Source organism: Emys orbicularis, chromosome 9 (assembly GCF_028017835.1).
Source record: "Emys orbicularis isolate rEmyOrb1 chromosome 9, rEmyOrb1.hap1, whole genome shotgun sequence".
NCBI lineage: Eukaryota > Metazoa > Chordata > Testudines > Emydidae > Emys > Emys orbicularis.
In genome coordinates, this window is record NC_088691.1 from 45140016 (window position 1) to 45209844 (window position 69829).

Here is a 69829-nt window from a genome sequence, read left to right on the forward strand (position 1 = left end):
CCCTGTGCAACTGCAATGTCCTCATGATTATTCACTGCTCCACAGGGAGAGGGATAGCTTAGTGGTTTGAGCATTGGCCTGCTTAAACCCAGTGTTGTGAGTTCAATCCTTGAGGGGACCATTTAGGGATTGGGGGCAAAAATCTGTCTGGGGATTGGTCCTGCTTTGAGCAGGGGGTTGGACTAGATGAGGTCCCTTCCAACCCTGATATTCTATGATTCTACCACTCTCTGTGTCAGCCACAAATGTTATTAGCAGAGATTGTACATTTACTTCCAGAATAGTCTTGGGCCTATACCTCTCCCTAGAAGCACCCTCATTTGATGATGATTCCTCATTGATAGCTCCTTTTTGAGATCTGTCCATTAGCCAGCTCTTAATCAATTTTACATGTGTTTTATTGCTAGTTTTTTAATCAAAATGTCATGCAGTACTAAGTCAAATACCTTGCAAAAGTCTAAGTACATTATATCTACTGGGTTACCTCTATCATCCAGACTTGTTATCGCATCACAGAATGAAATCAGGTTTGTTTGACAAGATGTATTCTCCATGAAACCATGCTAAGTGGCATTAATTATAGTCCCCTACTTTAATTCTTTATTGATTGGATCCCATATCAGCTCTGCCATTATTTTGCCTGGGGCTGATGTCAGGCTAACTGTCCTATAGTTACGGGGGCCTCCTGCATGCTCCTTTTTAAATATTGACACAACGTAAGCACTTTCCCAGTTGTCTGGAATTTCCCCCGTATTCCAAGTTTTATTAAAAATTAACATCGGGGGCCAGAGGTCTCCTCAGGCAATCCTGTGAAAACTGTTTATCCCTAGCAGATATTGTTTAATATACTCCTTAGTTACTAATGGACTCGAAAGTACATCATCAGCGTCATGTGATATGAGTACATTGTCCTCCTTCTTTCCAAATGCAGCACAGAAATATTTATTGAACTCTTCTGCCTTTTCTGCATCATTTGTACAGGCCCTAGCACAATGGCATCCTGACCCATGACCAGAGCTCCTAGCCACTATGGTAATATGAATAATTTATTTATTATTATTGTTAACAATTTTACCATAATAATTGGCCTATACCATTTCTAGGATTTCTTTTGTTCTTGATATTCTTTTAAAAATCCTTCTTATTGTCCTTAACCCTGACAGCCATGGATTTTTCCCTGATATCTGTAGCTTCCCTTATCAATTTTCTAGACTGCATAACTTTCAGCTTATATCGATTGCCATCTACTTTTTGTTGGTGTTGTATATAGTTTTATATTCCTAATTGCTGCCTTCACTTCCCTCCCTAACCAGGATAGGCTTTTAAACAAAAGGTCATCTTCTTTCGTGATTATGAAATTATGGCTTTTTGGCCATCTAATAAGCCCCTCTTAAACAATTTGCCCTCCCAATTTTCATTCATATTTTTCTGTCTAAATATTTCCTCTCAGTCAATTTTTCTCCAAATTTTCCTCAGCATTGGTGCTTATAGTGGTTAGGACTGTCCTCTATTTTCACATAACAAATCTAATCATGGTACCTAAGTAACCACCAACTTTCAGCTCAGTGATCAGTTCATGCTTTAGTGAGGTCTTATGGAGTTACCCCATGCTGGGTGCAATGAGTTTGGTGTTAGAAAATCATCTCTCATTTTTAGAAACTCCAATGATGTTTTACTACTGGCCGAGAGACCTCCAGCATGTCTCCCAGATTGGAGTCATCCATGATAACAAAATTTCCGACCCATGCATTACAGATTGGTGCTTAAGGAACAACACATCCTGTCCTTTAGTTAGATTCAGTGGTCATTCCAATCCTGGCTTTTCAATAATGTCAATTATAGCCATTTTCCCTCAGCAATGATAATTTCCAATTATTCTTTCCTGTTACCTAGACTCTTATCACTGTATATAAGCAATTAAATGATGTTCAGTATGTTCACAACACCCTGAGTTTGAGTTCCATTTGTTCCGCATTTGCCCCCTTAGCCTCCTTCTATTACATTGTTAGTTTAACACCCTCCTAGTTTCTCCAGCTAGTCTCCAGACAGAAGATTACATACACCCCCTTCTGAGATGCAGGCGATCCTGTTCGTTCAGCCCCGTCCCACTGGAATATGCCCCAGTGTTCCACAAAACCAGAACTTTCACCTTCACAGCAGCCTCATGGCCAGTGGTTCACCTCCAGCATGTTCTGCCTTCTGCTCCTGGGATCAGAAGAATGACCAGGATCACTTGGACTTTCCTCTTCTTCAGCTCTGCTTTGGGATTCCTGCACTCTTTGATATCTGTGGAGTTCTCTGTGATGCCCTCTTGCTGGTTCCAATGTGCATCACTTGCCAGCCGCTTGCAGAAACCCACCCAATCTTGCAGTGACCTCTTGTGTCTTTACTCCAGGGAACAGCACATCCTGCTACTGTCCTTGTGTCTCTTGCTGAATTCTCTGTCCATTCTTCTTAACACAGAGTCACCAAGGATTGCCTGTCTGCCTAGGGCAGGGGTCGGCAACGTTCGGCACGCGGCTCGCCAGGGTAAGCACCCTAGCGGGCCGGGCCAGGTTATTTACCTGCTGACGCGGCAGGTTCGGCCGATCGCGGCCCCCACTGGCCGCGGTTCGCCGTCCCGGGCCAATGGGGGCGGCGGGAAGCGGCGGCCAGCACATCCCTCGGCCCGCGCCGCTTCCCGCCGCCCCCATTGGCCCGGGACGGCGAACCGCGGCGAGTGGGGGCCGCGATCGGCCGAACCTGCCGCGTCAGCAGGTAAATAAACTGGCCCGGCCCGCTAGGGTGCTTACCCTGGCGAGCCGCGTGTCCAACGTTGCCGACCCCTGGCCTAGGGGGTTCCAGGACCTATCTTGGGCATCCTTGTGGTATGACAGAAGTAGCTGCCCTCTAAGCCCTGCAGTTCTCCATTCTCGGTCGCTGCCTCGCTGTGTGGCGGTGACTTCACACTTGCAGCCAAGTTCTCTTTCCTCTGGTGGTTACAAGCGGGCAGGGAGGGGCGGGATGCCGGGAGGGTGTGCCTGTTTGTATGTGAAGTGTGAACTCCCCATCTGTGCCTGGGGGTGGGGAAGAGACCCCGCTCAGCGCTGTTACAGTCACTTCCCTGCACAGGGAACATGGTGGCATTCGCCGCCGCTGGGAGCCTGTCGGTGCCAGGCATGGGGGAGGGTTCCAGAGGCCCCTCCCTGCTACCATGCCAACCTGCCGGCCTGGCTCCGTTCAGAGCAGGAGGGACCGTGTCTTCCAGCAGCACCCGGAATGTCTAGCACGCAGCCTGGGGCTGCAGAGCCGGGGCCGCTCGCTCGCCCACCTGCCCTGCCTCCTCCAGACCGGAGCCGGGCGTGCAAGGGGGGCTGTTTGCCCGGGGGGAGGGGCTGCTCCGGCCAAGGAGAGGCGAGCAGACGGCAGAGCTCAGCCCCATAGATGTGCTGTGTACCGAGGGAGCCCGGAACCGCCCTGCCTGTTGCCCACCCCTAGGGGGCGCTGCCCCGCTTCGTCGGCAGAGTAGTGCGGGGAGGCTCGGAGCAGGGCTTGCCCTGTGCCCCGGGAGAGCTGTCCTTCCCTGCTCCCGGGCGCCCAGCCAGCGGGACTCCCGGGCGGGGGGGGGGGCTCTCCGGTTGGAGGCGTCTTCGCCAATCAGCTGCCCGGGCGGAGGAGCCGCTCCCGCGGCGGGGCTGGGCGTGTGCACTGGGCTGAGCCGGAGCCGGGAGCTGATCAGCAGCTGTTGCTGTTTTCCTCCCGTGGCGCTCGGGGCAGCAGCTGGGCGGCGCTGGGAACGCACAGCCACTGGGGAGCTGCTGGGGGAGCGCAGCGGGCTCGGGCGCCCAGGCAGCCGCTCCGGGCGGTGGGTGGGAAGCGGCGCTGTGGCCGGCTGGGTGCCCGCGATGGCCTCAGAGGAGTGCCGCTCGCCCGTGGGGCTGGACTGCTGCAGCTGCTGCCTGGACCTGGCCAACCGCAGCGGCCTGGAGGAGGGGGCCGGGGGCGAGAACAACAACCTGGGCAGCCCCACGGTGAGCAACTTCCGGCAGCTGCGGGCGCAGCTAGTGTGCGAGAACCTGAACGCCGACAAGCTGAGCAGCATCATGCGGCAGGACTCGCTGGAGCCGGTGGTGCGGGACCCCTGCTACCTGCTCAACCAGGGCATCTGCAACAGCAACATCGACCAGACCCTGCTCTCCATCCTGCTCTTCTTTCACAGGTGGGGCCGGGCGGGGCCCGCCGCGGGTCCCCTTCCCTGGGCCGGGCAGGGCGAGCCGGGATCCCCTCTTTGGCTGACCAGGGCGCACAGCTCCTCCCGGGGTGGGGCCCAAGGAAGCCCTGGGCCCACAGAGATTGGGAACCGGGGGCTTTGGTACATCTCCATGGCACGGTCTGCCTCGTTAGGCATCTGCCGACCTTTCCGAAAGTGCCTCTCGGTGGCCCGTGTCCGCTGAGCTTCCCGGATCGGGGGCGGGGCAGGAGCTGATCCCTCTAGCCTGGGCTTAGCACTGTGGAAATTACTTTGGGCGGGGGAGAAGCGCCCAGGAGTGGGGAGGCCGCTGCTCTGGCGAGCCCGGGAGGGGGCTGTGGCCCTGTGGGTGGCCGATCTGGACCCAGGGGCGTGAGTTATTCACTCCGTGTTGTGAGTCGGCCCCGGGGGATCCCTGGGGTGGATGCCTGGCAGCCTGTCGGCTGGGAGCGCTGGGGCATTGCGTGTATGCGGGCGGCTTGCAGAGTCTCGGACTAAGGTTACTGTCCGGCTCCCTCCTTCGCACTGGATACCTATGTGATTCCCGGGAAAATGGAGCGTCTGCCGCCAATCATGCGGCCAGGCCCTTCCTGCTGCTCGGAGCTGGACTTGGCTTTCGGACCCGCCGCTCCACACAGGCGCTGGCTGTGACCGCCGCTAGCCCTATCCTAAACCTCCTCTGTGCCGCGCCTCACCACCTGCTAGGGGAGGGGGAACTAAGGCACACAGGGCCACAGCGGGAGTGAGTGGCAGAGCTGGGGAGAAAACCCAGGAGTCCAGGCTATCCGTTGCCTGCTCTGGCAGCTCCTGCAGCCTCTCTCTGTGCTCTGATGAAGTGGGTTATATCCCAGGAAAGCTTATGCCCAAATACATTTGTTAGTCTCTATGGTGCCACAAGGACTCCTCCTTGTTTTCTCTGTGCTTCCTGATAAAACCGCCTTGGCCAGACTGATATTTCTGGGTTTGAAAGGGGAATTCCCAGGCGGATGTGGGTCCAACTGTAGTAACTAAGTCAGCCCTGAGCAAAGGTGTTTTACAGCCCGCCTGTGCGCTCTGGAGCACTGGCCTGTTGGTCTGTGATCAGGGCTCCTTGGCTGAGCAGAGATGGGGCTGACCAAGTCCCCTTTCTGTATGCATGTGGGTGCCTTGCACCCCTCCGCCCCCTGCACAACAGCATCACTGCCCCACCAGGGCAGTCGGATCATAACCCCAGGAGTTTCCTCTGGTCCCATTCACCCGAGAATTGGGTGGCACCTCTGGGTAGAGATGATCCTCAGAGACTGGCGAGAGAGAGAGGAAAATACCTGGGGGTGGTGGTGAGATATAAAGAGAGCTACATGTGACACCCAGCCCCCGAGGGAGCTGTGGCTGTTTTGCAGGCTGTGTCTGGAGCGGTAGGGAAGGTGATCTGTCATGGGGTGGGGGAGTGGTGGCATTCCCTGCTATCTGCCTCTGCCAGGGGTGGGGGGAATTGCACACACACAGCCATCTGCCCTGACTCAGCACTTCCTTTGCAGAGCATTAGCTCTTTAACCCTCCTGTGAGGGAGTTAGTTTCATTTATACAGTCTGAGGCACAGGTAGGGCCGAATTTGTCCAAGCTCCCAGCTGGAGGCAAAGCTGGGCTGGCTCCATTAGGTCAGGCTGCTGTAACATTCCTGGGATCTCACCTGAAGGAAAGGGGAATCAGGGCTGAGCCACCTGCTTTGCTGCGTCCCCAGGTGGTGTTTAGGGATGGACTGGTGGTGCTTGGTGGTGCAAGTGTGTGACGTGTTGGGGTGTGTGGGGCGTTACAGCTTCCCCTGGAACCCTACAAGCCTGCTCACACCCTCGCTAGCAGCTGAGTTAATGGGGGCCTGGCTTTGTGTTCACTCTAGGGTCTGGGGGATGTTCCACTCACACAGCAACCTGCTGTGGGTAAGTCAGAGTTGGGCGATATGCACATCTGTGCTCCTGCACACTGGCATCTGGGTACCGCCTCTGCAGCAACCTCCCCCTCATGCCTGCTTACATCTGCGTGCACTCCTGCATGTACACTTACAGGTACACACACATGCAACCCGGCACAAACACGTGCATTCAGGGTTACATGCTTACACAAACACGTGTAAACTTGTCCCTTCATATGCACATGCTTGCACGTGTCAATGTACATATGAGTACATTGTGGCACACACACCTGCACAATGTACGCAAGCAGCCATGTGCAAAGCTGCACGCACACATGCATGTTTCCACCCCAAACCCGTGTGCACGTGGCTCCCCATGTCTGTTGCCATCTTGCTGCTGCCTGGTGGAGTTGGCTGGGTTGGCAGCCAGTCAGAGACTGAGGCAGGCTGCTTATTCAGAGCCACCCTAGTGGAGTCCCTCTTCCTGGGGCTTACATAAGTGGGGCTGGTGCTCAGGTGGCAAAGGCAGGAGCTGGGCTGGGAGCCAAGACGAGAGGCATTCGTGCCCACGCCCTAATGAGCATGCCTGTGGGAGGCAGGAGCTGCCTCTCCTCCATCACAAAACCAATCAAGAGGAAAACAGCAGGGAGAAGAGTGATTTCTCTCTCCCCAGGGAAACTGCCATCCCATAAACCTGTGGGCATCCTGGCCGGGGAAGGGAAATGAGACACCAAATCCATAGAGCACTGCCTGGGCTCCTGGTCCTGGTGGGGCTCAGTGTAGGCCCACCACGTAAGGAGCAGTGTCTGGCCAGTGAATATTGCTTCTACTCACTCTGCTTCATGCTCACTGCTGTTCAGATGGGAGGATGGTTGGTGGTTACTACAGTACATGCCTAGGAGCAGGACTCTTGGGTTCCATTGCTGCTCACTTACCGGCAGCCTTGGCCCAGTTTCTTATCCTCGTGATACCTCAGCTTCCTCTTCTCTAACAGTGGGACGATAATCTTGACTCACCCAAGGGGCTGTGAGGCTCAGTTTGTTCCTGTGTGTAGCATGCGGATGGCAGGACAAAGCATTCCTAGAGTGTACTGCCTCTCTAACCAGGCCGTCTTTACCACTAACATGCCCCGCATCATTTGAGCCAAGAGGGCTCCCTGCTGCACACCACCCCATTGTTCTGTGGGCACCTGGGGTGATCGCTCTGCCTGTGCTTGAACAGGACAGGAACTGCCTGCATGGAGTTGAGGCCCAGTGCCTGGTGCATCACCCTTGGGCATCTAAAACTGCGCAGAGGCCCAGCAACTTTGTTTGTGGCAGTTCTGCTTCAGCCTGAACTTTCTCCTCCTGGCTAATGAGCCCAGAGAACTGAGAGCCAGTTGCACGGCAGGGCTGCCTCGTGGGTGCTGGGCGAGGGCGCATCGATAAACCGCACTGCTAGGGACACACTGGAGTTGCAGGCCATCCCTGTGGCACCTTTGGCTACACTCCCAAGAAACACTGGATGGGTTTATGGCCTTTGGTAATGAGGATTTATTCCCATCCCGGCAGGGGACAGGAAGGCCTGTCAGCAGCAATACATTCAGGATGATCAGTAAGGTTTATGGATACACGACCCCTGCCCTTGGGTAAACTCAGGCAGGAGACAAGGCGGGTGGTGCTCGCCGCAGGCACAGGAGTCAGTCAAAGTGGAGTGGAGAGGCCCAAGCAGTGGAACTGGGATCCAGATCGTGGGGGAGGGGTTGGATCAGCCTGGGATGGAGAGAGCTCCTGTGACCGTGTCTGGAGTGGGGCAGTTCAGTTCTAAGTGTCTGTTCCCATCCATGCTCAGGAGAGCCCCTTATGTACAGCGCTCCCAGTCTGGCCCTGGGATGGCTCTGCCCAGGCCCCTCAGCCTGGCTCCTTCTGGCATTGATTTCAGTGGAAGTTAGGGCCTCAATGAAATCTCTTTGAGCATTGGGGCCCACCAGCATGGGAGGTGCTAGCCAGGCCTCATCGATCTGTCCTGGGCGTGATGCTTCCCTGTGTGTTGCACAGCCCACTGCATATGCGCATCTTCCTCAGCTGCATAGCCTGGCTCCTGTGGCTGCCCTGGGGGGAGGGTGGGCATTCACACCTCTGCCAAGCAGATGTGAAACCTGGAGACTAAGCAGGGAGCCCTGATTTGTTTCACACCCATGTGCACAGATGTGTCAGTGAGGGCACGAGGCTGTTCCCTGGCCTGTGGCTCTGAGAGTGCAGGAGAAGAGCTCAGCAGCCAGTCGCCTCCCTGCTTGTGCAGCTCCCCCCAGGATAACTCATCCCAGACCCAGCTGAGACTGACTGACTGTGCAGGCAGCAGCATGGGGGGGTGGAGGGGCAGCATCACCCCTTGAGACACTTACGACCACATGACTGGCGGTGGACAGTGGAGTCTCTGGAGACTGGCGGTGGACAGCTCTGACCATTGGCTTTCTTTGAGTTGTTTCAGGTGGTTTGGGGTGAAGGGTTTAAGCTGGAGCCCAGGCCGCTGGGCGGCTGCATGGAGCTGGGAATCGGGTCCCCAGGCCAGCCCTAAGCCACACACGCTCTTGTTACAAGCCAAGCTAGTGTTTAGCACTTCTTCCCCCAGCCCCGCCACACAGCATTGGGCTGCTGTGCCCCTTTTACAGGGGTGGGCAAGCTGACCTGAGACTGCCTCTGGCCCAGTGTGCCCCCACCAGCTCTGCACCTCTGGGGCTCAGGGACTCTGGCTCGCCTGATCGGCTTCCCCTGGCTATCGCAGAGGCCTGGATATGCTGTGCCTGGCTCCACTGTCTTGGCTTCTGGCTCCCAACCCAGAGCCAGGCCCTGGGCTTGGCTCTCTGAGGGTCCTGGATCCGCTCAGAGCTGTTGCAACACCCTGTTCTCACTCCAGCTCCTTAGAGTAATTAATGCCACCTGGGCCTTTTGTAAGGCGCTAAGGGGAGAGAGCACAGAGGTTGCAATGCAGCAAGAAGCGGATGCCAGTTTGGGGGCTGCGCACACACAGTGCAGGGAGGGGATGGTCCTTGGAGAGATGCCTATCCCAGCAGGATTGTGTGCTCAGCTCTGAGCGATATAGAACCCAAAGGATAATGAGAAATGTGAGGGAATTGAGAGACAAGCAACAAGAATGATCCAGGGGACAGAGGGACTGGAGCAGAAACCTGAAAAGAGCTAAATGCCTCAAACATGTCAAATCAGCCAGTGAGAGCCAGTGAGTGTCTTCAGAGAGGTGAAGTGTGTGAAGGTAGAGGTGCTGCCTGGTGAATCCATGGGGCTGTAATAGAATAAAACTGTGCAAAGGAAATTGAGGCTGGGACCAGAGTTAGATTGTGGAACTGTCTCCCAAGATCAGGATGGAGGCCTCCTCCCTGGAGACAATACAAACTGCCCTGAACAGAGCCTGGATGATAGACAGCAGGAGCAAGATGTAACAGGACTTTGACATCTCTGAGCCTAGGTTGCAGCTAAGATATAATCAGTGTGTGGAGCCATTAGCCCTTAGATCACTGGCGTTTTCCAGTCCCCAGCCCGCTGCTAGGTTAGGGTGCATTCAGTGCACGTCCGCAGTCTCCAAAGGGCCGAACTGTCTATTCCTGCAGCAGCACATGGGGTGTGAGTGGGTTGGGGTGTCAGGTGCTCCCCGATGCGCTCACTTGGTGGCCAGCTTTTGCACCACCTGCTCCCATCCCTTTTCTGCAGCTTGGGTCCCACTGAGGGAAGGATGCAGGAAGAGATGGGCAGGGGTAGCAGCGTTTAAAGGGCAGCACAGACCTGTTAGGACTGGGACAGCTACAGAGAGCACATTCCAGTAGGGCAGTGGGGGGCTGGCTGTGTGGGCGGGGGGGAGAACACGTGTGTGGGGATGAGCTGGAGTCTGCTTTGTTCAGTGAGCGGGGGCTGTTCCTGTTTGCTACTGCACTGCAGGAGTCTCGGTTGGCCTTGCCAAGTGACCGCAGGAAAGACCCTGCGCCTCCCTGCCCTGCTCCCTAAACCCAGCCCCCCTCCCGCCTCTGATCCGGCCCAGCCCCCGCTGGCCGCAGCAGCGCGGAGGGGATCGCAGGGGGCGGGGAACGGGTCTGGCTAGGGCAGTGCCCAGCCCCCAGCAGCGCGGGCAGGGCCGGTTCGGCCCAAGAGATGCCATCCCCTTTCCCCCGGCTCGTGCCGGCGCCTCCTCTGCCCAGCCCAGCTCAGCTCTCGGGGTGCGCGGAGGGGTTGGGGCTGCTGGGGCGGGGCTCCGGGCACGTGGGGTGCCAGGCGCAGAGGCTGCATGAGGCTGCTTATTCAATAGGGCGGCCCCTGCCGGAGCCGGGCGCTGATTGGTGGAGGCCGGGATGCCGGCTGGGGAGGGCGGCACGTGTACAGCATGCGGGGGCGGGGGCGGGGAGCGCTGAGGGGTGAGACTGGCCTGTGACAGGCAGCTGGTGCTGGGCGAATGTCAACTCTGTGCTCCGCTCTGTACAGATCCCTCTACAGCACTGCACGCATAACAGCACACTGTGCATGCTGTGCACGCCCCTCCACACGCTGCACACAGCAGAGCACGCTGAACATTAACAGCACATCATGCACACAGCAAACTATGCATGGCACACATAACACAAACCATAGTGCAAACACCCCTCCACACAACACATCATATAGCATCATGCACTGTACATACTACACTGCACACTACATACATTACACATGCTACCCATTACACACGCCACATTGCACAAAAGTGCACATTCTATGCTATACAGCCTATTACACACTGTGTGCCACAACATGCAGTGCCCCAGTGCACACCCAGCTCAATCCACTGTGCACACTAAACCATACCACCTACTGTACAGTATAAAACACTGCACCCAGATACAGGCACAACTCAGGATATGCCAAACAACACACCGCACAGTGTAAAAACTACACATACCATATTCTGCACCCACCATGCAACACGAGACACTGGACATGGGTGTAGAGAGACACCTGCACACACCTGGTATTTCAGTACATAACCCGCACTCTGTACAACAGACCAAAACCAGGCCTGCATTCCACTAGCAGCCAATAGCCCTGTCATCGCAGCAATTCCATATGTATGCATCTCATGGGGCTCACTCACCACTGGTGACACCCCTTGCTGGCCAAGCTCTGGTCAGGCATTGTGCCCTCCTCTGGCTGTGTCTCGTCCTCTCGTGCTGCAGCCCCTCTCGCTCCAGGAAAACCGCAGCCTCCTCTATGTGACTTGGCCCTCCGGACGGGTCACCATACGTGTTCCCTCCTTCCAGGGTATCTTAACGAACAGGCTCAGGCAGTCTTCCTGCTCAGTGCCCCTTCGTCAGCAACAGGCCTGGTCCCGGCTCAGGGGCCCTCTCAGTGGCAGCCAGGATTTGAGCTACCCCAGACCTTGCTGCTTTTCCCCTGAGCCTTGCCTACCTCTCTGGCTCACCCCCTTCTCTGGACTCTCCAAGCCACACTCCCTCCTCCCAGGGACTGTAGTCTACTTGCCTCTAGCCCCAGGCACCCCTCCCTTCTCCCAGGGAGTGACTGGAGACTCCTTCCCTCCAGCCCCTTCTGTAGCCAGCTTGCTGGCTTGTATAGGCCCTGCCTATTCCCACCCAGCTGAGCCTGTTCTTCAATCCCTGCTCCCTGGCTCCTTCCCCATGTGCAGCCTGGGCATTAATTGGCCCCGGTAGCCATCTTAGCCCCTCCAGGGCTTGCATGGGGTGAACACCCTGTCACAATGCACACTAGAGCAATGATGGCCCAAGGCACAGAGGGGTGTGGGGGGGTGGAGGGCGCGTGAGAGATACCTGGCTAAGGAATCTGCTGCTTGCCCTTTAAATTGCCCAGACTCCTGCAGGGGGCACGTAGTGCTTTGCTCCATAGTCCCATTTTCCTGGCCAGCGTTCTCTGGCTGGAGATGCCCCTCATAGCTGGCAGAGTTGGGGTAAGAGCCAGGCCCCTGGATAACAGTGAAGAGCTGATCCTGGTTAGCTAGGAGTGTGCACTGGGCATGGCGGTTCCCTAGATCTGGGTTCTGGTTTGGCCCATTATAGTAGGAGGACTCCCTGTCCCCTTGCTTAGATGGTTCTAACAATGCGAGATTCACCCTAGGGCTGGGATACACCCCCCAAACTGCAGGCTGTGTGCTAACGGCACACTGTGCGCACAGCCCCCTCCCCTCCAGTTGTGTTAACGTTACCAGGGCAAATAAAGCCACTTGCCCCCTGACACCTTGTGTCTGTGTGCCTTTCTGGGGCACTGAACCCATCGTGCTGTGAGGGGGAGATCCCCGGAATAACCCGAGTTCCTGTAAGGAACCCCGCCTCCCAGCAGGATGGGAGGAGTGTTAAAGGGCCGGCACTGTATTTGTTTTATACTTGGAAACCTTACAAAGGCCATTTGTCTCCCACCCTAGCCTGGCATTTTCCTCTGCCAGAATTCAGCTGGTTAGAATGCTGCACTCCTCCCAGCGTAACCCCAACCACCGGGAGTGTGGGGCCTGGGGATCTGGCACCCCCCAGAGAACCCCACCAACCCCTGGCATGATAGCGGTCACCTAGTGCCGTATCCACTGTGGATCCCCCAGCAGAAGCAAGACCCAGGGCATGCGGACAGAAGGCAGAACGGCACAGACACCTAGGGGGGAGGAACGATGCAGCTGTGTGCCCCTCCACACATGAGCTAATAAATGACCTTTGCACACAATCCAGGGGGGCCAGGGGGCTGCTATAAAGCTTTTATTGGCCCAGATCACCTGGAGGAGCTGTGAGCAAGCCATGCCAGCTAAAGTCACCCTGTCTATTTATACCACCCCTATCAAGACTGTATCTGAGCACACACAGCCATTAACTAACTTATCACCACACCACCCACGCAGCTTGCCCAAGGTCGCCCAAGGAGCCAGGAATGATCATCTCTCAGCCTGTGCCGACACCTTAGCCACAGGACAGTCTTGTTCTCAGGTGGCCACCCTGCCCCTCCCATGCTGGGTTCCTTGCGTGCGGTTGGGCATTGTGTATTTAGATGTGTATTGGGGGGGGAAGGATGAGTACACCCTGTGTGTGGGCCCAGCACATGGAGGAAATACATTGAACTAAACTAATAGCCTCTCCCTGCACCACATTGCATGGGTAACCTAGTGACAGGCGAAAGGAGAGCCTGGCGCCAGACTCCACCTGGCTGCAAACTTGGGCCCTGCTGTGCCCATGCCCTGCAGCTGGAAGGCTGGCCTTGGGGCTAAAGCACTGGGCTGCCATTCAAGAGCCCCAGGTGCAATTCCGGCTCTGCCACTGACTTCCCCAGTGGCTTTGGGCAAGTCACTTCCCCTCTCTGTGTTCAGTGCCCCATGTGTCGGACATGGGAAGAAGCTGCTTCCCCTGGTGGTGGGTGCTGCGGGCTGGTCAGTGATGTCTGTGGAGAGTTTGGTCATACAGCTATGGGGGTCACAGAAATGCCTAGAGGCTCATGCTGCTCTGTGGGAGCTTGGGGGGGTCCCTTCCCCGGGTGATGAAGCTAAGCTCTTCGGGGCGGGGAGGGGCTGCTATGGATTTTGGTCATATCATCTCCAGGCACTTTGCCCGCACTAATGAACCTTGTCTCGCCGGGTGGGCGACCTGTGGCTGACACTCGGTGTCTGGAGGTCCCAGGCCGACACCTGTCTTTGTCACTCACTTGCTGTGAGGCCATGGCTGAGTCACTTACAGCCCCTGCACCGTGGGCACCCCAGGGTAAAGGTGCTTTGAAATCTCTGGCTGGACAGGCCCCAGGTGTGTGTGTGTGTGGGGGGGGGGGGGGGGGAGGACATCATTCTGCTCAGGTTTCAGACAAGGAAATGGAGGCCCAGAGAGGAAATGACTACAGTGTGCATGGGGGAGTACAGTTGTGTTTACTTAACAGCTGCGGCAGAAATCCCATAGCAAATCTGCTCTCGTTTGCCCATTGCCATAGTCTCTGCAGGCTGCCCCCCACAGCTGCAAGGACCCATGGAAGAGGGGGAACGGAGCTTTGTCAGGACTTGAGCCCTGAGACAGCGGCATGCTAAGGAACTGCAGGGAGCACTGTGCAGAGGGGGGGAGTCGTCTCTGCTGCCCCAACCCACCCCTGAGCAATGAGAGGTTCTGAACTGAGCTCCAGGGGAGCACAGGTCCCCTTCAGCTGTGCCCGGAGCGTGCCGGAGGAAAGAGCCCCCCAGTCTGTCTGCATGTGCTGGAGACATCATGGGCCTAATTCTCCACTGCTTGCATCTCGTGTGTAGTGCCAAGTGGGTGTCCGTGCTCCACAAGGCTTCACACCCGCTTTACGATGGTGCAGGGCACTGGGGAATCCGGTTCAATACATCTAGCCCCCCCCCCCCCCCCCCCGGCTCTCAGCCTCAGTGAAGATTAATAAGAATTAGTATTTCACTTTTCCATTCCAGTAGGGTCCAGCGGTCCCGCTCAGAATTGGGACCCCATATGCTAGGCGCTGTACAAACACAGATGAAGCGTTGGCACAGACACTGCAGAGGTCCACCAGAGAGCATGCAGAGCCAAATTCCCACCCTGGCCCATTGTTCCTTTGGCCTTTCTCTATCTAGTTTACAGGGTTTGTTGGGCTTGAAGGAAATGGTTCTGGGATGGCACAGCCTCTGCACCAGGTGACATTGGTGCAAAAGGAGATCTGCCCCTCCCCCAGATTTGCATGGATTGTGCAAATTTAGGACAAGCCCACAGATTTGCATGGATTGTGCAAATTTAGGTCAAGCCCATGTGAATTTTGGGGGACATTTGTATACAGTCAAGCACTGGCCAGTTCGCTTTAGCTCTACCAAAAATATCCTGGAGGAAAGCGAAGCTGCCGAGGCCTCACAGCATCAGGTTCACAACCAGAAGAGACTTTATGTACAGGGACCCTTTTGCTTAAAACTTTATTTGTCTACGCAGTCCCTTGGCAAGTCAGGGGTGGGCGGGCTAGAGCCAGGCACAGTGCAGATGCTGGTAATGTCAGCATCTCTGAGTCCTGGCAATACACCACAGGACTTGGCAGGTATGCTTCCTGCCTGGGTGTCCCCCACCCCAGCTCTGACCTGCAGCTTCCATGCTATCCTAGCCCTGAGCTGCTTCCCCCAGCTCTGCTGATGCACCTAAATCCTCACTCGCAGCTCACGTCCCCTACTAGTCCAGCCCTGGCTCCCCACATACAGCTTGGCTTACAACCCTCAGTCCTGAACTTCTATATCCCCTGCTGTTCTGGGCTCCCCCATGGAGCTCTGCTGATGCCTCTCAGTCCCAGTTCCCACCCACCCCCGGCCCACGCCAGTCCTTAGCAGAGGTTGCTTGCCCTGCTCAAGCGTGTGGACAAACAAATAGTTGTAAACTCAGGCGAAAGGGATGACATTTGTCATCATTTGCAGAGGCTACAGCTGTGCTAAGTGTTGCTATTAGTGCAGGATTTCAATGCTTCCTGTGTCCTGCCAACAGGGCCTGCAGCATGTTGGAACAGTCCTGCAATGTCTGGGACTGGTGGTGCTGTGAGAGCTTCCTAGGAGGGTGTGCCAACCCACAGCTCCACCTCAGCCCCGACAGGTCTATAATAACAACACCACTTGGCACATCCCCTCCATAGGTGGAAGTCCGCTGTGGGTCGCTGCCCCTTACAGAGGGGGAAACTGAGGCATGGGGCAGGCAAAGGGACACATGGAAGGTTGCGGGTCAGTGGTGGAGTCAGGAACAGAGCCCAGTAATGCCGACTACCAGCCCCGTGCTTTAACTGCTAGACCATGCCTGGAAAGCTTTTATTGCGATGCCACAAGAACCACCCTGCTACTCCTACGGTGCAGCTTGGAAATCGCAACATGTTGCCCACCCACACAGCTGGGCCCCCTCAGCAGCAGCCCCCAGGGCAGGCCAGCATCCGGGGGATTAGGAATTGCACTGTCACTGAGGCTATGAATAGGGTCTAGCGCAAGCAGCGAGCGAGCCGTGGCAGCAGCTGGGCGGGGGATGTGGCTACAGATGGATCACATTGTGCTGGGGAGTGGGAAAGCAGATGTCCAGATTTTACAGGGACAGTCCCGATTTTTGGGTCTTTTTCTTATATAAGCTCCTATTACCCCCCACCCCCGTCCCGATTTTTCACATATTCTGTCTGGTCACCCTACAGGCGGCGAGCACTAGCTGACAAATGAGTGGTCGTGTGTTAGCGCTGCTCGTCACCCGTGACAGCCACTGCCACCGCCCCTTGGGCTCATCTGTTATCCTGTGAAAGAACCAGGCCTCAGGCTCACTTGGCAAGGGGAGAGGACTCTGCCCAGGAAGGCAGCGGGTGCTGGGTGTGCCGAGATCAGCTCATCTCTCTGACTTCCCGGGGACTTTGCAACTGTTTGGTTTGGCCTGTGTTGGAGGCAGGCCCTGCGCAGTGGAGCTGGAGTGTGGATTGGGTACAGAGCCGCTTCTGGGTCTAGGTGTTGGCTCGGTTTCTTCTGCGCGGGGGTGGAGGGTTGCTGCTGGATAGGCACAGGCTGCCCTGGTGTTGACTCCCACCTGGTACGGGGCAGGTAAGGTCCCAGATGGCATCTCTTTGCCTCTCCCCTCCGGGGATCCCCTCCCTGCACATGCACCCCGGGAACACCCTGGTTGCCATGGAGGAGAGCTGGCTGCACTCCCTGGATTTGGGGCCTGCTGCGCAGGGGCGATTGGCTGCCCAGCTCTGGGAACAACAAAGGACCATTTGAACTGCACGGGCCATGGACCGAGTGTGGGAGCAAGGTGGGGGAGGGAGATGGAGAAACTGAGACAGGCTGGCAAATGTCAGGGCCTGGACAGGGAGTCCAGGGTGTTCTGGAGAGCAGCGTGGGTGGGGCAAACCCTGTCAGGCACAGGAGGGGAAGGGTGGGGGGAGGGCATTGGCTGGGGGCTCGGGAGACTTGGGGTTGATTCCTGGCTCTGCCCCCAGGCTCCCTGTGTGATCTTGAGCCCATTACCTATGTTGCTCTGGGCCTCAGTCCCATCTGTGCAAGGGGGAGAACGTGGCTTCCAATGCCCGGGGCTGGGTGACTGGGAATGTCTCCCATGGGCACCAAGTGTCCTCCAACGGCTCAAATCCTGCCCCTGCTCAGGTCCTTCAAGGGAGGCCCAGGACTCGCATGCCCAGGGTGTCCAGGCTGGGAGCGACTCTCACTTCCCAGTTTTCAAGGAGCACTTGCTGCTAGTGGCGGTACTGTACACATGTGTGCCCATGCGCTGCGCACGCACGCAGCCCTGGACACACAGTCACACGTAGGCACGCCCGGGGGGCTGCTCCCCAAAGGACAGCATGCAGCCTGCTGTCCGAGCTTTCCCACCCAGCCAGTAGCCGCGGCGTGACCTGCACCTGTTCTGTCCCAGACATGTCAGGTCACGGTAGGCTGCTCTGGCAAGGCGCAGGCCTAGATGCACCAGAGATCTGAACGCATTGGCAAACCCTATGTGCCTATAAGAAACCCTTCCATGTTTGTTGGGGTTCCCCCTGACTAGTCAGCAGCAGGGTGCTAGTCAGTATGGTGCCTCCTCTGAGCAGCTCCGTAATGTCCATGAATGCTGCTGAAAGTGCCGGCCCCTGTTGTGACCATGGTAGCAATGCGCCTTAGAGCGCCAGCTTTCCTGCCTGGGCTCTGATCCTGGCTGTGAAAAAAGCCTTTGACTTTTGGGGGTGTGTGGGTGTATGTGTGCGTGCATGCACTCGCTAGTGCTCACATGTGCAGGTGGATTCTGTGGAAGGCAGAGCTGGGGGAACTGTTCTTAGTGACCAGTGGACGGGCTGAAGGTACCCCTTTGCTCTGCTGAGTTAGTTGCAAGCAGGTCACATGGTTTGTAAGTTTCTCCTCTCTTCTCAGCTAGGAGAGGAACAGGCTGTGTGGAGGAATTGCAGCCAGTGGCGTTTTGTGATGAGGCTGCTGGTTGTGGCTGGCCATAGGTTGTTGCTTAGGGCCCCTGGTGTAGACTAAGAAGCTTCCTGTCTCTCTTTGTAATCTACCTGCTCCTAGCCCATTGATAAACCTATTGTGTGAGGGTTTCTGATGGGGTCGCCTGCAAACTTCTCTGCCCTGCTCTGGGGAACCCTCACTGTCTTCATGTGAATGTTTGTGAATGAATAAACACCAGGGTTTGGCAGGGCTCCTCACATGGCAATTCACAGATGCTTTGTGCTGCCTGCTCCTGGCTCTAGTGTAAGAGATACCTGTATGCAGGGTGCAGGGTGTGTGCGTGTGTCATTGTAGTTGTGGTGCTGGTGTGTTTATGTACATGCCATGTGAATGGTGGGTGTGTGCACACGGGAGTGAGTGGGAGTGTATGACAGAGACTGGTGTGCAGGGCACGTGTGTATAGTTGTGGTGGTGCTCATGCAGAAGTGTTGCTCTCCGTGAGGGGCGTAGTAGGTAATAAAAGGCCCAGGAGAACAGGCAGCTGTCTAGAGAACAAATGAGACCTTCCTTTATGAGTGTGTTCTAGTCTGGAGATCAGAGGAGCTTCCACGGTGTTTGTTCATTAGTCATTGTTCCATGTCAGAGCAGGTGCTCGGAAAATTGCAAATCTAGCAACTTCCCGCATTCACAAATCCAGCCCCAAGGAGCAGCTATGGATAGAAAACCAAAAGCTGATCCCTTCCTGTCCTGTGTGCCTCCATCGTAAGCTGCTGCGCTAGCACATCTTATTGCCTTTCATTGGAGCAGGGGGGGCTTGGGGTTTTGTAGCAAGTCCTCTTTTGGCAGGATTACCCTTTAATCCTGCCTTTATACAGCTTGTGATCTGTCTGGGTCATCACCCATCCTGGAGCCCGCAGGATGGCCCAGAGCTGCATACCTCCTGGGCTGCCGCCTCGCAGGACACACACAGTGTGTGTGTGTGTGTACACACGCAAGAGTTATTAAAAGGTTGCACGCTGTCCCCGGGCTGCAGCTAGCTGGTCGGCACGGAGGTATATTTGTGCAGGGTAGCACGTTGCTGGAAGCGGGACAGAAGTTTGTCATTCTCTCTCTCTATAAATATGTTTCAGGGGATTTTGCTGTCCCAGTAGATGATGACCCAGGGTGGGGCAGATAAGGGAAATGACTCCACAGGCAGCTGTGACCAGCACAAATCCTGGGGTCGCATGCTGAGCCCCTCACTCACTTTTTTGCTCTGGGCAGACTCACACTGCGTTCAGTGAGTGTTTGAACCCGAGGAGGGATTCAGCATTTGCCCTTTGTTTGCGAGTTCCCCAGCCTTTTAAAACACTCTCTGCAGTGGCCAGTTGTCTCGCCTTCGACTGGCAGCCCTGACCTTTACACAGAGGCCCGGCCAATGCTAGCGCCGTGCTCCCTTGCAAAGCAGGCCCAGAGTCCGTCTTGCTGTCTGGTGGAAGCCTGGAAAGCTGGTGCCCTCCTGCGTTCATGCTGTCACGAGAGGGTGTCAGTGTCGCCAGGGCCGGCTCCAGGTTTTTTGCTGCCCCCCCAAAAAAAAAAAAAAAGTGAAAAGTGCCGCCCGCAAAGGGCCGGAATGCCTCCCCTTGAAAAGGGCTGCCCCAAGCACATGCTTGGAACGCTGGTGCCTAGAGCCGGCCCTGAGTGTCACGCTCCATGGTTTGTGTTAAGTGTAGCGTTCTCCCGGTAACCCTGTGAGTGGAGGGGAAGCTGTACGTGGGGTGCTCAGACACTGGGATGCCCAGGGGTCACTTGGCAGCTGGATGCTCACCACTGGCATGAGGCTTAGAAATGCCAACACTCGTTAAAACCGTTAGTGTGATAGCCTGGCAGCGAATGCTTTAGAGCTTTTTAGGACATTGCCTGGGTTGGGGACCGGAGCTTTATGGGGCAGCAGGAACAGAGCTGCGATCCTCTCGTTCCAGAAGCTTGAGCAAGGAGAGACTCCCCGTTTGCAGCCAGGGCCTGACACACGGTTGTGCAGAACTGATTGTAGCCAGCAGAGGGCAGCGGTGCACACACCCTGTTGGCCCCATTGACACACCCTTGTCCGATACACTTGACCATTTATGGGAAGAAATGCGCCCGGCTGGGTGACATCTAGGAACATGATGCCGAACGGCTGGACGCAGTGCAAGGCAGCGGGGGCCAGCAGCCCGCTCCGTGTGCGCTGGCGTGGGCTTGGACCATGGCTCTTTGCCAAGCTTGGGGCTTTCCAACAGACGCTGCGGGGCTGCAGGTACAAGCCCAGCAGACGGCTTATTGTGTTGTGGTGTTGTTAAATGTCAGCAAGGGAAGAGTTTTAACTCAATGTCCCAGCTTCAAAATACCCAGGATTCTTTGCAAAGGCCAAGCAGGATATTAATAACCGGCTCAGCCCTGATGCATGCAAAAGGGAAGTTTGTGCATGTCCTTGGCTGACCTCCTGCAAGGAAACTTAGCTGAACGGGCCAGGACAATGCCTGCGGCTCTGTTGACAGATCATGGTGCCACCTCCAATTCTGGCCAAGCTCGCGTAAGCGCCTCCAAAGGCTCAGCCTGGCAGAACCCTCAGGTGCTGAGACGCATCTCTCAGCCTGGCCCAGACTGGGCTGGAGAGGTCCTGGGAACAGGCTTTCAGATGACAAGTGAGGCTTTGATGCTGCCTGGTGTCTGCCATATTGAATCAGACTGTCTCCAGCCAGTGTGGAGTCGCCATGTCCTGCATGCGCTGCTGCATGGGGGGAGCCGGAGCCGAGCCTCCTGCATGCTTCATTCCTTATTTGTCCCCGCTTCTCCCTGCACAGAGGGGATTGCAGGCCACGCTGGGTGACTCATCCCCATGCTGGCAGCGGCCCAGGAAGCAGTGAGCCAGACGTTCTGCAACGGGAGGACTCGTTAACAACACACCACTGGAAATACACTGCTCATGAAGCGGCATGCTCTGCCCTCGCACCTGCTGTGAGCCCTTCCATCCTGCTGGCCGCTAGGTGCCAAGGCACACCACCTGATGCTTGGAGAGCCTCCAGGATTCGGAATCAGTGTGCTCAGCCGCCCAGGGGGAGGGTCTCTTCCAGCAGGACTGTGCCAATGAGAGCAGTGGGCATGGTGGTGGGCGCAGGGAGGGCATTCCTGGGCACCCTGATTAGCACTCTCTCTGCTTGGTGTGCAGCCTGTGAGGGCCCCAGTGAAACACGTCTGGTAGTGGGCCAACGTCCTGGTCTGAATGAGTGTCTGCTGGTTCTGGAGAGCAGGGGGCAGTTCCCAAACGAGAGGCCCAGGCTGGGATTCAGGGGTGTCAGCGGATGTGGGGAGCCAAGGCTGGCATAGTGGGGCTGGAGAAGGAGCTGTGGGGTTCATGGGCAGTGACAGAGCTGTGTGTATGAGGCACCCAGGGCTGGAATAGTAAGGGGTGGGGGCTGTAGGTTAGGATTGAGAGGTGTCAGCAGACCAGTGGGGGAGCCTAGGGCTGGAGGAGCAGGGACTGCAGGGCACTGGCAGAGCTGTCTGCTTTTCCATCCCTTTCCTTGTACAGTCTGGTGCTGCTGCCCCTGTCTCACAGGCACTGATCTTTGCCAGACTGACTAAGCACGAAGAACCCCAGAGCCGCACGAAGCTGCTGCTGGTGCTTTGTGCTTGGCCATAACCTCTGAAGCGTTGACAGAGGAAAGAAAAGAGATGGAATTCAAGGATTTGCTTGAAAGCTGGCTGGCATGGGCTGGGAACGCAGCAACCTGGGTTTGATCAGTGGGTTTCAGTTCCCTGTTCTCTCCCCACGCTGGCAGCTTCCTGGCCTCTCTCCTCTCATTATATAACATGCTACCCTTCAATTAACGGCACGGCTGCTCCCCGCACACTGCAGAGTAGCGGCTGCCAGCGCTAAGCATGGCTCTGTGCCTTTGGCTTCCTAGTGCAAATTGCCTGGTGGTTCCTTCCTGGGGCGCCAAGGGTCCTGCCTGGGGAATGGCTTCCTCTGGGGCAAACCAAACAGCTGAGAACTGGCCCTCTGCCTCAGCCAAAGGGCCTCAGGCTGCTTGGCTGGCATCTGCTCTGGCCTAGCCCGGGGGCAACACGGGCGTTTCACCATCACCAAGTGGGGCAGGGACCTGCCTGGGAATCACTGGGCCTGGTGCCCAGGGCGTGAGCAGCATGGACAGTGTTTGGCGTTTGGGATTTGATCTAGTTAATGGCAGGGGACAGCCTCATCCAACCCTCTCCTAACATGCGGCTGCCTCCCTGGAGCTGACCATGCCGGGGGAAGGCGGGTCAGACCAGCCCGCCCAGTATGGCTCCCCTGCCACTGCCCCAAGTGAGAACCCCTGCTCAGTGCTCTGGGAGAAGGGCCCTGCCAGTGCGGCGAGTCACTCGCTGAGCATCTGCTCCCATTCGTGCTCCAGCATCCCACTGGGAACAAGCAAACACCTTGGATCCTAGTAAAGTGACTTTCCATGGCCCCCTTGGGCTGCAGGGAGCTCAGGCCTGGGACGTCCTTGGGAGAAGTGCCCACCAAGCTCTTTAACCCAGGCTTAGCTTAATTTAATTTCCTCCCCATGTTGCTGCCCAGCTGTAATTTGCATAAGGCCCTACCCCTGATGGGTCGTGGCCAGTAGGGACCGAACCTGGGACCTCCGGATCGGAGTGCAGGAGGCAGAGAGGGCAGGCTGGGGAAAGGCCCCATGTCGGTGCGTGACGCTCTTGTGTGGAGCAGCCCTGACCTTCCCTGTTCTCATTACATGAGATGACCCGGGTCCAGTGCACCGCTATCCAGGACAATGACCTTCGAATGCAGCCGGCTCTGTGCCAAGAGTGAGATGCCCGGAGTGGCGAGGAGGGTTCTGGACAGGGTGACCTAGGAATCTAGGGCTCGCCGTGCTCCGACAGACAGCTGGACATTGTGGCTGGCAGCGAGGGGGGGGGGGCAGGGCATGCTGGGGGTCCTGGCTGAACAGTCTTGGCCCTGGGATCCCATGGGCTGTGGCCATGCTGCCGCAGGGCTGGGAGCCCCACTGCTGACTGTGGCTTGGGGGGATATGCCCCATCGTGCTCTGGCACCATTAGCCTGTGCTGCAGTGCCTGGAGGGGAGCCGCCTGCATGAGACACCGGGGACCTGCTGAGTAGGGCTCACTCGTGTGTCTGACCCCTGGTCCCTTCGCCCGTTGCCTGCCTTAGTTCCCAGGGCTCCGGCCAGGCTCCGGAGAGGCCCCGGCAGCAGGGATCCTTTCCCAGAGCTCCTGGCTCTGTCCCACTTCGCCCTGCCAGGCTCTTTCTTGAAGCCCTGGGAGGAGGTTCCGATTCTGTCTGAGTTTGGGCCAAAGGGTCAGGTTGGTTCTGATCAGAGCCCCAGGGGTTCGCAGTGTTCTGGTCTGGGGTCCCAGTGTGGCCCAGTATAGAGATTTTGGTATCAAGTTGTGACCCGGATCTGAACCACCCCATGGGCTGGGGTCTGGCACTCTGCTGCAGGCTCATCTCCTGGCCGGGCCAGTTGGCCTGTTGCTAGGGTCTTAGTTGGAGTCAGGGGCCTAGGTGTCAATGGGCCTTGGAGGATCTGGGTCTAGATGCCACACCCCACACCGTGGGGTGCATGCCCAGGACTAACCCTCTGCCATGGGACTCAGCAACCTCCCCCCGTGTGGGATCCCTGATCCTAGGCCCAGCTCTCACATAGCAGGACGGGATCCAGTTGCCTTGGGATTCCAGTAGATGCAGGCTCAGGCTGGCAGGCAGGCGTGAAACGGTTGTGTGCTAGCAGGGACATTAACATGCACAGCAGGCCCTTCCGTCCCCACCAGGACACAGTATCCGGGGAGGGGCTGAGGTATGGGGGGCTTCCTAGTTACAGCACCAAGAAAAGGGAAAGGGCTTGGCAGGGGAGGGGGGGTGCTGTGGGGGAGGGCTCCAGCTGGCATAGCCACCCACCCATGCCCTCTGGAGACCTACCCCTGGAACCTGCCACCTCTCCCAGCCATTGGGGCAACAGGGACCCCCCTGCCCAGCAGGGGGCAGCGTGTGCATGGGAGGAGGGCAGGGGGGCCGCTGGGAAAGTGGAAAGCAAGAGCAAAGCCGCAGCTCTGTGCAGGCCTGTTCTGCGCGCACATGCCAGAAAACACAGAACTGGGAGTACTGCCAAGTGCTTTATCAAAGGAAGCAGCCTGCCCAACAGCTGGAGAGGGGAGCCTGCCAGCTGTCTCGCTCCCCCTCCCACAGCCTTTCAAACACAACAGGTTGGAGAAGCCCCGGGTCTGCAGTTGGTGCCAGCCCCTTGCGATCCGCTGAGGCCGTTAGTGAGAGTGAGGCTGCCAGACTAGCAGCCCCCGCCAGCCCTGCCAGCCACAGAGCTGCTTCTGTTCTGCTGGGCGTGGGGGCCCTTGGGCAGCCTCCCAAGGCGCATGGATGCTCTCCGGGGAGTTGCTAGACCCCTTGCCTACAGCAGTGTCTGTTGCTTCAGCCATTGCACGGGTGGGGGGCAGTGTCATTTCTCCTCCCCCAATCCCGTACAAAGAGCTACTGAGAGCTCCTTAGCTGGATGGGTTTGCTGGTTTGTGCCACAGCTGCTTCATCACAGCTGTAAGAGATGTTGGGTAATTAGTTAATTAATTTCAATTTGTTTCTCGAATCCCTGGAGGACAAGAAAGCACCACAACCTGGGTTACGGGCACTAGCTCTCCCCAGAGCTCCTCTGGGTTGGAGAGGCTCCTGGCCCCTTTGCAACTCTCAGCAGGAGTGCTGGGGGTCGGGGGCTCAGAGTCCCCAGCCCTGCCCCTTTGCCTATATTCCCACTGAGCTCCTGCTGTCCCCCGCAGCTGTGCAGCACAGCCATGGGGAAGAGTGAGCAGAGTTTCCAGGGTCTGGTGAGATTTGGACACACAACTGACACAAGTCTCAGCCCGGAGTCTTCCCAGTCACCAGGGCAGATGGGGTGCTGCGGGCCTGTGGCAAATGCAAAGCACCCCCTCGCGTCTCACCAGGCTGCTGTGGGCTCCAGGGGTTGCTGCCAGTGCCAGGGGTTGTGTGGATACACAGAGCTGGAGGCATTTTTGAAAATCCCACACTTATCTGGCCCAGGCCTATCTGCAGCTTCAGGTGCTTAGATCCCTTTAGAAGTGTGGCCCTAAGTGCCTTACGTTAACAGCACCGGGTTCTGCATGGAAGTTGCGCCCCGCGTGGACGCTGTACCCCGCCTGGCTTGTGTGTCTAGGGAGTTTCACTTCCCCACTCTCAGGCATTAGCACAGAGCCGCAGGTCCAGCTGCAACACTGCCAGAGGTTTTCATTTGCGGGGGCTCTGGGCTGGAAGTGGGGTTTGGACAGGGTCGGGCTCTGCCCCGCTGCAGGGATAGGAACACCTCTGGAATTCAGCTCCTGGCTGGAGTTGCGGGAGGATCAGGATCAGGCCCTGAATTTGGCAGAGACGTGAGGGACTCAGCCGTGGTCTACACTAGGAATTTACATCAGTGTAGCTACGTCTCTCAGGGGAGTGAAAAATCCACACACGCACCCCGAGAAACAGCCTGTACCCACAGCACTAGGGCAATGGAATAATTCTTCCATCAACCTGGGTACCGCCTCTCAGAGAGGTGGAATATCTACATTGCTGGGAAGACCCCTCCTGTCACACAGGTAGTGTCTTCACTGAAGCACTGCAGCCACTGTAACATTTTAAGGGTAGATGAACCCTCAGTCTCACACAGGAATTGTCAGCTGGATCTCTAGCCTAGTGTCCTGCTCTGACGGTGCCCGTCTCCAGCTGCTTCTGAGGAAGGTACCTGATGCCCGGCATTGGGCCGTTGTGGGAGAAGTTGCCCCAGGCCAAGTTCCCTCTGGCCCCCTGTGGGTACGGGTCTGTCTGTCTTGAAGCAGGACAATTTGATCCCTCCCTAGGCTCTTGTTGCTGGAATCCTTCCTGTTGCGGCCCCACTGCGGGCAGGTGGGCAGGAGCCAGCCTCAGGTTGGTGCTTGCGGCTGTGGCTGGGGAGCCCTGAGACCCATTGGCTGAGGGTAACACATGGCTGGTGAGTGGAGATACCAGGCTTGGCTTGGCTCCTGCACCAGCCCCTCTGATACCTGCTGGGAAGCAGTCACAGCAGGCTGAGCACCAAGCGGTAAACAGCCCCTCCAGGACATAGCGGCCCTTCAGATGAGGAAACGACAGACAGCCAGCTGGCATCCCGGTGTTCTCCCAGCATCTGGCACCATCAGGCCATGCACCACGCTCCTCTGCTCAGGCCTGGGCACTGAGCACACAGCGCACACTTGCGCTGCAGGGGAAACCAGGCTGCTGTTGTGCTTGGGGTGAGCTTGGCACCTCGCTCTCCTTCACACTGGCATCAAACCTGGGCCCTGTCCTGCTGGCTGCTGACGGTGGCCCAGCCTGGTGCAGGGTGTGGGAGTGGTGGTACTGCTGGGAGGGCAGGCTCCCCCATGCAGTCTGGGCCTGTGGGAATCAGATGTTTGGTAGGGTTACCATCCGTCCGGGTTTCCCCGGACATGTCCGGCATTTTTAGCTTTAAATGGCCGTCCGGGGGGGATTTCCCCCTTCCCCTCATGCAGAGTGTGGTGCGGCTGATTGGATGGCTGTGCCTGATTGAAAGCTGCTCGCAGTCACTGGGGCCTCTAGCAGCCAGAGTCCCTCCCCCTCCCGCGCTCCCTCCTCCCCCACAGAGCAGCGCCTTATTTGTTTGGCTGCATGTGGAGCCTGCAGCTCTCCCTCGGCCTGGTGTGGGGGGGGGCAGGCAAGGGACAGGGAACGGGGGGGGGGTTAGATTGGTTGGGGGTTCTGGGGGGGGGCTGTCAGGAGAAGGGGGTGTAGAGAGCAGTTGGGGCAGGTAAGGGACAGGGAACGGGGGGGTTAGATTGGTCGGGGGTGGGCTGTCAGGAGAAGGGGGTGTAGAGAGCGGTTGGGGCAGTCAGGGGACAGGGAGCAGGGAGACTTAGATAGGGGGTGGGGTCCTGGGGGCAGTTAGGGTGGGGGGGGACAGGTAGGGGGTAGGGGGATTCGGAGGGGGGCGGGAAGTGGGAGGGGGCGGGGCTAGGGCGGCACCCCGTGTCCTCTTTTTTGATTGTTGAGATATGGTAACCCTATGTTTGGGAAGCTCTGGGACAGGGGGCTTGTATCTGGGTGGGACGTCATAGCCTCGGAACGGCGACCTGATCCGCCGTTTGGAATCCTTGCCCTTCCAGATCACACACCCTGGGACCCCGGGAGCTGCTCTGCCCAGCCTTGCCCGGAGGAGCTCCTGCTGGCTGGGCCCTGCTCAGCCCCATCCACTGACCAGCTCTCTCGGGACACCCTTGAGGTGGGGATGGAAGAATTGTCTAGTGGTTATAAAAGGAGGCTGGGAGTCAGGACTCCTGGGCTCCATTTCATGCTCTGCTGCAGTGTGGAGTCTTGGGCGAGTCATGAATTCAGCCCAGGTCAGTGGTGCCTGTACATGGGTCTAAGTGCGAGGGAGGCAGAGGGTGTGATGTTTGCATGGGGGGCTGAAGGGGATGGTGAAGCAGCGAAAGCAGCTGGTAGAAGGGGTTAGATGCACTCTGGAACCTCCCATGCTTTACTGATCCTTTCTGCACATCCCTTGGCAACGTCATCTCCCGTGGGCTCTGTTAGATTTCCTCAGGCAGCCTGCACGCCTCCACTGCCTCTTGTGGCTGTCCCCAGGGGGACATCAATGATAGGCCGAAATTCCACTTTTTCAATTTGCTCCCCGTCCTGGTTGCATTGCTGCAGGACTCTCTGGGCAGCATGGCCCGTGCAGCCTGGACAGGCCCCAGAGGCGGCCTGCCCTGTCACATGGGGGGATCCTTCCCTGCAGAGCTGATGTTCCCCTTGATGCCTGGGGAATGGGATAATGGCATGACCAGTCAGGTGTTTTATCCATGGTAAGGCAGGCCCTTCCCCGCCCCCCGCTGCATGGCGTAGGCTAGTCTCGGCTGGGTCAGGGTTCTGTATGCATTTGTGGCAATTTTCACCTCCTCGCTGCTGGTACAGCCTGTGCTGGGACCAGGGACCAGAGAAGGCAGGCCAACTCCAGTCCGCTCCTACACGCTTTCTAGGATTCAGCAGCAATGTTCCTTAGCTCTGTCTTATCCCATTGCTCCTAGTTCCAGCCCCACCGATCGCTCTGAACAGCCCTCCTTGGGCTTCCCCCCTACCCTGCACAGCCAGGAGCTGAGTTGTCCCCTTGTCAGCACTGAATTCCAGCCACCGCTGGCTCGCCCGCTTTCCTGCAACCCTTGCGGCACTGCCCCCACGCGTGTGGGGACTGCAGCCTCCTCTGGGCCTGGCGCGTACCCAGCACGTTCTGGCTGCTGCTGCAATCTTCATTCATTACTAGCTAATAATACCACCTTATCCCCTCCGTGACTCCTGGGGGGGATTCGCTGCTGGGCTGAGCAGGTTGTGCTCCAGTGACTTGCTGGCAGCAGGACTGCTTACGGGGTGTGTTACGGTTGCCCACAGCCCCTAAGGCGTGGGGCATCATGCTGGGTGCTGCATAGGTCTGGGGAGAGAGACACTCTGCCCAGGGAGCTTCCACTCTAATAATGAGATGGAGGAAGGTTTATTGGCCCCGTTTTACAGCCCAGTGAGCTCAAGTGACTTCCCCAGGGCCATAAAGGAAATCTGCACCAGATGGAGGGCCTGAACCCAGTGCCCAGGTCCCACCAGCTTTATTAACCCCCGCCCTCCACTGCCATCTCGTTCTCTGCCTGCCCTGAGCTCTCCAGCCCGCTCTGGCCAGCCAGGCTCCAGGCTGCACCATTTCAGGCCGTTAAAGGGGAAGTTTTCTTTGGTGACTTTCCACTCCCCTCCTCTGTGACCCTTTTAAGCTGGAGATTTTGCCTTGCTGAGCAGCCGGCATTGCTTAGCTTAAATTCTTTCCTTTATTGCTCTCCAGCGGCTCAGAGGAAATGCAATAAACGTTTCTCATGCCTTGGCCCCTCTGGAGGACCTTCCTGCCATTGAACCGAGCCCTAGGAGAGGAACAAACCAGAGCTGTTACCATGAAGCGCTTAAAAGGGCCTCAAGGCAGTGAGGATGCCTGCTTAGTGCATCCTTCGCCCTGTGGAAAGTTACCCTCTCTCCCGGCAGATCCCCCAAGATATCCATAGATCTTGGGGGAGTTGCAGGGCGAGGGCACGGAGCCCTTGGCCTTTTCCATGGAGGGCAGAGAAGTGCTCCTGTGCTTGCTGCATTAGAGGCATGCGTGCGTGTGTATGTCTGTGTACAGCTAACTCAGCCTGAGGTTTGGGGTTTATCTGTATTATTTTCTCTTACAAGCGAAGCGCGTGGTCTTGGCAGCCGCCTCTCAGATCTGGCTCATGACAATCAGCGTCAGGCTTTCGTTCTATTCCATCTCAGCTGGTGTTATTGTTCCCAGAATAACTGCAAAGTGCCCCAAATGAGTGTGAACGGGCCTCGGCTGACAAATCCAGTCAGGTTTGACACTGCAGACGTGGGTGTGAATTTGTGTTAGCTTCACAAAATGTTTTCAAAGTGACTTCTAGCTCATCTGTCTGTCCTACCTCATCTAATCTGTCACCATGGCACCTCGGCGCTGATAACGCAGGCTAGGTGCACTCTGTGGGAGACGTGCCGGCAACCTGCTGCTCACCAGACAGAACCAATTCCACAGCCACTCGCTTTTTAGGGAGAGGAAAGCAAGGGGTCCCCATAACCTGTGCAGAGGGGCAGTGCCCTCTGTACCACAGGAGCATGAGGCCTTTGCTGGGAAAGCTGCTGCCCTATGGGGGAAGAGAGGGGGACAGATTCCCAGGCACAGTGGGCAACATGGGGCATGCGTGGCCAGCTGTCCCCTTGTCTGTGGCAGGAAGGAGACATCTGTGCCTCAAGGCAAGGACTTTGCACTGGGTGTATTTCCCACAGGGGCCTCTTTGCACGGAGCCATACAGCACCAGCGCATCAGACTCACCATATATCGTAGTGTGTAACTACAGCTAGGTGTCCATGGGACTTTTCCTAACAAATGAGTGACTGCTTAGGAATGGCATGGCTCCCCATCCAAAATGTCACAGCTGCAGCCAAGGCACAACTCAGGCGCTGCTGTTCCCACAGCATGCCTGCTTGCCCTGGAGCTCAAGGAAAATCGCTATTAGCTCTCGGCAGTACAGGTGCTATGACACACACTCAAACCGTTCTAAGAACAGGAGTACTTGTGGCACCTTAGAGACTAACAAATTTATTTGAGCATAAGCTTTCGTGGGCTACAGCCTACTTCATCGGATGCATGTAGTGGAAAATACAATAGGAAGATATATACACACACACACACACACACACACACAGAACATGAAACAATGGGTGTTACTATACACACTATAAGGAGAGTGATCAGTTAAGGTGAGCTTTTATCAGCAGGAGAGAAAAAGAACTGTTTGTAGTGGTAATGAAAATGGCCCATTTCCAGCAATTGACAAGGAGATATGAGGAGGGGGGGGGGGCCTTTGTGTAACGGCCCATCCACTCCCAGTCTTTATTCAAGCCTAATTTAATGGTGTCCAATTTGCAAATTAATTCCAATTCAGCAGTCTCTCGTTGGAGTCTGTTTTTGAAGTTTTTTTGTTGTAATATTGCGACTTTTAGGTCTGTAATCGAGTGGCCAGGGAGATTGAAGTGTTCTCCAACTGGTTTTTGAATGTTATAATTCTTGACGTCTGATTTGTGTCCATTTATTATTTTACATAGAGACTGTCCGGTTTGGCCAATGTACATGGCAGAGGGGCATTGCTGGCACATGATGGCATATATCACATTGGTAGATGTGCAGGTGAACGAGCCTCTGATAGTGTGGCTGATGTGATTAGGTCCTATGATGGTATCCCCTGAATAGATATGTGGACAGAGTTGGCAACGGGCTTTGTTGCAAGGATAGGTTCCTGGGTTAGTGTTTTTGTTGTGTGGTGTGTGGTTGCTGGTGAGTATTTGCTTCAGGTTTGGGGGCTGTCTGTAAGCAACGACTGGCCTGTCTCCCAAGATCTGTGAGAGTGATGGATTGTCCTTCAGGATAGGTTGTAGATCCTCGATGATGCTCTGGAGAGGTTTTAGTTGGGGGCTGAAGGTGATGGCTAGTGACGTTCTGTTACTTTCTTTGTTGCGCCTGTCCTGTAGTAGGTGACTTCTGGGTACTCGTCTAGCTCTGTCAATCTGTTTTTTTCACTTCAGCAGGTGGGTATTGTAGTTGTAAGAACGCTTGATAGAGATCTTGTAGGTGTTTGTCTCTGTCTGAGGGGTTGGAGCAAATGCGATTGTATCGTAGAGCTTGGCTGTAGACAATGGATCGAGTGGTGTGGTCTGGATGAAAGCTGGAGGCATGTAGGTAAGTATAGCGGTCAGTAGGTTTCCAGTGTAGGGTGGTGGTTATGTGGCCATCGTTTATTAGTACTGTAGTGTCCAGGAAGTGGATCTCTTGTGTGGACTGGTCCAGGCTGAGGTTGATGGTGGGGTGGAAATTGTTGAAATCATGATGGAATTCCTCAAGGGCTTCTTTTCCATGGGTCCAGATGATGAAGATGTCATCAATGTAGCGCAAGTAGAGTAGGGGCGTTAGGGGATGAGAGCTGAGGAAGCGTTGTTCTAAGTCAGCCATAAAAATGTTGGCATACTGTGGGGCCATGCGGGTACCCAGAGCAGTGCCGCTGATTTGAAGGTACACATTGTCCCCAAATGTGAAATTGTAACTTTGTCCTCAACCATAACTAAGTTCAACCACCAGGTTTGCTGTGACATTATCGGGAATACTGTTCCTGATGGCTTGTAGTCCATCTTTGTGTGGAATGTTGGTGTAGAGGGCTTCTACATCCATAGTGGCTAGGATGGTGTTTTCAGGAAGATCACTAATGGATTGTAGTTTCCTCAGGAAGTCAGTGGTGTCTTGAAGATAGCTAGGAGTGCTGGTAGCGTAGGGGCTGAGGACGGAGTCTACGTAGCCAGACAATCCTGCTGTCAGGGTGCCAATGTCTGAGATGACGGGGCATCCAGGATTTCCAGGTTTATGGATCTTGGGTAGCAGATAGAATACCCCTGCTTGGGGTTCTAGGGGTGTGTCTGTGCGGATTTGCTCTTGTGCTTTTTCAGGCAGTTTCTTTAGTAGATGGTGTAGTTTCTTTAGGTAACCCTCAGTGGGATCAGAGGGTAATGGCTTGTAGAATGTGGTGTTAGAGAGCTGCCTAGCAGCCTCTTGTTCATATTCCGACCTATTCATGATGACAACAGCACCTCCTTTGTCAGCCTTTTTGATTATGTCAAAGTTGTTTCGGAGGCTCTGGATGGCACTGTGTTCTGCATGGCTGAGGGTATGGGGCAGGTGATGCTGTTTTTCCACAATTTCAGCCCGTGCACGTCGGCGGAAGCACTCTATGTAGAAGTCCAGTCTGTTGTTTCGACCTTCAGGAGGAGTCCACCCAGAATCCTTCTTTTTGTAGTGTTGGTAGGAAGGTTTCTGTGGGTTAGTATGTTGTTCAGAGGTGTTTTGGAAATATTCCTTGAGTCGGAGACGTCGAAAATAGGATTCTAGGTCACCACAGAATTGTATCTTGTTCATGGGGGTGGAGGGGCAGAAGGAGAGGCCCCGAGATAGGACAGATTCTTCTGCTGGGCTAAGAGTATAGCTGGACAGATTAACAATATTGCCGGGTGGGTTAAAGGAACCACTGTTGTGGCCCCTTGTGGCATGTAGTTAGTTTAGATAGTTTAGTCTCCTTTTTCTTCTGTAAAGAAGCAAAATGTGTGTTGTAAATGGCTTGTCTAGTTTTTGTAAAGTCCAGCCACGAGGAAGTTTGTGTGGAAGGTTGTTTTTTTTTATGAGAGTATCCAGTTTTGATTCCCTCTGGCTGAGATCAGTGGCACATCACAGCACTGTCTCAGTCTCAGATATTTGTCTGTGCTGGAAACTTTTGCATCTGAGCACATGTAGCCTGAGCCCCCCATGCTGGGAGATGATACTTTTCTCAGGATGATACACCTGGGATGTCCATGGGGTGATTCCTGGAGATGGAAGCTCCGACTGCTTGGCTGGCCCAAAGAGGTGAGACGGCAGCCAGGGGCCAGGCAGCGTGTGGTGTTGGCCAGGGGATCTGGGTAGGAGGCCTCCAGAGCAGCAGGTCGGAAGGAGGAGAAAGGCCTAGGGGTGGGGACCGTTCCAGGAGCAGCGAATGATGGGCTGAAGTCAAGATGTGTGTGTCCTTTAAAGCAACCATACTGCTGTGTGCTAATAAGCCCAGCAGGCCGGGGGGAGGGCAGGTGTGCTAGAGCACAGAGTGGGGTGATGGTGCTGGCCCTGTGTGCCCATCTGCTGGGCAGCATGTGGGGGTGTGAGCAGCGGTGGGGTGCAGCAAGCACAGAGCTGTGGGTGGGAAAGATGAGGGGCTGGATCAGAGTTGCTCTAAGTGAAGGGGAGCTGGCGAGGTGCCCGTGGGGGGTTGGAGTGATGGGAGAGGAGCACGATGTTTGCGCAGCCCACAGGGGGCTCGGGAAGTGGCCACCTCCCCCTCCACTTGGGCCGCACTGGATGTTTCCTTTTCTGGTCCACAATGGAAACTCCCCTCCCCACGTCCTGGGGTGGGGATGCCCTCAGGAGCAGCGCTCCTGTTCCGAGCCTAGCCACGGCGGGGCCCTTCTCCCCAGGGGCTGAGCACTCTGCCTGTGCGGTGCACCCAGCGAGCGCCCAATGCTGCGTGCTGAGCCTGGCTCCAGCCCTAGCCAGGGGGCCACCAGGGCTGAACCAGGCTTGGTTGCCAGTGAACAGAGGCTCCGAAGGGCCCCATGCAGCTCCTCCAGCACTCAGGAGCCCCAGCTTACCTTTGCTCTTCTCCTTTACCGACACCCCTGGCGCTGCCCAGGACGTGGTATCAACTGGCCCCTGAGAAGCTGACAGGAGAAGGCTAGAGGACAGCGGGGACCAGCCTCTGGCTGTCTTAGGAGCAGCAGGGTTTGATCCCAGCCGTGTCCTGGGAGGAGGGCGCTTCCAGGGTGCAGAGGAGAGACTCACAAGGGGGGTGAGGAAGGGCCCCCAGCCTCCTCGCTCTCCTTCCCCCGTCTCTGCCCTCTCGAGGCATCAGCTGCCGTGCTGGGATGGGAGCTCTCCTGGCATCAGGGCTACCCGCTCAGGGCCACACCTCCCCCTGGGCACGAGGACCCAGCAGTGCCTCAGCACCGATCCAAGCCCTGGTTCCTTTCTCTCTGATCGCAGGGCCCCAGGCTAGGAACACTGGGAAGAGGCAGTTGGAAAGCAAGAGAGAAGGCGACTGTCCTCTTGCTCCAAGGCCAGAGCTGGGGGCCAGGAAGGGCTTCCTTATGTGCGAGGCACAGTTGAGGGTTTCTGGATGTTGCACACTCTCTTCTGAAGCACCCGGCACAGTCGGGCTGGGGCTAGCTGAGCCAGCTCCTAGCTAGTGCGATCTGGCCCCTCTCCCTGGGACTGCATAGTCCTGCCTGGCAGCGGCAGATGCTGTGCCCCACTGCCAGGCAGGGTCTCGGCATGACGTGTCAGGGAGCAGCTGACCTCACCTGCCTCTCTCTCTCTCTGCTCGTACCCTGCTGCACAAACACAGCCTGACAGGTGCCGTTCTGTAACCTCTCCCCGTGCCATCGCTGCCCTACGCGGGTCATGGGCCAGGCTGTCCCAGCAAGGCTTGTGAGCATGCTGCGTTTGTCAGTTCTCAGACATCTCCCACCTCCACTCCCCAGGTATCACCCCGGGGGCTCCATGAGAATGGAGCTGGGGCTGGGAAAACCTCCCCATTGGCTACCCCACAAGGCTTCTGGGGCTGGGAGAGGTGGGGGGGGGGGGTCAGAGAGGAGGGGGTGCGGATAGGCCCCTCACCCTTCCCCCTGGCTTTCTCATCCCTCTAAGACACCCCTGCCTCAAAGCCTTCTCTGTCCTATGGAAGATTCATATTCACCAATAAGGACAAATGCAAAGTACCCCACATAGGAAAGAGGAGGGAGAGATAGCTCAGTGGTTTGAGCATTGCCCTGCTAAACCCAGCGTTGTGAGTTCAATTCTTGAGAAAGCCATGCTTTGAGCAGGGGATTGGACTAGATGGCTTCCTGAGGTCCCTTCCAACCCTAATATTCTATGATTCTATGAATAATCAGTTGCACACATATAACATGGGAAATGACTGCGTAGGAAGGAGTACTGTGGAAAGGGATCTGAGGGTCAGAGTGGATCGCAAACTAAATATGAGTCAACAGTGCAACACTTGCAAAAAAAGCAAACCATTCTGTATTAGTTGGAGTGTTGTAACTGTAAACAAGACAGGAGAAGTAATTCTTCTGCTCTACTCCGCGATGGTTAGGCCTCAAATAGAGTATTGTGTCCAGCTCTGGGCACCGCACTTCGGGAAAGATGTGAACAAATTGGAGAAAGTGCAGAGCAGAACAACAAAAATGATGAAAGATCTAGAAAACATGGTCTCTGAGGAAAGCTTGCAAAAACTGGGTTTGTTTAGTCTGGAGAATAGAAGACTGAGGGGGGACATAACAGTCTTCAAGTGAGTAAAAGGTTCTTATAGAGAAGAGGGTGATAAATTGTTCTCCTTAACCTCTGAGGACCGGACAAGAAGCAATTGGCTTAAATTGTAGGGAGGGAGGTTTAGGCTGGACATTAGGTAAAACTGTCTGGGTGATTAAGCACTAGAACAAATTGCCTAAGGAAGTTGTGAATTTCTGTCACTGGAGGTTGTTAAGAGCAGGTTAGACAAACACCCCCCAGGGAAGGTCTAGATAATACTTAGCCCTGGCTCAGTGCAGGGAACTGGACTAGATGACCTATTGAGGTCCCTTCCAGTCCTACAGTTCTGTGATTCTATGCTGCAGCTGCCAGAGAGTGAATCAAATACAATGTATAGTGTCATTCCTGTAAATATGGCCAGGGGTTACCTGTCTGACTGCAGCCTAGCTAGACACAGGACATCGACTCCCCTCGTTCCCAGGGAGTGCTCAACCCCTGCTAGGCCCCAGGCCCCGCCCCACCTCTTCCTGCCCCCGCCCTGCCCCCTCCCCTTGCCTCTTCCTGCCCCTGCTCCTTCTCCTTCCCCCCAGCGCCTCCTGCACGCCATTGAACAGCTGATCATGGCGGATGGAAGGTCTGCCGGGGGGGGCGGGGGGGGGGAGCTGATCCGCAGGGCTGCCAGTGGGTGCTGACCACCCACTATTTTTTTTTCCGTGGGTGCTCCAGATCCAGAGCACCCACAGAGTCAGTGTCTATGTGGGACACAGTATCATGGCAGTTAGACCGGGGGCTTGTAGTCAGGACTCCTGGGTTCTATCACTGGTTCTGGGAGGAGCGTGGGGTCTAGTTGTTAGAGCCAGGGGGTGGGTGCCAAGACTTCTGGGTTCTACTCCCAGATCTAGGAGGGAGTGGGGTGTGGTGGGTTAGAGCAGGCGGGGCTGGAAGTCAGAACTCCTGGCTTCTATTTCTGGCTCTGCCACTGAATCTGTGTGACCTCGAGGAGGTCACGGTCCCTTTCTGTGCCTCAGTTTCCCCATCAGTAACATGGAGCTAGAGACGATCCCCCTTGCAGTACTGGTTCTGCACTCATACAGGGAGTCTCTGCTGGGGCCCAGGGCGGGGTCACTGGGAGCTGCAATAGGATGGATCTGGGCAGAATGACTTAGCGTGGGTGCTCTGAGACTCAGAATGGGATGTGGTTGTTCTCGTTGCAGGATCTGCCTGGCTTTGTGCACTTGTTCCATTGCTGGCCAGGGAGGGTTCCCAGCCATCCCGAACTCTGTGAGATCAGCCTCGCTGCCCTGCAATGCCAAGCCCTCTTGGGAGGGGGCGGGTGCTGCGTGCTGCCCACAGGAGCAGGCAGCCCATCGCTGCTCATCACAGCCTCCCTGCCCTCCTCTGAGTCATCCCCTCCCCTGAGCCAGCGTGGTCAGAATCAAGAGTGGGGGGGCCCCTTGGGGTGAGAGGCACAGGCTGCGGGGCCGGGTCTGTACTATAGTGCTTTGAAGTGTGCCCCTGGCATGACCTGGCTGCGAAGTGCCTGACTTTGCAGCCTCTATGATATTCTGCCAGCGGGGGCAGCTCTTGGGAGTTGTTTTTTGAAAGTAGTTTCCTTGGGCTGGGTTTGGGGTTAAAAATACAAATACAAATTGTGCCCCATACAAGACCCTGCCCAGGGGGACCAGCCAGGCATTGACCTGCCTGCCCCACCAGCTGCTGGCAAAGCTACAAGCCGCTGAAAGCCGGGGTCATGTTGGGAGGTGCCAGGGAACCTAATACTCTGCACCACTGTCCTGGTGTGCTGGGTGGCTGGGTGCTAAGAGCTGCTGCCATTGGCTCCAGGGGAGCTGAGGACACTCAGCCCCGGATGGGGAATCCGAGAGATCTCTCCACAGTCCAAGAATCGCTCCCTGCACCAGGCGTCAAGCCAGCCCCATTGAGATCCCTGCGGAGGGGTGTTCACAGAAAGCAGGGCAGCCCAGTTGAGGGCGAGGTCATGGGGCGTGGCGGTGAAGCTGGTGGCCCCCCTGAGGGCACCTTATGTAACCTCCAGGATGTTCATGGCTGAGGGCTCAGATGTGCTCCAAGCAGCTGCATTCCCTGCGACGGCGGCTCCGGCCCAGCAGCAGTGCTGGCCCGCAATCCGCAGAGGAGGGGCTGCAGCTGGCAGAGGCAGAATCTCCCACATGCGGCACTTGATGAATGTGGCTCAGAGGTCTGGGGGACGGACACCCGCCCCGGCTGGTATTATCCTAGCATGCCATGCTCCCACTAGCCCAGGCCAAAGCCAGACCCTCTTGTTACCGTCCATCCCTGAACACAAGAACGACCGTACTGCGTCAGACCAAAGATCTATCTAGCCCCGGGGTTCCCAAACTGGGGGTCAGGACCCCTCAGGGGGTCGCAAGGTCATTACATGTGGGGTCGTGAGCTGTCAACCTCCACCCCAAATCCCACTTGCCTCCAGCATTTACAATGGTGTTAAATATATTAAACAGTATGTTTAATTTATTAGGGGTGTCGCACTCTGAGGCTTGCAATGTGAAAGGGGGTCGCCAGTAAAAAAGTTTGAGAGCCACTGATCTAGCCCAATATCCTGTCTTCTTACAGCAGACAGTTCCAGGTGCTTCAGAGCAAATGAATAGAACAGGCAATAAAGTGATCCATCCCCTGTCCTCCACTCCCAGTTTCTGGTAGTCAGAGGCTAGGGACACCCAGAGCATGGGGCTGCATCCCTGCCCATCCTGGCTAATAGCCATTGCTGGCCCTATCCTCCAGGAACTTATCTAATTTTTTTTTTAACCCAGTTATAGTTTTGGCCTCACAACGTCCCCTGGCAGCGAGTTCCACGTGGTGACTGTGCGTGGGATGAAGCACTTCCTCTCACTTGTTTGAAGCCTGCTGCCTATTAATCTCATCTGGTGACCCCTGTGGGCAGCAGTGGATCCTTGGAGTTGCCGGCTCCCTATTCAGAGCTTCACCCCTGTTAGTAACAGAGGCTTTTTCTGCCTGATCCCTCTCCCCAGGGCCAATCTCACCTTGCGCAGGGCCCCTTTCCTGCAACCGCTGGGACGGGGGATACCTCTCTGCTTCACCAGCACTATTTGCAGGGCAGGTGGTGCCCGGGGTTTGCCTGGTGCGGGGGAGGGGGGCAGGTTTCTGTGCAGTGATCACTCCTTCGTTGGCTCATCAGTCATAGCCCCCTGCCTGTGTCAGGGCTTGATGGATAGCTGGTCCGGGGTGGCCCTGCTACCAGATGGCACCCGGTGCTCATTAACAGTGATTCATTTCACTAGAGTGACTGGCATTGATATCGAGGTGTTTACACTGACACTGTCCCTGACGGCGATGCCTTTACACACAACAGGAGCAGGGCAAATAAGAGGGGAATGCAGGTGGCCGGGTGACCAGCCCAGCCGGGGGCATAGAACAGGGGAGACCATACCCAGCAGTGGTCAGGCTGAGCTTCTGTGAATTGCTGGCCTGCTTTTCCTGCACAGCCTGGGAGTGGAGTCTTGGCTTAGCAGTGTGGGGTGAGGGGGAGAGATGGTGGCTCCTAGGAGCTAGAGGAAGGAGGCAGGTCGGGGAGGCCTCTTAATCAAACCCTTGGAGAGGGCTGGGATTTGGAGATGAGAGAGGGCTGAGACTGGGGCTGGTTCCCCCCATCCAGGCCCCCAGTGTTGGGCTGGGCATGGCATCCCCAGGGCACCAGCCGCAACGCTTGCCTCCCACTGGGGCAGGCCTGAAACAGTCGGATTTCATGGGCCAGGGGAGCATGCAGCTCATTCTCAGGGCAGCAGCTGGGACGGAAAGAAATGTGGGACTGGCCGAGCCCCTGGGCTTGGTAACACATCTCCGTGCCGGGGCCCCCTGAGCCCCAAGTTTCAGTGTTCACATCGCAGACTGCTTCTCAGCTGCCGTGCTGTTTCAGTCCCCTGAGCAGCAGGGCCTAGTGGATAGAGCAGTGGGACCCAGGAGACGTGGATTCTATTTCAGCTCTGCTGCTTGGAGTGAGTCACTTCACCTCACCCAGGGGCTCGGACGGTGCCTCAGTTTCCCCGTCTGTCACATGGGGATAATGATCCTGGCCTCCTTTGTAAAGTGCGTTGAGATATCCTGATGCCAGGGTTGATGGTTACAAGTGCAGTGTCCCTGTGGGCACCGTGGGTGGGTCTGGGTGAGGGGGTCTGTCTGGGGAGGTGACATTGACTCCCATTGCTTGCTCTGGTCCCACCATGGCAGGCAGGGAGTCCATGGCCGGCAGTGGCGCTTGCTCCCTTCCTGGAGCTTCCTGTGTTAGGAAGCTGCTATGTCGGGCTCCCCTCTTGTTCTCTGCCCTGATCACAGCACAGGGAAACTGCGCAGGGCACAGGCTCTATTATCCAGCCATGAATAACCAGCATCACATGCTCCTTCCCAGGGTGCCCAGGCTGTGGACAGCAGCAGCTGAGCAGCTATTTAGTTATACCCCATGGAACGGGGCCACACAAGATTCTTCCTGTTAATTAGCACGCAGGAGGAATGGGCAGTTTAAAACATTTGCTGCTGAATCCCCCACCCCCGAACCCCAGGAGTGGGCCAGGGCAGGGCAAGCAGAACCTCCCTGAAGGGTGCTCTCCACTTCTCCAGGGTCCCTTCGTGGGTCCCCCTGAGCCCACTGGCACTGCCCCATACTCAGCCACAAAGGTGCTCCCAGTCTGGCTCCCAGTCTCTCTGTGATGGCCGGGTGTGGGGCACACAGTCAGCAGATGCAGTAAGGCACACAGTCAGCAGCTTCCCCAGGCTGGATCCACTGGGAGGCTCCACTGGTAAAGGGGTGGGGTTCCCCAGCCCCCATTCGGGTTGGATCACCGGTACGACGGGCTGGTATTTACATCGTCTGGGGGTCGGGGGGACAGGCTGTAGGTAGATGGATTGTAGCTCCCTTTGGATCAGGCTGGGAAAGCTCAGGTGGGGATCTCAGGCCCGTAGCAGGGCCAGGAGTAGAACCCAGGTCGCCGGATGCCCCGTCTGGTGCTCTAGTCACTAGGCCGCACTGCCTCTAGTAGAGTAGATGGGATTTGCATTTGTAACCACTTGCATACAAAGCACAACCCTTTCCACTGCTCCAAATAGCAACAGCCCCAGACACCCATGTAGACAGGAGCAGTGACACCCCCCCCCGGTACCCCCACCTCCACGAATAGTGACCCTGATGTCCTGGTGTGCACACAGCAGCCTGGTGCATACATCAGTGCAGGCTGTGGGTCGGGAGTTCCCCCCCCCCGCACATCTAGTGGGTGAAAGAACACCCCCTTCCCCCGCCCTTTGGCAGCTCTGACTTCCCCCACCCCCCAAGCAGTGCAGGGCATGTCCCCCTGCCCCAGCAGGGTGGTACTTGTGCTGGTGCCTGTGGAATCCTCCTGGTGCTAGCGGCTGGGTGTATTGGCGCCGAACCTGGCCGCCATGCTGTGTTTGGCCTGGACAGCCCAGCCGACAGACCGAGGATCACGCCACTAGCCTGCAGGGCAACCCCAGCCAAAGGCCCAATAAAGCTTGTTTTAAATGAAAACGAACGTTATTGACATTTTCGCTAGCGTGGCCCCATGAGGCTGGACCGGAAGCCCAGCTCCCAGCACACGCCATGGCCTCCGGAGCAGCCCAGGACTGGGCAGAGAGCCCGGGCACCTGGGGAACAGGAGGGCTGCTGGGATCTATTTACTGAACTGTTGTCACAAAGCTCCAGTCTGCTGGGGAAAGTGTTTGAGGGGGCAGAGCTCATCTGCGTTCCGCACCAGCCTCCCTGCTCTGCCCCGTCTGCGCAGGCTGCGTCGGAAACGACAGGCCGCTCATCTCCCTGCTTACACAGGCAGCTCGTTCACGTTCCCTGCCACGTGGCCAACCAAACAAGCCACCAGACGTGCGGCATGGCCCGAATCCCAGAGCCAGGGCCGACAAGGGGGGGGGGAAAGCCGGTACAAAGATGTACCTAATTGGGGGGGTCCTGATGTCTGTGCCTGCAAGACCTATCTTGGACTGTGTTCCTGTCGTCTAAATAAACCTTCTGCTTTACTGGCTGGCTGGCTGAGAGTCATGGTGAATTGCAGGAAGCCGGGGGTGCAGGGCCTGGTGTCCCCCCACACTCCATGACAACTGGTGGCAGAGGTGGGATCTACTGCACCTCGTGGACGGCGCTTCCTGCAGTAAGTGACTGGGGAGCAGTAAAACGAAGGGGGATCGACGGGGACCAGGTGGGCTGAAGAGTCAGAGAGAGACGGTTCAGGGGGCAATTAACCCCTGGGAGTGTGTGACCAGTGAAAAGGACTCTTGCAATAACAGGGTCCCCCGGGGGATCGAAGTGAGTGGTCTCGGGGCGGAGGAGTCTGCAGCTCGACCCTGGCAGAGAGGTGTTGACCTGAAGAAGGGCTGGCACACTAGGGGTCTCCCTGGAACGGTGGAAAGCGGAGAGCACAGGCCCGTGAGTGGCCAGCAGGAGGATGTATGCTAAACGCCTTAAGAGCGACCTGGTGGAGCTGTGCAGGCAGAGGGGGCTGCGCATTGGGAGGTCCACCAAAGAACAGCTAATTGCCCAGCTGGAGGAGATCGCTTGGATGAACTGAGCCCTGTCCCTGAGGGAAGCCGCCCGGCGGATGCAGCGTGGGCCCCGAGACCTGACCTGGCTGGGAGGGGGCAGACTGCTGCCTAGGACATCCCAAGACCCTGCCTACCTATACCTAAGGGAGGGGTTGGGGAAAGCCCAGCAAATACCGAGGGCAACCCGACCCCGGCGGCCAGCAGGGGATCGTCCCGGCAGAGCTCCCCGTCCCTGGAACGGATGCGGCTGGAATGTGAATGGGAGATGAGACGGGAAGAGCTTGAGTTAAGGAAGCAAGAACTGAAGCAGGAGCGGGAAGAGAAGGAGAAACAACGTCAGCATGAGCGGGACCAACGTCAGCATGAACTGGAACTGGCCAGGCTGAGGAGCAGTGGGGCCCCAGCTGCGGTGAGTGAGGGGGGACCCAAGACTGCAAAGAGCTTTGATAAGTGCTTCCTGGCCCAGCGTAAGGAGGGGGAGGACATGGATATCTTCCTGATGGCCTTTGAGAATACCTGCAAGCTGCTCCAGGTTGACCCTGCAGACGAGCTCCAGTTTCTCATCCCCTCACTGGACTCCTGTGACGTTATTGATATAATCTGGGACCATATAGATCATTGTTGCAACCAAGGTCCTGTAGTGGCACCCAAATCTTGTAAAATGGGGTGTCTAAGACAAGGTTATGGATTACTGGTTATAATTATGCTGTCTATATGTGTGTATCAGTGTTATAGTTGAAGTTATGAATATTGGCTCTATACTGTCTGTATTGCAAACTTTGCTATGCTTCTGGGTGACATCCCAGACAAGCTGGTGTTAGCTCTGCCTAGCCTGCTTGATGGCCCATTAAGAACCATCAGCTATACAATGGACTCATTGAGAAAAGGCAAATATGCCTTGAGACTCAGCAAAGTATGCAGGGACTGGCCCATGTGACTCCAGACTCCATTTTGCTGTAATTTTCCACAGTAAGAACAAAGGGGTGTTCTTACACCTGGAAAAGACTATATAAGGCTGATGCCTCATCTCCATTTTGTCTTCAATCCTGCTTCACACCTCTGGAGGAACTTTGCTACAAGCTGAAGCTTTGAACAAAGGACTGAGGACCCATCCCAGCGGGGGATGTATTCCAGAGACTTGATTGGAACCTGCAGTTTATTCTATCGCTGCTGCAAGCCTGAACCAAGAACTCTGCCATTATTGTATGTAATTGATTCCATTTAACCAATTCTAACTCTCATCTCTATCTTTTTCCTTTTATGAATAAACCTTTAGATTTTAGATTCTAAAGGATTGGCAACAGCGTGATTTGTGGGTAAGATCTGATTTGTATATTGACCTGGGTCTGGGGCTTGGTCCTTTGGGATCAGGAGAACCTTTTTCTTTTACTGGGGTATTGGTTTTCATAACCATTTGTCCCCATAACGAGTGGCACTGGTGGTGATACTGGGAAACTGGAGCGTCTAAGGAGATTGCTTGTGAGACTTGCGGTTAGCCAGTGGGGTGAGACCGAAGTCCTCTTAGTCTGGCTGGTTTGGTTTGCCTTAGAGGTGGAAAAAACCCCAGCCTTGGGCTGTAACTGCCCTGTTTGAGCAATTTGTCCTGAGTTGGCACTCTCAGTTGGGTTCCGCCAGAACCGCATCATCACAACTCCACAGCCAGGGAGGTGTACAGCCGACTGAAAGGGGCAGAGACAGGGGACTATGAACTGTTCAAAAAGGCCCTGCTCCGCGAGTTTGGGCTGACCCCTGAGATGTACCGGAAAAGGTTCCGGAGTCAGCGTAAAACCCATGAGGTCACATACCTACAACTAGCCAACCGGGCGCAGGGGTATGCCCGCAAGTGGACGGCTGGGGCCCAAACTAAAGACGACCTGCTTGACCTATTCGTACTGGAGCACGTATATGAGCAGTGCCCATCCGACCTGAGGCGATGGTTGATGGACCAAAAGCCAGAGAACCCGCAACATGCAGGCCAGCTGGCTGACGAGTTTGTGAACAGTCGGGCAGGGGATAACCGGGAGGAGTCCCAAAGAAACAGGCCCGCCACAACGCAGAGAGAGAGTGACCCTGGGACCTCCCCGCGGGGAAATATGGAGAACCCCCACCAAAGGGAAACATCCAACGTCAGGTCCATCCGACCGGCTCGAGGGGACCCACGGGACATGGGCTGCTATCACTGTGGCCAAAGAGGCCACATATGGGCCCAGTGCCTCAGGCTCAGGGACAGACTGAGCGGACCCAACCCACAGAGGGTTGACTGGGTAAAAAGCCAGCCGGACGAGGGGCAGCGTTCCCAGGCAAGGGGGGCTGGCAGCGTACCCCCTGCTAAGGAGGGAGGAGAGCTCCAGGCCAGCTCCTCTGGGAAGCCGGGTGCTCCAGACTCAGGGTTTTGGGTTTACAGGGTGGACACAGGGCGGTCCCTGCGGAGCGAGTACCTTGTTCCCCTGGAGGTGGATGGGAGGAAGGTCAATGGATACTGGGATACGGGCGCAGAGGTGACGCTGGCCCGGCCCGAGGTGGTGGCCCCAGATCGGGTGGTGCCCAACACCTACCTGACCCTGACGGGGGTGGGCGGGACCCCAGTCAAAGTGCTTATGGCGAGGGTACACCTGAAGTGGGGGGCCAAGGAGGGCCCCAAGGACGTGGGGGTACACCCGTATTTGCCCACTGAGGTGTTGATGGGGGGGACCTGGAGGACTGGCCAAGCAACCCCCAGGGCGCCCTGGTCGTGACCCGTAGTCAGAGCCGGCGAGGGGCACTGCTCCCTGACCTTGGGGAGGGTACCTTGCCCGAGGCGCAGGACCCTAAGCCGGTGGGGAGAGAACAACCAGGGACACAGCTCAGAGAGGCTGCAGCCTCAGACTCAGACGGCGAGAGAGAGCAGGTGGCCATCCCTGTCCCAGCTGCTGAGTTCCAGGCCGAGTTGCAGAAAGATCCCTCCTTGCAGAAGATAAGGGACCTGGCCAACCTCAGTGCGGTACAGACCATGGGGAGAGGTGGCCGGAAAAGGTTCCTGTGGGAGAAGGGGTTCCTGTACCGAGAATGGGCTCCACCAGGGAAAATGGAGTCAGGGGGAATCAGGAGGCAGCTGGTGGTACCCCAGAAGTATCGCTCCCAGCTGCTGTACCGGGCCCATAACATTCCCCTCTCAGGGAACCTGGCGTACCCAGCAGAGGCTGCTACGAAACTTTTACTGGCCTGGGGTTTTTATTACTGTCCGACAGTACTGCCGATCCTGTGACCCCTGTCAGAGCGTGAGGAAGGCCTGGGACAAGGGGAAAATGGCTTTAGGACCCTTGCCCAGCATAGAGGAGCCTTTCCAGAGGGTGGCCAATGTCAAAAGGGGGGCTCTGAACCAAGAGAGCCCGAATCACCGACCTCCAGACTGGAACGCTGGGAGAAGACCCTAGCCCAGTTGGAACCCCAGAGGTATTGGGGTGGGAAAAGGGCACGGGCCGCATAAACGCTCCCACATGCGAGCTACGAGTGTCATCGAGCACCCCTGACCTAAGGGGGGGCGTGAAACTGGAAGGGCCTGGTGTAATTCTCACCAGGCCCGGGAGGGATGTTTGGGCATACATGGGAAGGTGGGTAGGTTCGAACTTCCCCAGGTCACTGGCTGAAGTGACCCAGCTCAGTTTGGTCTTGAAGGGGGGAGAGGTGTGACGAATTGGGACTGTTCTTAAGGTGGTCTATGAATGCTGAGAAGGGAGTGTGGCTAGGATGGTCTGCATTGGGGGATGGGAGACTGGCCGAGGGAGAATACCTGAGCATGTAACATGAGAACCCAGGAAGGGGTTAGAGGCCAGGTGACACCTTTGCCCGGGAAACGGAACAAAGGGGAGAGGGAGTTTCAGAGCTGGCTGGTGGAATGGCTGGGAGGCAGACAGGACTCTGACCTCCCAAGGGGGCTATGGTGCCCTGGGACCCCAAGATGTACCTAATTGGGGGGGTCCTGTTGTCTGTGCCTGCAAGACCTATCTTGGACTGTGTTCCTGTTGTCTAAATAAACCTTCTGCTTTACTGGCTGGCTGAGAGTCATGGTGAATTGCAGGAAGCCGGGGGTGCAGGGCCTGGTGTCCCCCCACACTCCGTGACACTGGGTTACAGCAGAGACGAGCACGAACCAAACCCCGAGCTGGGGGGAGGCTCCAACCTGGGGATGGGGAAAGCAGATTGAAACACCCAGCGCACGTAGCAGTGCTGGGTTCCCTCCCCCCCCATGGCACCCAGGGGTGCCTCGTTTAACTAAAGGGATGGTTCCAGTTAACATACACTCACCCGCACAAGCTGAACTGTTATGAACCAGGTTTAACCCGACATTGGACCAGCCTCACAGTGCTTTGCTCTGGTTTTGTTAAATCGGTCTCACTGTTAGGTAAGCTCTGCGTGCGGACCGGGCCTGGGACACTTTGGTCTCCTGCCTGGAGTGGCTGGTTCTCTGGCCTGAGCCTTCCAGTGAGCATAAAACCAATGGGGCAAGTGCAGCAGCAGCTTTCTGAGCCTGCGGCTCTCCCAAGAGCAGGGCAGTCTGCTGTGTCCAAGAGCATGGGGCCCAGGGACCTGTAGCAGAGAAAGCTGTGAAACAGACCCCTCCTGACCTCGGAGCATAGGCCGAAGTGGGCTCCTGAAATGGACGTTGATTGGATTCTTCTCAGTCACGGCCAATGCCAGGATCAGGGTGTGCCACCGGGGAAGGGTGGGGTGCAGACCCCAGAAGGATGTGTCCGTGAGGTACTAGCTGTTTGCCGCCGCGGGGGTGGGCTAGCGGAGCTGGCGATGGTACATCGACGATGGTGCCTACCAGGGAACATTGCACTGCATGCGATGTCTGGATACAGGGGTGAAAGGCAGCAGAATGGTGACTCCAACGCTGGGGACAAAAAGGGTAGGGGTGGATGGGGTGCTTAGTTCTGGGAGGGCATCATGACGGACGTGACTCTGATCTGGGGCTGGCTTTTCCGCCACCCAGAACCCTGTGCTCCTCAGCTTTGGCCCGGGATCGATTCTGACTGGCTGACTGCAGCGTCCCTAATCCCTGGGGTGTTAACGGAACCCGGGAGGCCAGCCTGTCCTCCACTGCTGATGTCGGTCGGCTGACACAGGAGCCAGCTTAGGTTGTCTACGGAGCGTGGAAGCCAGGGGCAGAAAAGAATCAAACATTCTTGTGCGGGGAGTGGGGGTGTTAAAGGCTCTGGGGCAGTGTGTAAGACCCTGCCTTCCTGTGGTGCCTAGGCCTGGTCACTACAGCGGGCTGCTGTAGACAGAGACCTTCTTCTCTCTGAGCCAGAGTGGAGGCGGCCTGTGGTTTTGGTGCTGGCCCCACTGGGCAGGTGGCTCACTGCACGGGAAGGGGGGATGTGATGGCAGAGGGCTGCATGGCCCAGAGTGATAGGGCAGTGGCAGTGGAGTTGCGCCAGCATATGTTAGAGGTGACACCCATGCCATGCCCTCCCACCGGCAAAGCTGCTTTTGCTGGGTTTCCTGGCTGCTTTCTTTCATGCTGGGAATGTTTTTCTTTTTCTTGGGTGCCAAATGAGCTTGTGACAGGGAAAAGCCAAGAAACGTAGCTGGTGCATGACAAGCTTGGTAAAATGGGCGCCAGTAAACAGTCCACATTTTAATAGGGCTAAATACATGTGTATGTCTGGGAACAAAGAATGTCAGCCATACTTACAGGGGCTCCCCCAAACTCAGCCTGCTCCCCCACAGACAGACGGCTAGAGTGGCCATATTTTGGGAGGGTGCTAGGCAGTCTGGGATTTGTGTGTGGCAGGGGGGCACTCAGACCCATATAATGCAGTGCAGATGCTGTTGGTACCTAGGGTCCAACAATTCCTAACCTGGGGTTACAAATGAGTGTAGACGCTCAAGCTCTAGGTTACCAAACCCAGGGTCTGTCAACTCAAGTTCTCCTAACCCGGGGCTCACACTGCAGTGTAGACAGACCTGTAAATGCCCATGCATTCTCCCTGCCTCACCCCCCAGCTGCTGCAGTGGGCCCTGCCCCCACTCCAAGGCAAGGCTAAGGAGGGATCATAGAAAAGGCCTGGCCCCCAGGAATACTGGAGGAGACAGTGCAGACTGGGGTTTCAGAGGTCAGTTCCCTGCGAGGGACAGGGGCAATCCACAGGCTCCAGCAGCTTTACCTCTTCCATTCTGCTTTCAGATCACATGCAACCAAACCAGAACATCAGCCTGAACTAGGGTGACCAGGTGTCCGGTTTTCGACCGGAACACCATGTTGAAAAGGGACCTTGGTGGCTCCGGTCAGCACTGCCGACCGGGCCGTTAAAAGTCCGGTCAGCGGTGCTGCGGTCCTAAGGCAGGCTAGTCCCTACCTGTCCTGGCTGGCACAGTGCTGCGCCCTGGAAGTGGCCAGCAGGTCCAACTCGTAGTCATGGAGCTCCGCATGCTGCCCCCACCCCAAGCACCAGCTCCGAGCTGGTGGGGGAGTGCCTGTGGGTGAGAGCGGCACGTGGAGCCTCCTGGGCCCCCCACCTAGGACCCAGACCTGCTGGTGGCTTCCGGGGTGCGCAGGACAGGCAGGCAGCCTGCCTTAGACCCCCTGCTGTGCCGCTGACTGGGAGCCGCCCGAGGTAAGCCCATGCCCCTACCCCGAGCCCCAATCCCCTGCTCCAGCCCTGAGCCCCCCCAAACCCCTCATCCCTGACCCCATCCCAGAGCCCTCACCCCCAGTCCAGAGTTTGTACCCCCTCCTGCATCCCAATCCCCTGCCTCAACACACAGCCCCCTCCTGCACTCCGAATTGCTCAGCCCCACCCCCCCAGCCTGGAGTCCCCTCCTGAACCCCAAACCCCTCATTCCCAGCCCCAGCCCAGAGCCTGCACCTCCAGCCAGAGCCCTCACCTCCTCCCATACCCCAACCCCCTGTCCCAGCCCGGAGCCCCCTCCCACACCCTGAACCCCTCATTTCTGGCTCCACCCCAGAGCCAGCACCCCCAGCCCAGAGCCCTCACCCCCTCCTGCACCCCAACCCCCTGCCAAAGCCCAGTGAAAGTGAGTGAGGGTTGGGGAGAGTGAGCCACTGAGGGAGGGGGAATGTAGTGAGTGGGGGGCGGGGCCTCAGGGAAGGGCCGGGGCTGGGGTGGGGTCTTGGGGAAGGGGTGGGGCTAGGGTGTTCGGTTTTGTGTGACTAGGAAGTTGGCAACCCTACCTGGCCCGCCCGCCAAGAGCTAGTGGAGCCAATTATTAACATGCCACAGTAGGGCCGACGAAGGTGGAGGGCAGGGGAGATGAGCTGATCTCCACTGATTAGAGGGGGATTCTGGGCATCCGGTAGTGATTCCCATCTCTGAACCCCAGTGGCCTCTGGTCCCATGGCCCCCTCTGGTCCCTGACCATCTCCTGTAGAGGGGGATTGGCTGCCTGCAGCCTCTTTGCTGCTCGTTACTGAGTTATTTCTGCCAGCACAGGGACACTACCAGGGACACCCTGGGCATCTCAAGGAGCAGAGAGCTAGGGCCCTGCTTGGCTTGGGTTAGCTATCTCTGTTCCTACTGCAGGGCTGGTCCTCGGGTGCTTATGGCATGTCCTCTGACCTGTGCTATATGGGAGCTCAGTTAGTGTTCACAGTGGTCCCGCCTGGCCCTAGAATTGAGGTGACCCTGGGGCAGACCGTCTTTCTGGTGCATGGGCAGGTGGCCCGTTCCTGTATCCGGAATCCAGCGCTCCTTCCTGGCATTCTTGTCTTGAGATTTCTTCTCTGCTGGTTTCTTGTCCTAGAGCTCCGCGGTAACTGCTGCCATTGTCTTTGATTCAAGGAGCATGTGCAACATGGACATTGAATTTGTGCTCCTCTGCCCATACATCTCTGAACAGCTGGCAAAGCCATTCCAGCCCGGGGAGGGTGCTGCGATCCCCTGACAGTGCTAAGGGTGGGTCACTTGAGGGCGGGTAACTCCTACGGCTATTTTGTTAACATTGGTCATGCCTTTTTGGCTAACCCATTTGACTGTGCATGGTTAGGGCTTGATTGGGTGGGGGGAGGGACGAGAGGGGGCTTGAACTGATATAGCAAAAAGATATGCTGTGATTGAGAGCCATTATCTGTTACAATTTACCATTTACAGTGCTAGTTGTTGAAAATATCCCTGCAGAGAAGTCCTCTAATAAGTGGCAATCATTCCTGTTTAATGTGCATAGATCTGCGTCAGCTTGGCACCAAGGGTGATCGGGAATTGTATGTGGTAAGAACATAAGAACGGCCATGCTGGGTCAGACCAAAGGTCCATTCAGCCCAGTATCCTGTCTTCCGACAATGGCCAATGCCAGGTTCCCCAGAGGGAGTGAACTTAACAGGTAACGATCAAGTGATCTCTCTCCTGCCATCCATCTCCACCCTCTGACAAACAGAGGCTAGGGACACCATTCCTTACCCATCCTGGCTAATAGCCATTAATGGACTTAATCTCCATGAATTTATCTAGTTCTTTTTAAAACCCTGTTATAGTCCTAGCCTTCACAACCTCCTCAGGCAAGGAGTTCCACAGGTTGACTGTGCGCTGTGTGAAGAAGAACTTCCTTTTATTTGTTTTAAACCTGCTGCCCATTAATTTCATTTGGTGGCCCCTAGTTCTTATATTATGGGAACAAGTAAATAACTTTTCCTTATTCACTTTCTCCACACCACTCATGATTTTATATACCTCTATCATATCCCCCTTAGTCTCCTCTTTTCCAAGCTGAAAAGTCCTAGCCTCTTTAATCTCTCCTAATATGGGACCCATTCTAAACCCCTAATCATTTTAGTTGCCCTTCTCTGAACCTTTTCTAATGCCAGTATATCTTTTTTGAGATGAGGAGACCACATCTGTACACAGTATTCAAGATGTGGGCATACCATGGATTTATATAAGGGCAATAAGATATTCACTGGTTCCTTTGCATTTGGGTTCCTGCCTTGAGTACAGATTTCATACTTGGATACTTTATCTTCAATAGCGGCATTCATGACGGGCTAGCATAGGACGTTTTGGGTCTGTTCTTCCACTTCCCAATTAAACGTTGTGGACTCTGATCGGCATTTCTGCGTGCTAGTCTGACACAGTGACCTCTGTGCAGAACCCCGTCATGCACAGTCATTTCCGCTGGATAGTCCCAGGAAGATCCAGGTGTCTGGGTTTCTTCTGCTGACCATCCTGGTCCATCCAGAATTCCTTTCTCAAGCTGTCGGTAGGGTGGAGCATTTTGTGTTCCTTCTTTGAGCGTGTCACATTTAGCTTGGGGAATGGATCGCACTTGAGCCAAGCCAGCGTTTCTAGATGCACGTGAAGCATGTCACCAGGAGAAGCTCCTTGCCGGGCCAGTATTTCACATGGTGCAATGAGCATTGTCTGAGTTTTGCACAACGGTTTCCGTGTCCCGGCGTCTAAAGGTTTAGGGTCTTGTGGGTGCACCGGCTCCACCTCCCTGCCGCCTACTGTTTAGGCCTGACACTGCACGCAAGTCCTGCCTTGTTTCCCCTCACCCAGGTATAGAGAGGTGCAAACCAGCCCACCTGAGCGTTAGAGCACCCTTCAGGACCTCACATATTGATGACAAGATTAACATAAGCCAAAGGCAGACTGTGTTCAGGCCCATCTCAGGGGCAGTCCAATACCACGTGGTGCTTCAGCCATTGGCACTCCAGGCCAAGACCCAAGTCAGAGGCCAGGACCCCTAGGCTGCTCCACTCCCTTCCCCTGAAGAACAGCCTCTGGTTCCTCCTTTCAGGATATTCCCGGTCCTGTCACTTGGTCCTTCTCTTGGGAGCCTCCTAGTTCCTTTCCCTGGCCTACTCCTGGGACCACTTTCACTCCAGGGTGGCCCCTGCCAACCCATTCTCCTCAGAGGCCGCTTCTTCCAGGGGTCCCTCCTTACTGAGCTCGGGCAGCCTGTGTGTAGGTAGCAGGTTTCTTCCGGGCCAATCTGTTACCTCAGGATCCGTGGGGGCAGCTCGGCCCTGACCCCCTTCGGAGGGCTGTGGGCCCCAGGACCAGTCTGTTTCTACCTTGAGCCATTTCTGCCCATGCACAGATTCCAGAAGCTGCTCCCAGCAGACCCGGAGCCAGCCTTTTCTTCTCGTCCTGGGGCATTTTAGTCAGTTCTTTGGATGCCCCTGCCGCTGGCCGGCCCCAGCGCAGAGAACACCACCTCCTTCGGTTTCTTTGCAGTGCCACTGGCTTCCAGGGACGTCCAGGCTTGCAGCTGCCTTTCCTTGCAGGATCCCTTCCAGGGTGACCAGAGATTCAGTAACGAGGGGCTGAGACCCAGGAGTGCTGGGAAGGGACTGAGCTTGATCTCCTGGCCCCAGGCCCCTGATGTGGGTCAGGGTCACCTGACAAGGGTCAAGAGCTTTTACAGGTGCAGACTGAGCAAAGCCATGGGACCCCATGTGTGCCATCAGGGTGGTGGAGGGATGTGTGACAGGGAGGCCAGACGATCCCTTCCACTCTCTCCTGCCATGATATGTCTCTGCTGCTAGGGACCTTCCAGGATGTTCCTGGGGCTGGGGTCCAAGGGCTAGATCCAGGCAGCCCCAGGTTCAGGGTGACCACTGGGGGTTAATAGATAGGGACAGAATTAGTGCCCACAGTTGTCCGAATGGCCTGGTAATGCATTAGCACACAGGAGTCCATCTGAGAGGAACAGAGTGGTCTAGTGGTAAGAGCAGGGGTCTAGGTGGCCTGGGTTCCATTCTTAGCTCTGGGAATTGACTTGGATCTAATGGTTAGAGCAGGGTGCTGTGAGTCAGGACTCCTGAGTTCTTTTCCTAGCTCTAGGAGGGGTGTGTGGTTGGGTGATGAGAGAAAGGGTTGACCTAGGTAACCTGGCTTCTATTCCCTGTCCTGGGAGGCAGTGTTTGCCACTGCTTAGAGCAGGGCACTTGGGCTTTATTCTCAGCTTTGCTGCTGGCTCACTCCTCTGCTATGTGCCTCAGTTTCCCCATTTATAATGTAGGGATTATGATCCCAGTTCCACTTTGTAAGGTGTAGTGTGACCCTTGGGTGGAAGGTGTTCAAGTGATTATTCCATCCCGTTTCAGTGCACAGCTCCCCAGGGAGGAGAAGGGGCCAGCGAGACAGATCCTGGATCCTGCTGCATCCCAGACTGCCCTCCAGAAAGACTGCATCTTGAATGCACCATGACCAGCCACTGGGTGCCCTTGGCTTAGCTCAGCATGCAAGTTCATCTGCGAATGACTGTGACCAAGCGCTGGGTCTGGAGGCTCCAGTGGCAGATGCTGGCCTGGGGAGGGAGGCAGGGCACAGAAGCTGGGAATAATCCCTAGCTCTCCGGCTGGGGGTGCCCTGAGGTTAATACCTTTCCTGGGGAATGGCAGGCCAGGCGATCTCGGTGATCTGCCAGGAGGCACCAAGAATCCAGTCAGCGGCAGCAGGGCTGCTCCGGGGAGGATTAGGCTGGGGCAGGGCAGTTCGTCTGCCATGCGGCCTGCTGCCTGCCGAGCTTTCCAGCCTAGGCCCCCCACACTGCAGAGAGCCCTTTGCTGGGCCTGGGCTCCCACACCCCCTGGCCCGGGCTTAACCGGCCTGTAGGTACCTCCCCAGCTTACACAGGGCTCTGGCCTGAAGGGCGTCTGCACAGAGAGCAGAATCAAGGGCCCTCTGAGCATCCCAATCACTGGTGCTCTGGCTGTGTGTCAGCGGTTGGGGGGCAGCGCTAGGGGGCGGCTCTCTGGGCCATGGCGGAACTGCACGAGTGACAGGGGAATGCCAGGTTCTCCTTGTGGCGGCCTGGGGCCTGCTCTCTTGGCCATGGCGGAGCAGCAGGAGTGACCGGGCAGTGCCATGGGGCAGCCTAGGGCCTGCTCTCTGGGCTGTGGGGGAGCTGGGAGGGCAGCGGGGGTTAGTGATGAGGGGGTGGCACTATCAGGCCTGGTCTCCAGGCTTTGCCAGAGCCAGTTGGTTTTTGCCCCAGCTCTGCAGAGGGCGGCTGCCAAACCCCACATGGTGCTGAGGGCACCATGTCCCCAGTCACAACCTGGTCTCCCTGGCCCACTCCAAGCAGGGCCCTAGATCAGCGCCCGCACCTGCTGTCTTTGCTCCAATAACTGCCCCACCCTCTGGAATCCAAACAGCGGCCAGCACCCGCGCCGGCCCAGCAGGCTGTGCTCACCAGCTGAGCCACCCAGATAAAGAGTCCCCATGTCCAGGAGCCGCAGGGCTGCCCCTCCACGCAAGGGAGATAGCGCCCGGGTCCTCCATGCACTGCCCAAATGGACGCTTATCTCAGCATTCACCTGTGCCCACGTGAGGGTGGGGGCTGTGCTGCACTGCTGCTGGGGTGTGTGGTGCTTTACTGAACCCACGAGATGTGGCCCTGGTTCCACTGCCTTTCCTGCTCCTAGTGACCTGCTGGGGCTGGGGGGTCCTCTGGTGGCTGTGGTGGGGACAGGACCCTGAGCAGCTCAGGCTGGCTGGCAGCTCTAGTTTATTAGTAGAAGGCTGGCCCTGGCTCCCTGGGTGTCTGTGCAGCGCCTGGCACCACGGGGCCTGCTCTGAGCTATTAGGGGGATCCCACAGACATGGGGATAGAAGCACAGCCCTCCTCTGAACTGCAGATACCCTAGCAGGGGCCGAAGGCTGACGTCAGCCACTCAGAACCTCTCTAGGAAAACCCACCCATGTGCTAGCACGCAGATGCCTTCCGGAGTACCTCAGGAGGCTGGTTCCTGTTGGCTGGGCGTGGTGTGGAACAGGGAAAGTAGAGGAGTGTCCCTGGGCGCCAGGAGGGTAGAGACCCAGGAGCAGAGCTCACGTTTTCAGGAGGATGGGCTGCTGCATTTGTATATTGCTGCTCGGGTCACTGGGTGCCGCTGGGTGCCAGAGAGCGGAGAGAAGGGAGCTAACACAGCACTATGGAGTGCATGAGCAAACACATCCAAGTATGCAAATGTCTGAGCCAAAAGTGGCTCTCTCTCCCAGCGAAAGCTGGGCTGGGAACAGCCAGCAGGCCCAGCTCGAGGGACCTCACAGAGAATTGCTGGCTGTTTGGTGAGAGGCCGAGTACCTTGGGCCAGGGACCACGCCATGCGTCTCTGAGCCCAGTCACCACCTTGCTCAGCATTGGTGGTGGTGTCATGCACACGCACACCGCTGAGCCATAACCCTGCTTCTCCCACTCAACAGCCACGCCAGCTGACACACAGGTGGTAGTAAAACAACAAGGAGTCTGGTGGCACCTTAAAGACTAACAGATTTATTTGGGCATAAGCTTTCGTGGGTAAAAACCTCACTTCTTCAGATGCATAGAGGCTACCCCCTGATACTTGATAGGTGGTAGTAGCAGTAGTAGGCCTCTTATCCTGGGTGTGGGCCCAGCCCACTAGATGGCAGCATCGCACTCTCAGACACAGACCCACAAAGCCAGGACATTACACACTATACCTGCACAGAGCACGCTACCCGGCGGGCCCCCCACTCTAGCACTGCAGACGGAGGGGCTCGGGGCTCAGTAGCCCTGCACCCATGTTCAATATACACATGCAGCCCACAATTCGGCGCCATGATGCAAGTGCCCATTCTGCAGGAGGAGGGACCCCATCTCTCCTCTGGCACCCATGGTACCCATCTGGTCATGGTACTCACCCAGCCCTCTAGCGTGTGCAGTTTGGGGACTCCTGGGGAAAACACACCTGTACCAAGCGCACATGATGGCCACCAAGGCTATGGTCCGGTTATGCAGCCCAGAGCAGTCTGGCACAAAAGCTGCTGCCCACAGGGGCAATAACCCTTGTTGCATCCCCTTGGGGGAACAGCATCTTCCTAAGGCCCTTCCTCTTAGGCACCTTCGGCCTGCACATGCAGCTACCAGCCGCCAGAGGGCGCCCTGCACCTGCGAGGAAGGGAGGGAACCACCAGCAGGCGCCGTTGGAAGCTGTTGGGAGTCGAAAGTCAAAACATGTTTTGGTGGAAGCTTATGTAACTCTGGTTAAGAAGCGACCTACTTCTGGGGTGCTGTAGCTCCTGGGCGCAGCCTCGAGCCTGCCATTGTTTGGGCGTTATTAGCGAGAATTGTTTTGTTTCGCATGCACATTTTTACACTCGCTTTGGCAGCCGGGTTTGGAGCGCTTGCAAGCCGGGGGAAAAGGCTAAAAGCTGTTTTATTTTCCCGATCAACAAGAGGACGGCCCGGGGCCGGGTTCGTTTGCTTTGCATGTCGCCCCTTGAACCGGGTCTGGCTGAAATATTGCAAGCTGCAGAAATCTCGGGGTGGGGGGTGGTATTGGAATGCCGGACACTTCCATGTCCAATGACGCAATGTTTTCGCAACATGCAAAACGACCCTCACCATCCGTGTAGACACTGTGTATTGGGGGTAAAAGCCTGGGGGTGGTTAGTAGCGCCGGGGGTCTACACACACCAGCTTCCAGCAGTGAACTAGGCTGCTAGCAAAGCCCTTGCGGGGGGGGGGGGGGGGCGGAGCTCTCCAGGGCATGTGTGTAGGGAAAATTCTGCACCGCGGAGTTAACCCCCCCGCCCCCGTACCCTCTCCCGACACTCTGTTTGCAAAGGGGGCGCACGGAAAGCGCTGAGCTCCCTGCGCTCGCCCCAGGGTTCAGGGCGGGGACATGGCAGAGCCGCAGCCTCGCCCCACCCAGCCGCAGCCTGACACCATGTGACGCCAGCAGGAGCCTCCTATATAAGGAGGCGGCGCTCGGACAGCCCCCACTGGTGGCTAGATCCCGGCTGCAACTGTTGTGTGCTCATCCGGTCCCTACCCGCCCACCTGCCCTGCGTCCCGCGCCCGGCCCATGGTCGGCTCCGTCAGCCCACTGCGCGCCCTGCCGATCCCGAGCGACGAGAGCCCGCTAGCCCTGCGCGCCGCGGCCCTGGCCATGAGCACCGAGCTCTACCAGTCCGCCATGGAGGTGGCCGTGTACCAGCTGCACAACTTCTCCATTTCCTTCTTCTCCTCGCTGCTCGGCGGGGACGTGGTCTCCGTCAAGCTGGACAACAGGTAGCGCCCGGGCCGGGCTGGGGGGCTCCGCGCGGGGGGCGCCGGGCTGGGGGGAGCCGGCCGGAGCGGGGCTCGCTGCTAACCGGCCGCCGCCTTCTTGTGTCTTTCAGCGCCTCCGGAGCCAGCGTGGTGGCGATCGACAACAAGATCGAGCAGGCGATGGTGAGCACGGGCGGGGTCACTCCGCGGGTAGGGCCCCCCTGGTCTGATGCAATAGGGCTCGCGCCTGCCCCCTTCCCCGGGATCGCTGCGGGGCGCACGCCGTCTTCGTCTTCCGCTGGCGAAGCTCACTGACCGCTGCAGCGCGCCGGGCGGGTCGGGGGATCCCAAAGCGCAGGCGGGACCCCCGGGTGTCCCGGAGCTCCAAGCCCGCGCCCTGCAGCCAGAGAAGCAGGACACAGTACCCCCCCTTGCCCCTAGAGTGCCTGGGACCCACACCCCTCGCTTGGGAGCTGGCAGGAGCCCTCCTGGGAAAGCAACAAAGTTCTTCTCCCAGCGCGGCTTCGAGGCTTCACTTCAGCCATGCCAAGGGCTGTGGCACATCAAACTCCAAAATTGTTTTTCCTCTTGTAGGGGAAAGAGCGCAGTGATCTCTCCCTGGGTTAGAGGGAGGGTGCTTGGTAGGAGATCGGAGCCCCGGTGTGGCTGCTGATCCCTGCTGGGAAGGGCAGAGAGCTGGGCTCAGAGACCTGCAGAACGGCACCAGGGGGTTGTTACAAATCTGCTGTACAGTATGGGCTCTGCATGGTGACCGGTTTGCAGTGTCCCTGGCAGATGTGCCCCTTGCTAAACTGTGCTAATAGCATCCCCTGCGTCCTGTACATGAGAGCCCTTTAGCCAGAGCCCCACAACCACTGCCCCTGCTCCAGCCAGACAGCTGGATTCAGCTGCTGGGAGCTCTGGCTAGCTCTGAGCATTGATGACGGCAGTACAGAGCCCAGCTGGTCGTGGGCTGCAGCCAGAGTCCATAGCTGAGCCTGGGACTTGTGGCAGAATGGTTTGGTAACAGCATGCCTTTGGTTCATTTCTTGTAGGATCTAGTGAAAAACCACCTGATGTATGCTGTGCGGGAGGAGGTGGAGATCCTCAAAGAGCAGATCAAAGAACTGGTGGAGAAGAACTCCCAGCTGGAGCGAGAGAACAGCCTCTTGAAAACCCTGGCCAGCCCTGAGCAGCTGGAGAAATTCCAGTCCTGGCTGCCTGCAGAGGTGCTATCTGCAGAGGAGCAGGGCGGGGCGGCTGCCCCGGCCCAGCACACCAGGGGCTCTGCGGTGTAAGGTGGCTCTGTCCTTGGAGTGGGCAGAGCCACTGAACTCTTTCTACTTAATCTCCTTAAAAGTTGTTTCCTCCCTCATCTCATGCGGAGAACTTCCCAAGCTAGCGAGAGCTACGAGATGTGCCAGGGGCGCTGCCCCAGCTGCTGGGACATTGACTGGCTCTGAAGGAGCGAGGTGTCATGTTAGGACACTGCACAGCCAGACGACCCCCAACAGGGGCCTCTTTGCATGTCCTTGAGAGTGCAGGGGCTGCACAACCGGTCATGTGCCCTCGCTGCACTGTTCAGCTGGGCTCCTGCTGCACTTGAAAAAGACTGATCCTTGGAGGAAGCCAGTTGTTGTTGAAGAGAGATACAATCTGCCCCTCCTGCCACCCTGGAATGGGCGTGGGGCAGGAACCAAAAACTGACCCTGTCAGCACCTTTGTGTTGGCGGCTGTGGACAGTGCATGGCTTGTGCACACCACAGGTTGGGGATTACAAGGAAAGCTTTGTTTCGTTAGTGCAGGGATCTTTATATCCTTAGCTGCATCTAAGGAACGTATACACGCAACCAGTGCTGGGGATGGCTACCGAAGCCTGGGGCTCTTGGCGGGGCTCTATGGATGCTGCTGCCCATAGCTGTATGCCTGGGGCCACCTAGGGATTCCAGCCGAGCGTGGAGGCAGGACGCTTGGATGCTGTTTGGAAATGGGTGACTGGAGCTCTCTTGCTGTGGGATAGATTTTTATACATAGCTCGGTCTGTGTACAGACCCCCCCGGGAGGGAGATTCCCCCTCCTCCGGCCTGCCCAGCGCAGGGCCACAGGATACCTACAGCAGAGATTTTATAATGAAACATGCCAATGAGACCCGCCTGCCGTGGACGGGGCGGCACGGCCCCTCGGGGGTGAGAGCCGTGGTTATTTGCTCCGTGAGCGTCCTCTCCCCCCCCCCCCCCGACAGAGCTCTCGCGGAGCAGACTGGGCATCGCTCTCGACATTGGACTGTCAGAGCATTAATGTGACTGTGTGAATCTAGCTAGAAATGGCAATAAACTCTACTTTTGATATAGACTCAGAGAGGTGTGTCTTTGTAATGGGGGAGGGGTGAGAGGGGCAGTGTGGGGGGGAGGGGCTGGGTAGTGGGTGGGATGGTGTTGATGGGAGAGGATCAGTGCCTGTGGGGGGGGGGCTGGGGGAGGGGAGAGGATAGGTGCTTGGGGATGGGGTGGGGGGGGCAAACTCCAAAAGCTTTGGTGGGATGTGGGCTGAGGTTCAGGCTGCGCAGGGAGGGACTCTCCAGCCTTGTGGGGCATTTCAGGGGCTGTTCCCCATGGGGCTGTGACCCATGCTGTGCTGGGATGCAGTGCCGTCAACTGGTCACTCTGGAAGCTCCCTTTCGTGCTGGATGCTGCTGGCTTCCAACATGAAGCCCCTGAGTCGGGGAGGGGGTGTGTGAATGGAGGAGTCAGTGATCCCAGCCCACTTTGCATTTCAGCCTAATGGGCTGAGGCTTGGACCCTTGGGGGGCCTATCCCCACTGCAGCCTGCAAGATGAGAGCAGGGGTGAGCGCTGGCAGCACAACTGCTCGAGCCAAGGGGGCCTGGAGTATGCGGCGGTGGGGGAGGGGGGCAGGTGTGCAGGGGCATTGGGTGCTGGGCTGTTACAAAAGGGAGATGCGGGGGCCTGGAAAGGGATTGAAAGTGAGAGAGGTGCATTGGAGTCCTCATTCATACCTCTGCTGTTGCCCCTCAATCCTGACCTGCAGCCCCCTAGTGTCCCAGCCCTAGGGTCCCACACAGCTTTGACGGTGCCTCTCAGCCCCGTGCTGTCCCAGGCCTGGGCTCCCAAATAGCTCAAATCCAGTCTGAGGGGGATTTTCGAGCCCACAGAAGGGGACTGGTGCCCCTGGAGGAAGGTCTTTCAGACGGTGCAGTCACATGCCAGAGGAGCAGCGGCTCTCTCCCAAGCTGCTGGGCTGGGCTGTGGGTGCTGCATGGAGCTGGCGTCAGTGAGAGGAGAGGAGCGCTGTATGAGGGCACAATGAGAGGGTCACAGCTCCTGAGGTGAAGAACATCCCCATATCATCCCTCACCGACGCTCCTCTCTAGCCGTGAGTGTCAGCGGATGCTGCTGGGATGAACCTGGGGGAGCCACACCAGGCTGGGCCCCGCTGGGAAGAAAGCAAAAAGACCGTTGTGAGCAGGTTGGAAAGGGCTGGACCGTCCCTGGCTGGAGCCAGGAGCCCAGGGAGGGCAGCAATCTGGGGGTGCCAGGGGGTGCAGGGATCAGGATGCAGAGAGACTCAAGCTGATTGGGAGATGCCCCCTGGGGCAAGCTCTGAGGGATCCCATCCTCAAGGGAACAACCCTGTCCTGGCCCCTGGGGACCAAATGAGCAGCCAGAGCTTTGCCATTTCCAGAGACCACCCCACAACGGGCAAAGCACCCCTTCCCGTTGGTCCCCAGCGGGGGAAGGGTACCTGGCAGAGACACTGACCCCTCTGCCTCTGTTCCCAGCACCCCAGCCTCCAGTGCAGCCTCTGACCTATCTGGGGTGACAGTGCCCCAGGTCCTGCAGGAGGCTGGCTTAGCAGTGTGGTACCCACCCCTCCTCCTCCACCCACTGCCCAGCTTCCCAGCCCATGCCCAGCTGGCACCTACCACGCTGCCCAGGGAGCTGCCCAGAAAGGGGCTCTCCAGCCCCAGCCACCTTCCCCCACAGCTGCTCTCAGCTTCAGGGCGCAAGACGGCTCTGCCTAGCCAGGTCTGTTCGATCCCATCCCCACCCACTGTCACTCCTGCTTAGGGGCCTGGGACTCCCCACTGGCATCACTCCAGGGCAGGACTGGGCTGCAGCATCCTGCCAGGCTGTCACCCAGTTGCCCCTGTCTGCACTTTATCCCCGCCCATGCTGAGCCAAGCCCCCTACGCCATGCACACGGGGACCTGCCAGGCTGCAGCCACATATGGTGCCCAGAGGCTGCAGCTGTCTGTGTGGCCGGTGGCAGCCGTCCCTGCACGGCTGGAGGGAATGCTTTGGGCACCTTCAGGAGAGCGGCTCCAGGGTAACAAATGCAGGCATGGCCTCCTCTGTGCTCAGTGGGGCTGGGCTGCGGGGACACCTGGAGCGATGGGTCATGGAAAGAGGCAAGGCGTGGGGTGGTGAGGCTGGGCTGGGGTAGGGGGTGAGCTCCCCAGGGAATGGCAAGCAGAGAGAACAAGGGGGTGCTCTGCTGCTCCCCAGGAGGTCACCTCCCAACGCCTACGCTTGGGCTACTCCCCTGGGCCCTCAGCCAATGGGCCCTTGAGCCCTTTTCCTGCCACGGCGTCGCATTTGGAGCTTGTGTGCAGGTGCTTGTCCACTAGGCCCCCTAAATCCTTCCCAGTCACTGCTCTCCTTGCCCCCAGCCTGAGGGTGCAGCCTGCGCTCCTCGGTGCATGACCTGGCGTTGCATTTTGTTTGACTGGGCCCAGCTGCCCAGTGATCCTGCATCTGCTATACGACTCAGTGCTCGTTACCATGCTGCCCAGCTTTGTGTCAGCTGCAAATGGTCCATGTTGGCACTGAACACAGAACAGAGCCCTATGTGCCCCACTTCAACACAGCAGTTCGTGATGGTTCTGCAGTGAGAATTACGTGGTGAGATCTGTCAGGGCCCCAGTTCTTAATCATTACCACACATGGGTTTAGTGCGAACCCGCAGTGCTAGTTTTGTAAGCCAACCATTGTGCGGTACTAAATCAAACATGTTACAAAAGTCAAGTCCAGCTACATGGTCCGAATGCATCCCAGACGGACAGCAGGTCGGTTTGACAACTCGCCGCAAAATCCTGGTCCAGCATTAAGGCTTTTTTGATTGAATCCTGTATCAGCTTTGCCATGATTTTGCCTGGGTCTGATGTCCCCTCCATGACTGTAACAGGAGGAGGGGTAATGCAGGTGGGAGTCACAGCCCCATGGGGAACAGCCCCTGAAATGCCCCACAAGGCTTGAACCTTGGTTGTGCTCACCCTACCGAATGGCTGATGAAGAGTTGCAGGCATGTGGCTCATGAGCCCTCCTGCCCTTGGGTTCAGCACATGGGCAAGACAGGCTGTGTCTGCTGGAGCTGGGTTTGCAGGTGCTCCAGCAGGGGGGTCAGGCCATGCCAGCTCCCATGGCTCAGAGTGTCCCCGGCTCCAGCTGGGTCTGGCACCAGGGCCCATAGCCAGGCTGAGCCCCCCCAGCTAAACTCCCCTGGCTCACAGCTTCCCAGCGCCCTGGCTCCAGGCCTGCAGCCCCTCGAAGGGCGTGGTGCTGGGAGGCAGCACATGCTCAGCCCTGCACCTGGCAGGAGGTGCTGGACAATGCAGCTGCAAATGGGGAACCCAGCACAGTGGGGATGCTGCTCCCCAAGCAGCTGGTGAGCAGCTAGGGTGACCAGATGTCCCGATTTTATAGGGACAGTCCTGATATTTGGGGTTTTGTCTTATATAGGGACCTATTATCCCCTACCTCCTGTCCCGATTTTTCACACTTGCTATCTGGTCACCCTATGAGCAGCCAGCCCTGCACGTCCGGGCAGGCTCCCCTTCCCCTGCACAGGCAGGGGCTTCACCTCACTCACGCTGCAGGACAGAGGCCTCTTTTCCTTCCAGCCAATCCCATGTTCCCCTTTCCCTGTTCATGCTTGAGCGCTATAACCCGCCACCCCATCCCAGCCTACAGGAGCCAGCACACCCCTGCTCAGGCAGGAGGCTGACAGCCCAGCCCCGGGTCAGGCAATTTACAGATGCCCCAAAGGTGAGGAGTCCAATGGCAGGGAACCGTAGAGCCCTTGTCCCATGAATGCCAATTGTGCGCGCTGGGCACTGCCTGAGGGCTGAGTGCAATACAGCATAAGGGCACGTGGGCCCAGAGAGTCCCTTGCAGACAGTGTCTAATGCGAAAACGCAGCACAATGCGGGAGTGGGAGGCGTCAGTCATAGCTTGGGCAAGGCCCAGGACTAGACTAGGGGTGGGCTGTGGGCCAGGACTGAGGGGCATCAGCAGAGGCTAGAACTGTGTGTGGAGCCCAGTGCAGGGATAGCAGAGGGGCACTGGCAGAGCTGGGGGGTGCCCAGGGGTGGGTGGGCACTAGGAATTAGAATTACATCCATTGTTTTAAACAGAGGAACTATTCCAAGGCCACATTTCCGAGGCTGGCTGGGGATTCACCTGTGGGGCTGGCAGTGCCCAGGCTTGGGGGTGCTGGTAGGTGGCTGGGCTCCTGATGGCACCTGGCAGCCTCTCCTGTTGCTGTTGGGCTCTGATGCCACATCCAGCACAGCTGGGCCCAGGGGAGGTTTCAGAGCCAGCCCTGGGGAGTCAGTGACGTCAGGAAGGGAAGTGGCAGAAGAGCCACAGAGCTCCAAGAACATCAGTTCCCTGGGCAATGCTGGGTAAACAAACAAACTCAGGCCCAGCCGCGGGCTTGGGGGAGGGGAGCTGCGCTTGCTGCGGCTTTGGAGGGGACACTTTCCATCCGCCACTGCTCATGGTTCTGCAGCGCCCAGGCGCCACATGCCAATGCAGCCTCTCGCCTGCTGCCCCCGGGCTGGTGCATCCCTGCCCCCACTGATGCCAGCACACGCATGCTGGTACATGCACTGTGCACACAGAGGCGTGCTAAGATGCGGGTGCATTGCTTTGAGGGGGTGTGAAGAAGTGGGACTGTTCTTAATGTTTTCTCTGAATACTGTGTGGGTGCCTCAGTTTCCCCTATGCATTTCTTAAGTCTCTAGGGGGTGAGATTGTTGCAGAGCAAAGGGCCAGTGTGCATAAATGGCCGGCACTCTGTCTCCTGGCAACTAATGGCCGGGGCCCTTCCCCCCTGCAAGGGGATAGCTAAAGGTGTTGGAGAACAAAGAGATCAAGTGACCTCCTGGCCCAGGAAAGAGACAAAGGCCAGAAAGGAGGGGTTGGAGAGTTTCACTTTGGAGCTGGCTGAGGACGTGCAGTGAAGTGCAGATGTGGGTGTCTGGCTCACTACCCCCCAAAATGGACCTGGCTGAGGGGTCCTGTTCTCTGTACTTACAAGCTCTGTTTTAGACTGTGTTCCTGTCATCTAATAAACCTCTGCTTTACTGGCTGGCTAAGAGTCACATCTGACTGCAAAGTTGGGGTGCAGGACCCTCTGGCTTCCCCAGGACCCCGCCTGGGCAGACTCGCTGTGGGAAGCGCACGGCGGGGCAGAGGATGCTGAATGCTCCAAGGTCAGACCCAGGAAGGTGAAGCCGTGTGAGCTTCTTGCCCGGAAGACAGCCTGCTCACAGAGAGGAGACTTCACCAGAGTCCTTGACTGGCTTTGTAGGGAGCAGTTCCAGAGCATCGCCCGGGGACTCCGTGACAACTGGTGGCAGCGGTGGGATGTACTGCACCCCGTGAATGGAGCTTCTTGCAGTAAGTGACTGGGGAGCAGTAAAATGAAGGGGAATTGACGAGGACCAGGCGTGCTGAATGCTCTGAGAGGGACGGTTTCAGGGGGCAATTAACCCCTGGGAATGTGTGACCAGCGAGAAGGATTGTTGGAGTAATGGGGTCCCCCTGAGGACTGCAGTGAGCAGTCTCAGGGGCGGAGGAGCCTGCAGCTTGACCCTGGGAGAGAGAAGGACTTTTGCAGTAACAGGGTTCCCCTGGGGATTGCAGTGAGCGGTCCCAGGGGTGGAGGAGTCTGCAGCTTGACCCTGGCAAAGAGGTGATGACCTCGAGAAAGGCTGGCACCCTAGGGGTCTTCCTGGAAACCCTAAGAGCACACAGGCTTGTGAGTCCAAAGCAACTTGGGAACAGTGAAGTGACGGCCTATCTCCTCAAGAAGGACATCGTAATTCTGTGCAAAAAGAGAGGGTTACAAATTGGGGAGTTCACCAAGGCACAGTTAATCATGCAGCTAGAGGATGAGGACCGCTCTAAGGAGCAGATTCCTGACCCGGATGGGGCTACAAGAGGATCTGGGAGCAGCTGTAGCTAGGCATCCCCAAGAGTCTGGTCCCCAACCAGATCGGGGTCTTCATGATCGGGTTCCCCATCAGGGGATCGGAGACAGATAGGATTGGAGCTGAGTCTGAGAGAGCGAGAGAACCGTGAGAGACAGCAAGAGCCCAGGAAAGCGCTGCAGGAGAAGCAGCAGCAGCATGGACTGGCGATGGTGGAGTGGAGAGGCATAGGGGATTTCCCAGGGGTGAGTGGGGATAGACCCCGGGCTGCCAGTTCCGCAGGGAACCTCGATACTAAATTGCTGCCCCTGGTTAAGGAGGGGGAGGGGGGAATGTGGATGCCCACCACACTGCCTTCAAGCAGGCTGGCAATTTGAACCAGTGGGACCCTGCGGAAAAGCCCTGGTATCTAGCTCCCTTGCTGGGACCCAAGGCCATAGACGCTGTCAGCCAGATGGGTGGGGTGGTGGACAGGCTCCCACTCCTGGCCCCGGCCTATATGTCTGCGTGGAGTCTCCTGGGCTCAGGCCCCTCGGACCTCCAGTGGTAGCAGAAGCTGGTGGTCAATGGGGAGACCTGGGACAGAGAGAACTGTTGTCGGGCCCCGGGTGGTGCAGCCTCAGATGCTGAGGGGCTGTGTGACCTGGGTGAAGGTCCCCGGGATGGAACCATTCACCCTGCCTATGGCCCGGATCCCTGTGCAGACACAGGAGGGGTCGGGCTGGCTGGTAGTTGTGGCTCTCCAGGATATCAGCTGTGAGACCCTGTTGGGGGATGACTGTGTCTCTTTGGGACAGGATCCAGGCCCTGCTCCTGTAACGGCTGAGGATTTAAATTTGAATCCAGGGAACCAATTGGCTAAGATGGAAATGGTCAGTGAAAATGCAAACGACCTGGCTGGCAGGGGGGAGGAGCTTCTAGGCTCAGAATACCTGCCTACCTGTAACCAGACCCCTGGGGCTGAGTGGGACAGAGAGATGCTCCCTGCCCCTCTGCACACCGGAGAGGGGGCTCACGATGGCTCTAGTGCTGTAAGGAGAGCAGAGAGCTCGCTGCCTGCCCTCACTGGGACAGCAAGGGCAGTGCTGAGCATGGTGGGAGCTGAGACCCCAGCTGAGTGGCGGGACACACAGGCAGGGCAGGTTGGCTGCCAACCAGGTTTGCCTTGTCCAAACGTGCTGCTGGGAAGTGATCCCACGGCAGGAAGGGAGCTACCAGGGACAGGGCTCAGCAGGGCTGTGACCCCACCCAGGGCTGGCTTTAGGCCAATTCCACCAATTCCCCCGAATCAGGCCCCGCGCCTAAGAGGGCCCCGCGCCCTGTGGCAGGGCTGCCGGGGTGGGGGCAAGTGGCCAAGAATCCCTTCCCTGGCTAGAGGCTCCTTTTTAATTTTTACTCACCCGGCGGTGCTCCGGGTCTTCGGCGGCACTTCGGCGGGGAGTCCTTCACTCGCTCCGGGTCTTCGGCAGCACTTTGGCAGCAGGTCCTTCAGTGCTGCCGAAGACGCGGAGCAAGTGAAGGACCCACCGCTGAAGACTAGGAGCGCCGCCCGGTGAGTACAAGCCCCACGTGTTTTTTTACGTGTTTTTTTTTTTAGTCATCCCTGCCGGGGCCCCGTCGAAACTGTTCGAATCGGGCCCCGCACTTCCTAAAGCCGGCCCTGCCCCAGGTCCAGCCAGTGAGAGGGAACAGGTCCCACTCCCTTCCCCAGCAGCTGAATTCCAGACCAAGCTGCAGAGGAATCCCTCCTTTGAGCTACTGAGGGAACTTGCTGGCCAGTGGCCACAGCGCTGCAAACCCCCTTGGGGAAGGCTGCAGGAACAGAGTCCTGTGGGAGAAGGAATTCCTGTACCGGGAATTGGCTCCCCAAGGGGAAGTAGAACTGTGGGGAATCGGGAGGCAGCTGGTGGTGCCCCAGGAATCCACAGGGTTCTTCCCTTTCGAGCTGCTGTATGGAAGGAGAGTGAGGGGACCTGGAAAGGGAGGATTGGGAGGAGAAGGGGGAAGATCCCCTGGTGGATCTCTTCCCTGAGGTGGGAGCCAATCTCCTCATCAGGTGTTCCCCGTTCAGAGTCACTGGGGAAGCAGCCCAGAACCTGGAGAGAGAGGTCAAGGACATGCTGGATTTAGCCGTGATCCAGCCGTTCAACTGCCCACGGGCCTCACCTGAGGGGCTGGTCCCCAAGGAAGACAGGATGATCTGGTTCAGTGGGGACTATCGGAAGCTTAAAGCCATCACCGTGTTCGATGCCTACCCCATGCCTAGGCCTGGGGAGATTTTAGACAAGCTGAGGGGGATGGAGAACGTGGCCCTGGCGTACATCGATGACGTGTGTCTTTAGCCAGACCTGGGAGGAACACGTGTCCCAGGTGAAGAGGGGGCTGGGCTGCCTCACGGAGGCAGGACTGACGGTAAAAGCAGAAAAATGCAAGGTGGAGATGATCAGAGATTGGCCCATTCCCCAGACCAAGAAACAAGTCCAGGCCTTTATCAGGATGGTGGGGTGCTGCTGGAGGTTTGTACCCCACGTTAGCCTCCTAGCTGCCCCCATCCCTGAGCTATGTGAGAAGGGTAAGCCAGACGAGGTGGTCTGGACCGAGCAGTGCCAGAGGGCTCTCTGTATACTTAAGGAGGCTCTAATCCAGGGCCTGGTATATCTGGTAAACCCAGACTTTGCCAAGCCCTTTGCAGTGTTCACCGACGCCTCAGACGCAGGGCTGGGCACAGTGCTAATGCAAGCCGATGCTAAGCGGGGGAGACACCCCATCGGGTACCTGAGCAAGAAACTGCTGCCCCGGGAGCAGAACTATGCGGCTTCAGAGAAGAAATACTGTCCATGGTGCAGATCCTTAGAAAGCTGCAGCTGTATCTATTTGGGCAGCGCTTTACTGTGTATACTGACCACTCTCCTCCAACATGGCGGCATCAAATGCAAGGGGCTGAGGCCGAGCTGCGGGTGATAGAAACACATGGTCAGCGGGTGGCCAAGGTCAAGATGGGGGCTCTCAACCAAGAGAGCCCGAATTGCAGCCCTCCAAACTGGAGCGCTGGGAAAAGATCCAATACCAGTTTAAACCCCAGGGGTTTTGGGGTGACAAAAGGGTACGGGACGCATAAACCTTCCCACATACAGCCTGCAAGCGCCATCAAGCACAACAGACCTACGGGAGGGCGTGAAACTGGAATGTCCTGGTGTAACTCCCACCAAGGAATGGGAGAGATGATGGGGCATCCATGGGAATGTTGGTGGGTTCGAACTTCCCCAGGTCACCGGCTAAAATGACCTTGCTCAGTTCGGTCTCGAAGGGGGGAGAGATGTGACGAAGTGGGACAGTTCTTAATGTTTCCTCTGAATATTGTAGGGGTGCCTCAGTTTCCCCTATGCATTTCTTAAGTCTCTAGGTGGTAGGATAAAGGCCTGTGTGCATAAATGGCCGACACTCTGTCTCCTGGCAACTAATGGCCAGGGCCCTTCCCCCCTGCAAGGTGATAGCTAAAGATGTTGGAGAACAAAGGAATCAGGTGACCTTCTGGCCCGGGAAAGGAAAAAGCACAGAGGAGGAGGGGCTGGAGGGCGAGTCAGTTTGGAGCTGGCTGGGGACGTGGAGTGAGTGCAGATGTGGGTGTCTGGCTCACTGCCCCCCAAAATGGACCCGGCTGAGGGGTCCTGTTCTCTGTACCTACAAGCTCTGTTTTAGACCGTGTTCCTGTCATCTAATAAACCTCTGTTTTACTGGCTGGCTAAGAGTCACGTCTGACTACGAAGTTGGGGTGCAGGACCTTCTGGCTTCCCCAGGAACCCGCCTGGGTGGACTCGCTGTGGGAAGCGCACGGCGGGGCAGAGGATGCTGAATGCCCCAAGGTCAGACCCAGGAAGGTGGAAGCTGTGTGAGCTTCTTGCCCTGGAGACTTCACCAGAGTCCTTGACTGGCTTCGTAGGGAGCAGTTCCAGAGCATCGCCCAGGGACTTCATGACACCATCCATACACATCTCTACTGTCTGTCCATCCACACCCCCCCACAGTCCATCTGGCCATCCATACCCACACTGTCCATCTGTCCATTTACACACACACCCACTGTCTGTCCATCCATACACATCCACACTGTCTGTTCATAGACACACACACACACAAACTCTGTCCATCCACACACACACACACACATTCTGTCTGTCTGTCCACACACAAACACACACACACACTCACTGTCCGTCTGTCCATCCACACTCCTCCATTGTCCGACTGTCCATTGCTCACCCCCTTGCCCCTGCTGTCTGTCCATCCACAGACATACACCCCCCTCACAGTGAAGCCATGTGGTTGCGGGGGATCAGTTCAGACACCACACTCACCCCATCACATTTCTCTCCATCTGCCAGCACTCACTTCTTTACCGCTGCTGCCTGTGCCCCCAACTTCTCCCTGCGCCCTGTGTGCCCCCCCACCACCCATGCCCTCTGCACTAGCTGTTCCTCTGACTGCAGGTCCTGAGGCCCCTCCCCCTCCCCCCCGCTGGATGTTCCCAGGGCAGCAGCATCACCAGGCAGGTGCTGGCAGGACAGCACAGCCCCAGGAACG

At 57.1% G+C, this 69829-nt stretch overlaps 1 protein-coding gene across 2 annotated transcripts; it reads left to right on the forward strand.

Moving 5' to 3' along the window:
• Window positions 1-3884: 3884 nt before the first annotated feature.
• On the forward strand, window positions 3885-59366 carry TSC22D3 (TSC22 domain family member 3). 2 transcript variants are annotated; one of them, XM_065410502.1, is made up of 3 exons: window positions 3885-4198; window positions 57145-57196; window positions 58069-59366. In XM_065410502.1, the coding sequence occupies exons 1-3, from the start codon at window positions 3885-3887 to the stop codon at window positions 58309-58311; spliced, it is 609 nt and encodes a 202-aa protein (XP_065266574.1). In that variant the 3' UTR covers window positions 58312-59366. The 2 variants fall into 2 exon arrangements, with proteins under 2 accessions (XP_065266574.1, XP_065266575.1); XM_065410503.1 differs by lacking the exon at window positions 3885-4198 and adding an exon at window positions 56836-57034.
• The last annotated feature ends 10463 nt before the right edge of the window (window positions 59367-69829 follow it).

Bases quoted from the DNA above. Each gene is read 5' to 3' on its own strand.
- TSC22D3 (XM_065410502.1), top strand. From the start codon at position 3,885: ATGGCCTCAGAGGAGTGCCGCTCGCCCGTGGGGCTGGACTGCTGCAGC. The intron at 4,199-57,144 runs GTGGGGCCGGGC...TGTGTCTTTCAG, and splicing joins ATCCTGCTCTTCTTTCACAG to CGCCTCCGGAGCCAGCGTGG. The intron at 57,197-58,068 runs GTGAGCACGGGC...CATTTCTTGTAG, and splicing joins ACAAGATCGAGCAGGCGATG to GATCTAGTGAAAAACCACCT.